General features: G+C 43.5%; 1 protein-coding gene across 1 annotated transcript; it reads right to left on the reverse strand.

Moving 5' to 3' along the window:
- Positions 1–388: 388 nt before the first annotated feature.
- LOC126474203 (facilitated trehalose transporter Tret1-like) lies at positions 389–40635 on the reverse strand. Its single transcript, XM_050101667.1, has 5 exons — positions 40312–40635; positions 24784–25053; positions 12495–12803; positions 7508–7616; positions 389–1195 (listed from the first exon to the last, which is right to left on the reverse strand). The coding sequence occupies exons 1-5, from the start codon at positions 40633–40635 to the stop codon at positions 924–926; spliced, it is 1284 nt and encodes a 427-aa protein (XP_049957624.1). The 3' UTR covers positions 389–923.
- Between the last annotated feature and the right edge of the window lie 31454 nt (positions 40636–72089).

Genomic DNA, 72089 nt, shown 5'->3' on the forward strand with positions numbered 1-72089 from the left:
GCATACAAACCATACTTACAGGTGTATGAAACTTTAGAATTTTCCAAATCTATTAAAAACTGTGCTAAAAATTGAGATAATTAACCACAAAATTTGAGTTTTTTCTAAACATGAAGTTTAAAATGTAACAGCTCATTCATTTTTTCATTAATTAAATAAATTCTAGAGTTTCATACGCCTGTAGGTATGGTTTGTATGCTGTGCAAAGTTCATCGAAGAATCTCTCTTACTTGTGAAGAAAAGTGTACCTACAGCAACAAATGCAGCCAATAATAAGTGAAAAAATGATGAACATTCACAAGTAAAAAAAATTTATTTTGTTATACTTTTGAATTTACATTGCTATGAGTTTGGATCCTGAATCCTTCCTGGTCGTGTTGACAATGTTTTATGAATTTTTTGTAAAAGTATAGACAGTGGAAATTAAAACGTCGTGTGGTGCCTCTCCCGCTCCAAGTCGGCCCGTTTGACGTCCTACCCCCCTTAAGCATCGTTAGATGACTAACCTCTACTCCTACTTTTTTAATTCTTCACACTGGTTAAAAGGACGCCATCAGTTTTCACGAAGTACAGAGCATACTTCGTAGCACATATACCGCTCCCCGTGTATTTCCGTGTTGTATATGACACGAAAGCGTGATCCTTCCACCTTCAAAGACGTAATACACATGATTCGCTGGAGCTATTTTCTTAGTAGCGAGCGCCGCAACTCAATTTAGCATACATTAATGCACGCAGTGTGCATGATGACTCCTCCTAGGCAAATCATGTTAAAAAGAAGCGTTGCCGCCTTCTCATTCTGCATCCAAACATTTGGGAAAACGCAAAACAAACTTCTTCCTCTCCTTTCTCAGTGCAGGTATCTCGTGGTGGGACCGTAGGCTCTCATAGCGGTGTTAGTTACCACATATCTTACGTCACGATTATTCCTCGCCGAGCATATCCTGTATTTCTTCTAAAGTCTTCCCATTCGTTTCGGGCACCACGAAGTACACGTAGAACGAAGCGAGGAGTGCGCACCCGGAGAAGACGAAAAACGGGCCGTAGTTCCCAACGACGGCGACGATGTCCCCGAAGAATCTGGTGACCAGGAAGGACGTGAACCACGTTACGAAAGCGGCCATTGGCATCGCCACGGACTTTGCATTCGGCGGGAAGACTTCGCCAGTCACCGTGTAAGGAAGACAGCCGTAACCTGCAACAGACACACAGCATAGTCAGAGAAATATCAAAGAGGCGTCAGACTTCTGTAGCTCCGGGTGAAAACGTGGTATGATGCGACAGTATTCCACACGCGAATAGAAAGTAGCAACCATGGTTCCCGAGGAGATTTTTATTTCTGTTGTTTGAGAAAAGTTGGGAAGGAACGTGCCTACGTATGCTCCCGAGCCTCCTGTGTGCTGATCTCCTGGGCTAAATTCCACATCCACAGTGTTTTATAAACTGAGTGTATAGGGGCCAGGAAGGGGCTGTGTGGAAGAAGAGATACTTGTTCTGAGTGTACACACTATTTATTCATCACAAAATTCTCAAATATGTGCAGCAATGATAGTGTGCAATTCTACTAATCGACAGATATAAAAGTACCAAGCGTTACGGGAAATAATGTGGGTTTAGCAATAACTGCACAACTTGATTCATGTTGTGATTGTCACAAAGTTGATAGGAAAGTACCCTGTTGTTGTTACTGTGGTCTTCAGTCCGAAGATTGCTTTGATGAGGCTCTTCACGCTACTCTTCAGGGTGAAAAGTATTTAAACCGACAAACTCTGGGAGGTTGTAGGGGACATCAAAACAAATATTCCTCCCTAGTGTCTTTTTTTCCTATGAGGATTATTTAAACCGGTGGAGGCCGTATTACGCTCTTCAGTTGTTGAAGGCCTATTACGATCTTCAGTTGTTAGAGGGAGTATTACGCTCTTCAGCTGTAGGCAACTGCTGTCCACCAGTGTAGTAGTTCATTGTCTCTATTTACTAATGGAGCGATACACCTGCAGTGAGTTCAGTGACACGGTTGGTGCGTACTACGCAGCGCACCACAATAGACGAGTTACACAGCGGGCTTATCAACAAAAATATCCTTCCGCCGTATCCCGCATCATACAACCATTGCTGCTGTGTACCAAAGTCTGCGTGAGACCGGGTCATTTAGCACATTACCTGGACAGGGACGCCGCCGCACGGTAAGAACGCTGCAATTTGAGGAAGCTTTCTTGCAGCATGTGGAGCGGAATCCTTCAACAGCACTTATGCAATTGCACGTAACATGGGGACGAATCAGACGAACGTAAGAACTGTCCTTCGAGAGCAGTTGTTACGTCCATTTCACTAACAGCGTGTCCACAACCTGGAACCAGTTGACTATCCACCCAGAGCACAGTTTTCGCAGTGGTACCTGGAACAGTGTGAAATGCATCCTACATTTCCATCCTCTTTGTTGTTTACCGATGAAGCAGTGTTCGGGCGTGATGGAGTCTTCAGGATGCACAATTCGCATGGTTGGAGTGAGGATAACCCATATGCCACAGTTACTAGCGCTCATCAAGTGCGGTTCTTCGTTAATGTGTGGGTCAGTGTTGTTAGGGACTGTTTAATTGGGCCGTATCTGCTACCTAGATCATTAAATGACAGGCACTATTACAATTTTCTCGCCAGAGCATTGCCAGAATTGCTGGAAGACGTGCCGCTCCCTACAAGACAACGCATGTGGTTCCAACATGACGGGGCGCCGGCACAGTTCAGTCGTCGTGTGCGTCGATTCCTGGACCGACGGTTCCCAGAAACGTGGATTGGCAGAAGTGGCCACAGATGTGTCCCCTCTTGACTGTTTTGTGTGGGGAGAGATGCGCAACCTTGTTTACGCAACTCCTGTTGCATCAGAAGAGGATCTGGTTGCCCGGATAGTAGTAGCAGCAGGAACAATTCAGGATACTCCTGGGGTTTTTACCCGTGTCAGACAGAACATGATCCGACGGTGTAATCTTTGTTTACGTGTCAATGGAGGCAGTTTTGAAAATCTACTGTAATTGAAATTGGGCTGTGTTAATGTGTTGTCTCTTGGTCATAAGAAAATGGAAAAGTGTTTGTTGGTTTAATTAATTTGCCGCCAGAGACATCTTCCTCTACCGGTTTAAATACTCCCCATAGGAAAAAAAGACACTAGGGAAAAATATTTGTTTTGATGTCCCTTACAGCCTCCCAGAGTTTGTCGGTTTAAATAATTTTCACCCTGTATATTGCGCAAGCCTCTACATCTACGGCAACCATATGAACCCGCTTGCAGCACCCGTCTCTTTGTATCCCTCTACAAATTTTGAAGGTTCGTTAATGTCTTGGAATGTGTGCCATCAACCGATTTCTATTTTTAGTTCTTAGTTGAGTTATACCATAATTTTCTTTTCCTGCCTAACTCTATTCAGTACCTCCTTATTAGACACACGATCTACCCATATAACCCTCAGCACTATTCTGTGGCAGCACATTTCAAACTCTTCTATTCTCTTCCTCTCCACACTGCTTGTTGTCCACGCTTCATTTCCGTACAAAACAACACACCAGACAAATGCCTTCAGGAAAGACTTCCTAACACTTTATATTCGAGGTTAACAAATTTCTCTTCGTCGGGAAAGTGTTTCAATCACGGCCATTCCGTATTTTATATCCTCTCTTCCTTGGCCGTCATAAGTTATTTTACTGTCCAAATAACAAAACTGATCTATAACTTCTAGTGTTTCATTTCGTATTCTAATTCCCCCAGGGTCACCTGATTTAACTCGACAACATTCCATTACCTTGCTTTGCTTTTGTTGACGTTCGTCTTAAGTCCTCCGTTCAAGACACTGTCCATTCCGTGCAACTGCAAAGTCCTCTTCTATCTTGGGTAAAATAATTACAATGTCATCGGCTAATCTCAAACCTTTTATTTCTTCTCCCTGAAATTTAATTAAGACTCGAAATTTCTCATTGGTTTCTTTGGTTCAAATGGCTCTGAGCACTATGGACTTAACTTCTGAGGTCATCGGTCCCCTAGAACTTAGAACTACTTAAACCTAAATCACCTAAGGACATCACACACATCCATTCCCGAGGCAGGATTCGAACCTGCGACCGTAGCGGTCGCGCGGTTCCAGACTGTAGCGTCTAGAACCGCTCGGCCACTTCGGCCGGCTTGGTTTCTTTCACAGCTTGCTCAATGTACAGACTGAATAACATTGGGATAGGCTACAAATTTGCTTCACTCCATTTTCTACCATTGCTACTCTTACAAGCACTTCGACTCTTATAACTGCCGTCTGATTTGTGTACAAGTTGCAACTAACCTTTCACCCTCTGTGTGTTACCCCTGCTACGTTCAGAAATTTAGAGTGTGTATTCCAGTCAACATTGTCAAAAGCTTTTTCCGAATCTAGAAATGTTGTATAGGTAGGTTTGTCTTTCCTTAATCTCTTCTAAGATGAGTCGTAGGGTCAGTATTGCCTTGCGTGTTCCCGCATTTCTCCAGAACCCAAAATGATCTTCCCCGAGGTCGGCTTCTACCAGTTTTTCCATTCGTCTGTAAAGAATTCGTTTCTGTGTTTCTGTGTTTTGTAACCACTACTCACTAAACCGATAGTTCGATAATAGTCACACCTGTCAGCCCCTCCTTCCTTTGGAATTGGAACTATACCGTCCTGTCACATTACCGTGACCACCTGCCAGAAAGCTGAATAGCAGTCTTTCGCAAAGCGGGCCGTTACGAGGTGTGCAGGTAGAGAGTCAATGAGATTCTGGAAGACACCGACACCTATGTAGAGTCATGCCGTCTCTAGGGCCGTGGTCAGCTACGTTAGAATTTTCGGTTGAGGATCCATGGCGCGAACAGACTAATCGAGATGGTCCCACAGATTCTCGCCTAACTTTAAATGCGGTGAGTCTTTGACCAGGCGCTCTTCAAAACACGCACGTCCACTGCGACTGTGTGACACGTTCCATCATGGTGCTGGTAGATGCTGCGCTTGGAGGTGGGCGTGGTCCCCAAGGATAGATACGAACTTGTGTTGATCCACTGCGTCTTCCAGAATGACAAGATCACCCAGCGAATGCCAGGAAAGCATTCCCCAGGTCATAACGGTTGCAGTGTGTTTGCTTTCTGACGTTTCGCGCCACACACACCAACAGCCATCTCTCCAGTGGAGATTCATCTGAAAAGACCGTCTGTAGCCATTCAGTGGGAGTCTACTTGAATTAGCGGTGTGCAAATTCCAGCCTTCGTCGCCGATGTAGTGTCCATTGTAGATTGAGCCCAATCTGCAGTGGACACCACAAGATCCTGAAGGAGATTCCAGCAGAGGGGTCGATTCATCGATTTTTGAAGAAATATGACGGAACCTAACAACCCAGAAGATCTTAACTTCAATCTCAGAATTATCTGTACTCAATTTAGGTAATCCACAGCAAATTTATACTTGGATGGCCGAGAAGATGGTTTTGTATTTTGGTGAAGTGAAATAGTAAAAGGTTCACTCCGAAGAGGGTTGGATACTGAATGACAATATTGGCTCATAGACTACTATTAACCATTTATCGTTACGTTCATGAGGCCAAACAACAAATACGAGCCTCTAATTGGAAGCGCCTGTGTTGATGTGTAGCACATACTGAAAATGTAACGACCCCGACAACAGATAGGTTCTTCAGTGTACAGTTTTGGCAGTTCCCATATGGGTTGTCTATCTGCCTTACTACCATATCTGCACGTATTCTGAACTTCCTGTTAACATATTTTGCACCTACTCTTTTCACATTACAAACAACTGTTTAAAGGTAGTTTCTACGCACATGAAAGCCATAAATGTGTTTTGGCTTTTCTTAGTTTTCCCTTCTTTCACCAAATAAGTCTTTCACGTACTTAAAGCACACCTTCACGTGGATTATTGTTTTACAAAGTCAAATTCATGCAGTATTGGTATTATGTAATTGCGAATAGTGCATGAATTTGACTTTGTAAAACAATAATCCACGTGAAGGTGTGCTTTAAGTATGTGAAAGTTGCCGTCGTCGGATTAAATACAAGAATTAGGCATCTACCTATTCGATCTTCACAAAGTTTATGTCCATCTTTTCTTTGTTCGACATATGCTTCTCCTCCCAGTAGGGTTAAAGTTTAGAATTTTCTGGGGTAGTCTTTTATCTATCCTTTTATTCAGTTGTTGTTTCCAACATTTCTATATTCAATTATTTCCTCGTTAATAGCATGTACATTCAACGCATCACGAACGTTTTCATTTTTTTTATTCTCTTCTTATGTAGCGCTTCATTCATCTCAAGAATCTCATCTCTGTTGCTTGTATGTTACTGTCAATTCTCTTTTTATCTATCCAACTATCGCCATAGCTTCACAAAATGAGTTTTTTTGCAGTGAATTTCAAAATACAATACTTCTTTCTTCCAATAGCACTCTACATTCATTTCTTCATTCATTGATCGTGTTTGGCAGTTCCCATCAGAAACATCAGCGATGTGGAACGCGTATAGGTACACATTAACAGAAGCGTAGACACTATTAGAACGTTATTCTGTACGTATTGTTAACATTAACCTTACGTATATTGGGTAATACTGTTTGTATTTACACCGGAGAAATGTAACTAGTAGTGTAGTGAAGTTGCTATTTTGAAAAAAATGGTTGACGTTTCTTCAATTGTAATAAATAGCTGATGATAGACTTCTAGTGGTAACGTAATACTTGCATGAGGATATTGTGTGTTTGAAGAAAACAATTACATCTGTGACAACGAAGGTCTATTCACAATATACTACTACTTGTCGCACAGATTTTTTAATGCACACTGGGAATTGCAATACAGCTAATAGCAGTTTCAGTTACTGAATCTGAATAATCGGACAATTTGTAGAATGAATACATTTGTAGAATGAGTACATTTTAAATTTTCTTTAAAACTGGCAAAGATTCCTAATTTTTTCGTTTTTGTTAGATCGGAAGTAGTTGAAGATATTTACATCAGAGTACATAACTCAGCTCTGAGCTTGATAAGGTGGCAAAGTCTGAACCAAAATTATTTTTGTATCTTACATTAGCGATCATTTCAGCTGTGATTTTATGTATGTATGTATTAAACCGGGGACCTAGAAACGACGGAGAGGCTTCACCCCGCCGTAGCCCTCAATGGTCCCAACCCCATAACAGGCCACTCAGCTGCGACTGGTATTATCAGTACCAAGTTCCATTAACGTATAAAAGTACTGGGGACCGAGTATCAGAATTCTGAGATGCTGGAAGATGCTTCTGCTGCAAGTGTGGTTATCTACTTTCCACTGTTATCTTTGCACTGCCCCAACAGATAACTCCATGAAGTAACAAATAGCATAACTTTGCTATTTAAACTGAACTGAACTTCTTGATTAGTTTATCTGTGTCTTGACCCCTATAAGTGGTGCAAGCCCTTCTGTCACAGAATGAAATTCATAATATATGAAGCTAGTCTTAAATGAAGTGCAAGAAGCTTACCTGGCGTATAGACGACGATGTAGAGAATCAGAGAGACAACGGGAACCCATCCGATGTTGCCTACGTACTTCCCGGTCTCACGGAGGTAGAAGTAGACGCCCAGGCACAGCTGCAACATCGACAATGTCCACACATTTTAAACAGTTGCGTTATAATATCATCTGATTCTCGCCTCTCGCTTCTTTTAAGTACGATTGTCTATCACATCATTTGTGACTGGGACACATAACCTTACAGGTTAAAAGTGTGTTACATCAACTGGAAAACAAAAGAAACCCTTTCACTAGGGATTTGAAGCATATCTACATCTACATCTACGTGACTGCACTGCATCTCACACTTAGTTGCCAGACAAAGGGTTCGTTGAACCACCTTCTACTATTCACTACCCTTCCAACCTGTAACAGCGCGTGAGAAAACGAACACTTAAATCTTTTCGAGCGAATTCTGACCTCTTTTATTTTATTACGATGATCATTTCTCTCTATATAAGTGGGAGTCAACAAAATGTTTTCGCGACCAGGGGAAATGAAATGATCGTATGGCGTTACTGGCCGGGAGATCCCATCTGAGGTTCGGCCGTCTAGCGCGAAAGTTGGTGATTGAAATTTCGTGAAAAGATCTCACCGCAAAGTAAAAACGCCTTTATTTTAACGACTGCCAACCCAGTTAATTCACTTATCATGTCCATCGCACTCTCTCTCCCATTTTGGCTCAATAAGAGCTCCTCTTCTTTTAAGTCGATCCTACCTGATGCGGATTCCGCACAGCAATACTACAGAAGCGTTGTGTAGGTAGCTTCTTTAGTAGATTTGTTGCATTTTCTTAGTGTTCTGCCAATAAATCTTATTCTTAGAGTGAATATCCTTATGAAATCGATTTTTGTCCTGTTTTAAGTAACATATTATAGTATTGTTTAGTGTGAACAATGTAAAAGCTACAGAAAATATGATTTCGCAGAACCTTACATGTCCGATGCTACCCGACCTTCCCATACCAGCTTACAAGCTGTTGCAATACATAATATTAACAGATTAATTGCGTGTCTGCCAATAAATTGAACGATCTCTTTCTGTTGTGAGACTGACATGTCGATCCCTAGACTAATATTAAATGTACAAAATTACAAATGTATGTAGTAACTGGCAATATATAATTTGCATCTTTCAGAATACCTTAATGACGTTAGTAAATATGTTTACACATAAGATTCAAAAAAATAGGAGGTGAAGGCTCTTGTACTTTAGTGACAGAATTCACGATCGGAAGATGTCAGTAAATTTTTTAGCACACACACGAGTTGTAGTGTACTTGTGATATTAAATGTGATGTTCTCCAGAAAGGAAATAAAGGCAGACAACTAACATTACTCGATATTTTGGCTAATAATAAGCACTAGTCAAAAAATCCTGTCCTAGTCCTTAGTGGTCAAACACTTTTTATTATTCACTCTTACTAAAGTAACACCTAGCTAATATAATTCCAATGTTTGAGTATGAACTACCATAAGGTTTACTTGTTCAGAGGATCTTCGGAAATTATATTATGCTTGTGTTTTTCTGTCGATATAGAGTCCTACGATACCAGAGGTCTTTGACAAACAATCTTTATACACCTATGAGCTCTTGCTGATATTGTGTGGACCATCTGTTTAATGTTAAGTTACCTGACGATGCCTACGACGGTGCAAGGCGGTTCAAAACGAACTACTAAATAAATATTATTGTGGAAAATCAATACTATGTATTTATGATTTTAATATGTCTATGTTCCTCCATTTAGCGACGGAATATTTCGCAAATAATGTGAGTGTATTACGTACAGCACTGTTTTACTGTATGTCTCTGTTGCAAACAGGTAGCTTGCATCTGATAATGAGACTACAAGCATTGAAATCGGAACTGCAGTCTGAGGCAGTTTCCTTTTTCCTGACTAAGTCACATGACTGCGTTTTCCGTAGACCAGTCAACGATGGAAAGTTTGAATGTATGGTCAGTGGTCAGACAGGAATTTGATCTGGGGATACGATGATAGCTAGTGTTGAACGCTGATAATGGGCCTTCGGCGTTGAATCTACGTATGAAAAAATACAAGGGTTATTAGGAAAGTAAGGAACGATCGGTCACGAAATGGATGAAGCTTTGCACAGATGCGTTGGGCACTGTGTCTAGTATGCCCGTCGATCGTATTTCAGTTCTGAGCTCACACTGAGAACGTAAAGATGGCTAGAAATTAGCGTCTCCAGCCAAGTATGAGGAGCCTGGCGAATGATTTCGCCTGAAGCTATGCAATCCACATAACATAGCTGTCATGCAGTTCGTTCTACACTACAATTCTCGGCCGCACTGTGCAGGGGCAATGAAGATGCTCCTGCAGAGTCTTCGATGGGAAGTGTTTGATCACCCACAATACAGCCTGAATTGGCTACCCCTGAGGTTCATCTCTGCTCAAGGAACCACTATGAAGACAATATTTTGACACAGACAATGAGCTGCAGTCCAGAGTAGAAAATTGTCGAAAAGCACTGGCGGCTGTCTTCTACAGCAAGGGAATTGAAAAGTTGGTACAACGATATGACAGATGTCTAAGTCTCAGCAGCGACTGTGTAGAGAAGTAGCTGGAAGGTGTAGCTAACCGTTGCAAATAAAATAGTTTTGATTTTCACCATGGTTTCCATTTCGCGACCTGTCATTCTTTACTTTCCGAATAGCCCTCGTAAATACAGAAATAAAGTGTACCGGGTGAGGTGGCACAGTGGTTAGCACACTGGACTCGCATTCGGGAGGACGACGGCTAAAAACCCGCTCCCGGCCATCCTGATTAAGGTTTTCCGTGATATCCCTAAATCGCTTCAGATAAATGGTGGGATGGTTCCTTTGAAAGGGCAGGGCCGATTCCCTTCCCCATCCTTCGCTAATCCGATTAGAATGATGATCTCGAAGTTTGGTCCCCTCTCTCGAGCCAACCAATCAAATAAAGTGCGGCTATCGAAAAGTTCTAAGCAAAGAAGGGAAAGCAGAAAGGTGGAAGGAGTACATAGAGGGTCTATACAAGGGCGATGTACTTGAGGACAATATTATGGAAATGGAAGAGGATGTAGATGAAGATGAAATGGGAGATACGATACTGCGTGAAGAGTTTGACAGAGCACTGAAAGACCTGAGTCGAAACAAGGCCCCCGGAGTAGACAACATTCCATTGGAACTACTCACGGCCTTGGGAGAGCCAGTCCTGACAAAACTCTACCATCTGGTGAGCGAGATGTATGAAACAGGCGAAATACCCTCAGACTTCAAGAAGAATATAATAATTCCAATCACAAAGAAAGCAGGTGTTGACAGATGTGAAAATTACCGAACTATCAGTTTAATAAGTCACAGCTGCAAAATATTAACACGAATTCTTTACAGACGAATGGATAAACTAGTAGAAGCCAACCTCGGGGAAGATCAGTTTGGATTCCGTAGAAACACTGGAACACGTGAGGCAATACTGACCTTACGACTTATCTTAGAAGAAAGTTTAAGGAAAGTCAAACCTACGTTTCTAGCATTTGTAGACTTAGAGAAAGCTTTTGACAATGTTGACTGGAATACTCTCTTTCAAATTCTAAAGGTGGCAGGGGTAAAATACAGGGAGCGAAAGGCTATTTACAATTTGAACAGAAACCAGATGGCAGTTATAACAGTCGAGGGACATGAAAGGGAAGCAGTGGTTGGGAAGGGAGTAAGACAGGGTTGTAGCCTCTCCCCTATGTTGTTCAATCTGCATATTGAGCAAGCAGTAACGGAAACAAAAGAAAAATTCGGAGTAGGTATTAAAATTCATGGAGAAGAAATAAAAACTTTGAGGTTCGCCGATGACACTGTAATTCTGTCAGAGACAGCAAAGGACTTGGAAGAACAGTTGAATGGAATGGACAGTGTCTTGAAAGGAGGATATAAGATGAACATCAACAAAAGCAAAACAAGGATAATGGAATGTAGTCTAATTAAGTCGGGTGATGCTGAGGGAATTAGATTAGGAAATGAGGCACTTAAAGTAGTAAAGGAGTTTTGCTGTTTGGGGAGCAAAATAACTGATGATGATCGAAGTAGAGAGGATATAAAATGTAAGCTGGCAATGGCAAGGAAAGCGTTTCTGAAGAAGAGAAATTTGTTAACATCCAGTATTGATTTAAATGTCAGGAAGTCATTTCTGAAAGTATTCGTATGGAGTGTAGCCATGTATGGAAGTGAAACATGGACGATAAATAGTTTGGACAAGAAGAGAATAGAAGCTTTCGAAATGTGGGCTACAGAAGAATGCTGAAGAGTAGATGGGTAGATCACATAACTAATGAGGAAGTATTGAATAGGATTGGAGAGAAGAGAAGTTTGTGGCACAACTTGACCAGAAGAAGGGATCGGTTGGTAGGACATGTTCTGAGGCATCAAGGGATCACCAATTTAGTATTGGAGGGCAGCGTGGAGGGTAAAAATCGTAGAGGGAGACCAAGAGATGAATACACTAAGCAGATTCAGAAGGATGTAGGTTGCAGTAGGTACTGGGAGATGAAAAAGCTTGCACAGGATAGAGTAGCATGGAGAGCTGCATCAAACCAGTCTCAGGACTGAAGACCACAACAACCACATCGAAAAGTTATTTCGAGTGATCCAAAACAACTTGCAGTGGAGGCACGTAATCGGAGAACGACTCGCCACAGACCCTCTGGTCACAAAAGTGATGCCTTTTGTCCCGACCCCCAACCCAGCGGAGGCGCAGGCGGAGGCGGAGTATACACTTTGGACTTTTATGAAAAGGTAACACTGTGTAGTGCCAGACACACACGTGAATCAAAACCCTTGTTTTTAGCAAACGGTGTGCCACCAGTTACAGTATATGCGCAGGGGTCGCGATATGATCCAGACTTTCATCGTACTGCTTGTTTCTCTCCACGTCCTCCGAGCGGTACACAGGCCATCCAGCTTTTCCTCCGTGGACTCACCAGAGCGAAAGACATGCCGCTGGAAGAGAAGATCAGCAGGAATCTGCGGCCAACGCGATCCACCAGGAAGGGCACGATGCACGCCTCCACGAGCATGATGCCGTTGATGATGATGGGAGCCACGCTGTCACTGACGGCGCCGCCCGCCGCGATGAAGATGCTCTGCGTGTAGAAGAGCACCGCGTTGATGCCCGCCAGCTGCTCGGCGCAGACCACGCCCAGAGAGATGGCCAGCGCGCGGCGGCACCTGCGGGACCGGAACAGGTCCAGCACCGACGCCTCGTTCACCTTGGAGTCCTCCACAGCTTTCTGCGAACAGCAGTATTCCGTCTTTTGAGGTAAGGATGTTCCTTAATCTATAAACACACGCTTCCTGACAAAAAATGTGCAGCACCCGGAAGACGTGCTCGGACGTCATTGGAACATTGTACACGTACACACCACTGGCGAACATGTAAATGATTTGAGCTGCAGTTCTCTATTACAGGTAGAACGGCCAGCATAGTGCGTTGGAGTTGTTGGTGTTCAGTATTGCTACCAGGCCTGGTAGGGTATACAGGGTGGTCCATTGATAGTGACCTGGCCAAATATCTCACGAAATAGGCGTCAAACGAAAAAACTACAAAGAACGAAACTTGTCTACCTTGAAGGGGGTAACCAGATGGCGCTATGGTTGGCCCGCTAGATGGCGCTGCCGTAGGTCAAACGAATATCAACTGCGTTTTTTAAATAGGAACCCCCATTTTCTATTACATATTCGTGCAGTATGTAAAGAAATATGAATGTTTTAGTTGGACTACTTTTTTCGCTTTGTGATAGATGGTGCTGCAATAGTAACAAACGTATAAGTATGTGGTATCACGTAATATTAAGCCAGTGAGGACGGTATTTGCTCCGTGATACATTACCCGTGTTAAAATGGACCGTTTACCAATTGCGAAAAAGGTCGATATCGTGTTGATGTATGGCTATTGTGATCAAAATGCCCAACGGGCGTGTGCTATGTGTGCTGCTCGGTATCCTGGACGACATCATCCAAGTGTCCGGACCGTTCGCCGGATAGTTACGTTATTTAAGGAAACAGGAAGTGTTCAGCCACATGTGAAACGTCAACCACGACCTGCAACAAATGATGATGCCCAAGTAGGTGTTTTAGCTGCTGTCGCAGCTAATCCGCACATCAGTAGCAGACAAATTGCGCGAGTATCGAGAATCTCAATATAGTCGGTGTTGAAAATGTTACATTACCCGTACCATATCTCTATGCACCAGGAACTGCATGGCGACGACTTTGAACGTCGTGTACAGTTCTGCCTCTGGGCAAAAGTGAAATTACAGGACGATGACAGATATTTTGCACGTGTTCTATTTAGCGACGAAGCGTCATTCACCAACAGCGGTAACGTAAACCGGCATAATATGCACTATTGGGCAACGGAAAATCCACGATGGCTGCGACAAGTGGAACATCAGTGACGTTGGCGGGCTAACGTATGGTGTGGCACTATGGGAGGAAGGAGAAGTGGCCCCCATTTCATCGATGGCAAACTAAAAGGTGCAATGTATGCTGATTTCCTACGTAATGTTCTACCGATGTTACTACAAGATGTTTCATTGGATGACAGAATGGCGATGTACTTCGAACATGATGGATGTCCGTCACATATCTCGCGTGCTGTTGAAGCGGTATTGAAGAGCATATTTCGTGACAGGTGAATTGGTCGTCGAAGCACCATACCATGGCCCGCACATTCACCGGATCTGACGTCCCCGGATTTCTTTTCCGCGGGAAAGTTGAAGGATATTTGCTATCGTGATCCACCGTCAATGCCTGACAACTTGCCTCAGCACATTGTCAATGCATGTGCGAACATTACGGAAGGCGAACTACTCGCTGTTGGTCGTCACACGTATTGCAAAATGCATTGAGGTTGACGGACATCATTTTGAGCATTTATTCCATTAACGTGGTATTTACAGGTAATCACGCTGTAACAGCATGGGTTCTCAGAAATGATAAGTTCACAAAGGCACATGTATCACATTGGAACAACCGAAAGAAAATGTTCAAAAGGACCTACGTTCTGTATTTCAATTTAAAAAACCTACCTGTTACTAACTGTTCGTCTAAAATGGTGAGCCATATGTTTGTGACTATTACAGCGCCATCTATCACAAAGCGAAAAAAGTGGTCCAACTAAAACATTCATATTTCTTTACGTACTACACGAATTTGTAATAAAAAATGGGGGTTCCTATTTAAAAAAAAAAAAAACAGTTGATATCCGTTTGACCTGTGGCAGCGCCATCTAGTGGGCCAACCATAGCACCATCTGGTTGCCCCCTTCAAGCTAGACATGTTTTGTTCTTTGTAGTTTTTTCGTTTGACGCTTATTTCGTGAGATATTAGGCCCGGTCGCTATCAATGGACGGCCCTGTATAATGAACGTGAACTGTTATCAGATGTTGAGTGATCTCTGTGAAGGATACGTAGATGCCGTGTACTCGTGTGAGACCGCGACATCAGTTCCTGACGGTGTTTGAAAGGGACCTCTCTGCGGTCTCCATTTAATCCGCTGGTCAAATCGTGCAGTGTACAGATCTGTAGGGTATTTAGATGTGACAAAGATCAAACGTTGCACCGTATGGCAATGTGAGGATAGATTCTAATTATTCCAATGTAAATGCAGTAGTTGTAAGGGGAGACCGTGACATTGGGCTTACGGATTTATTTCAAACACCTTTAGTAGACCATTAATACAAGATAATGTGAAGCCAGTAAGGTGCATTACTCTAGCAATTTAGAGAAAATCGCAAGAGAAGCTTTACGAGGCTGTTATGTGAATCGTGTGTGTGTGCAAAGGTGCCCACCGTAAGAATTCCTTGTGGTCACGTGGTTAGCGTTACCGCACGGCTGGCGGGTCGTGGACGAGGCGACAGCTCGAATTTTAACCCGTATTTTTTTCATTCCTGGTCTCATTATTTAATTTATATAACATTTGAGAAGTAATATATTGGAAAAAAGTACGTGTATTTGCATGAAATTTCAATTTGTCGTTTCCATGTCTGCATGACAAGTAACATCCTGTAACGTGACATGTCGAGAGCACGTGCGACAAATAATTCCACATTACTCTTTTTTTCTGGCACGCTGTGACTTACTAAATCACTGATTGTAAGTAACGTCATTCGCATCATTATTTATCGAGGTCTGACATGGGCTTTCAAAGCCTGCCCCTCCTCCTTGAAAATTTAATTACATACAGTAAGTAGTCAGATAACATATCAAATGCTCTACAACTTCATCAAAATACATGGGGTTTTCTTTCATTATATTACCTCTCAAACGTCATATAAATTAAGTACTGAGACCAGTAATGAAAAAAAAAATACATTAAAAAGTAAGGGTTGGCGGGATTCGAACCGTCGCCTCGTCATCTTGCCTCACACGAACGCTAAGCACATGACCATAATGAATTCTTGCGACCAGTATCTTTGCACAGAAATATAATTTACGAGGGTAATCCCAAAAGTAAAGGACGATATAAGATGAACATCAACAAAAGCAAAACGAGGATAATGGAATGTAGGCGAATAAAATCGGGTGATGCTGAGGGAATTAGATTAGGGAATGAGACACTTAAAGTAGTAAAGGAGTTTTGATATTTGGGGAGCAAAATAACTGATGATGGTCGAAGTAGAGAGGATATAAAATGTAGACTGGCAATGGCAAGGAGACCGTTTCTGAAGAAGAGAAATTTGTTAACATCGAGTATAGATTTAAGTGTCAGGAAGTCGTTTCTGAAAGTATTTGTATGGAGTGTAGCCATGTATGGAAGTGAAACATGGACGATAGTTCAGACAAGAAGAGAATAGAAGCTTTCGAAATGTTGTGCTACAGAATAATGCTGAAGGTTAGTTGGGTAGATCACATAACTAGTGAGGAGGTATTGAATAGAATTGGGGAGAAGAGGAGTTTGTGGCACAACTTGACTAGAAGAAGAGATCGGTTGGTAGGACATGTTCTGAGGCATCAAGGGATCACAAATTTAGTATTGGAGGGCAGCGTGGGGGGTAAAAATCGTAGAGGGACACCAAGAGATGAATACGCTAAGCAGACTCAGAAGGATATAGGCTGCAGTACGTACTGGGAGATGAAGCAGCTTGCACAGGATAGAGTAGCGAGGAGAGCTGCATCAAACCAGTCTCAGGACTGAAGACCACAACAACAACAACAACAACAATCCCAAAAGTAAGGTCTCCTATTTTTTTGTAAGTACATAGACCTGTTTATTTCTACAATGGTTTACATCAGTTTACGGCTCGAACATTTAGCTATTTTTCAACATAATCACCATTTCTGTTGATGATTTTTCTAGACGCTGTGGCAGTTTTTGTATGTCCATATCATACCAGCTCGTCGCCATGCTGTTCAGAAAGTTATGAACCTCTTCTTTCACCTCGGCGTCGGAGCTGAATCGCTTTCCGGCCAGATGTTCTTTTAACCTAGTGAACAGGTGATAGTCACTGGGTGCCAAGTCAGGGCTATAGGGTGGGTGGTTATGTTCCACTGAAACTGTTGCAGGAGAGCAACGGTTTGCCTAGCGACGTGTGGGCGAGCGTTGTCATGGAGAATGTGTACGCCTTTGCCCAACATTCCTCTTCTCCAGTTCTGAATTGCCCGTTTGAGTTTGTTCAGAATCTCACAGTACCTGTAAGCGTTAATTTTGGTCCCAGTTATTCAGTTCCGACAACGAGGTGAAAGAAGAAGTTCATAACTTTCTGAACAACGTGGAGGCGAGCTGGTATGGCACGGGCATACAAAAACTGCCATAGCGTCTACGAAAATCGACAGAAATGGTGATTATGTAAAAAAATAGCTAAACGTTCAAGAGATAAACTGATGTAAACCATGGTAGAAATAAACAGGTCTATGTACTTATAAAAAAATAGGAGACCTTACTTTTGGGATTACCCTCGTACATAAAAGACGCGTAAAATTTCTCTTGCGTTTTTCTCTGAATTGCTAGAGTAGTGCACTTACTACCTCCACATTATGTTGTTTTAATGGGCTGCTAAAGGTGTACAAAGTTTGAAGTAAATCCGTGATTCCAACGTCGTGACGTCCCCTTGTTAGTGCTGCGTTAATTAGGAGTGATAACGATTACCTATATTGCTACTCCTACAAATACCAAAAATGTTGTTGTAGTCGCCTCCCTGGAGATTGGTTGGTTGGTTGGATGGTTGATTTGGGGGAGAAGACGAGACGGCGAGGTCATCGGCCCCATCGGATGAGGGAATGTTGAGTTGGGTTTGTTTTGGGGGAGAAAACCGGACAGCGAGGTCATCAATCTCATCGGATTAGGGAAGGAAGTCGGCCATGCCATTTGAAAAGAACCATCCCGGCATTTACCTGGAGCGATTTAAGGAAATCACGGAAAACCTAAACCAGGATGGCCGGAAGCAGGATTGAACCGTCGTCCTCCCGAATGCGAGTCCAGTTTGCTAACCACTACGCCACCTCGCTCGGTTGAGGGAAGGATGGGGGAAGAAAATCGACCGTGCTCTTTCAAAGGAACCATCCCGAAATTTGCCTGAGGCCATTTAATGAAATCAGGGAAAACCTACATCAGGCTGGCTGGACGAGGGTTTGAACCGTCGTCCTGCCGAATGCGAGTCCATTGTGTTAACCACTGCCCCACCTCGCGTGGTCCTCCCCGAAGCCTGAGTACCATTACTTTCTACTCTTGTCTGTCCTGTGCAAGTTTCTTCACCTCTGTATTACTGCAGGAAGCTGTATCCACTCTACAATTTTTATCCCCCTCATCCATTCCTCACCGTAACCATATGGACGAATCATTGATGCCTCAGGGTGTTGTCTGCCAAATGATCCCTTCTTTCAGTCAAATTGTGCCAAAATACACTTGTCACCAGTGGTTCTTCGATTACCCATCTAAAGTTTATTATTCTTCTGTAGCACCGCATTTCAAATACTTCTATTCTCTTCTAAATAGTACATTTTCGTACCAGACAACAACCTTCAGAAAGTATTTCCTAACTCTGAACTTCATATTAGTACCTCTGCTGAATTACAAGATAAACCTACTATCCAACGGCCATAGCATAGTGTACTAAAAAAAAGGTTGGTGTGCAGGATTGGTCTTCGCAGAGCTCACGTGTAAACTGTCTCAGTGCGTCTACGGGAACAGTTAAGAGCGGCAGAAGCGATTTCAGATTAGTTCGCTCAAAAATCCAGCAACAGCTTTTCATTACGTTCAAAGAGGAGTTACTCAAATTTCGCCTTCATAGCGTTATAAATCAGTAGTACTTCTGCCCTAAGATTACACGTCTACTGTAATAGTGGCATAAGGTGATCCCAAACGCTGCCAGTTAAATGCCTAACACCCATGAAAAAAGGACGAAGAAGTATCTTTAGACTCTTGACTACATATTGAATATCAGCACTGCTAAAAATTGTTGATAAAATCAAACAAAAACATAAAGTTACCACAAAGTGTAAATTTGCGTGCGGAGTTTGTGAATACATAAAGGCGCGAAATTGTTAAGACTACAACAACGAGGGAAACTGCAGCATGTAACACAGGTTAAAACGCATACAACATCAAAAAATGAAAAACACTGGATCGTTTGTTTCACATTATTAATTCTTCCATCCTTCTAGAATGCTGTTTTTGCAAAATTGATGTAGACACATCCATAATGGAGGTTTGTAGGTAAAATGAGATAGTTAATCCGTATGTAAATCACTTTGCCACTTCTCACTGCGACCTCAACTCATCTTTCTGTCTGGAGGTAGCTTGCAGAACTGCACTGCTAATCACATACTGTCGAATTCTGAACGATTTTTATGCTTATTTTAAAGGAGTTCGTTATGGTTTCCGGTTCGGCCTTTATGTAAGACTTTGATAACGTTGCAAAGTCTCATTTAATCTAAGTGTCACGCGCTTGCGGAATATCACTTGAGATAGCTGTTTGAATCGAAGATTTCTTATCAGAACACAAAATTTAAATCTAGATGGACAGATATTATCGAATTCTGAAAGAAGTATTGGCGCCCGTTACTCAACGATTGCAGGAACATCTATATAATCGAGTAGAACTGGTGTTTACAGGCAGGTGATATGTCGAGATAATTTCTGGGAAACAGTTACGTGATCCTCGCACTTGTAGACTGTCCAATCACATTAATGTGACCACCGATCAAAGGTTTGAATAACCACCTATGGAAGCGCAGCCTGCTGCGAGATGTGCAGGAAGAAGGTCAGTGAAGTTGTGGAAGATACCGATAGGCTCTAGGACTTCAACAGAAACAAGCGTAACATCAGGTGTGCCCCAGGGGAGCGTAATAGGTCCGCTACTTTTTACGATTTACATAAATGATCTGGTTGATGGTATTGACAGCGGCATTATACTGTTTGCCGATAATGCTGAAGTCTACAGGAAAGTAGTATCACACGAAGGTTGAGAACAAATCAATGAGGACCTGCAGAAAATAAATGCGTGGTGTAATGACTGGCAGTTATCTCTGAATATTAGTAAGTGTAACCTACTGCGTATAACAAAGCCGAAAATCCTCATTCATGTACGAGTATAAAATAAATGCCCAGTCTTTGGAAGCGGCAACATCCGTCAAGTATCTGGGTGTGACTATTCGAAATGATCTCAAATGGAATGATCAGATTGCACAAGTAACGGGCAAGGCGAACTCTAGATTGCCGTTTGTTGGTAGAATCGTGAAGCGATGCAGTCCTTCAGCGAAGTAAATAGCTTACAATTCGTCAGTTCGTCCAGTCTTGGTGTATTGTTCGTCTGTACAGGACCCTTACCGGTTGGGTCTGATCCAAGAGATTGAGAAGATCCAAAGAAGAGCGGCAAAATTCGTGACTGTTACATTTAGCCATAGCGAGAGCTCATAGAAAATTTGGATAGGGACACACTTGCAGATAGACGAGGCGCTAAACGCCGAGGACGTAGCGCATATATTATTACCACCAACTTTCATATCACGCAATAATCAGTATTCAAAGATAACGGATCCGAAGGCGCGAAAACGTCGTGGGAAGGGATCAGGACTATAGGGCGAGTGCTTGAGTATCTCCCACTGGAGGTGATGTAACTTCTGCGTTACAATATGGAGACCTGCGTTGTCACGAAGCAGCACGGAACTTGGCGCATCATTCCACAATGGCGGGTTTCGTCAGACTTGTTGCCCCATACATATCCTTCATTCTCCGACGGATGTCTACTATTGTTCGTCCTCCGGCAGCCAAGAATGGAATAACTGTAGACTGGTACTGTTTGGACGCATTTGGTAATATCGTTGCCTTAGTTCACTTTCCGAATTTACCGCACGCTCGTCGGAAAGACACGAACTCCGTACTAATCGCTAGCTTGCATTTCGGTGCTGATGTACCCACATTGGAATAGCGCTACGTTGAATACACTACTGGCCGTTAAAATTGCTACACCATGAAGATGACGTGCTACAGACGCGAAATTTAACTGACAGGAAGAACATGCTGTGATATGCAAATGATTAACTTTTCAGAGCATTCACACAAGGTTGGCGCCGTTGGCGACACCTACAATGTGATGACATTAGGAAAGTTTCCAACCGATTTCTCATACACAAACAGCACTTGACCTGCGTTGCCTGGTGAAACGTTGTTGTGATGCCTCGTGTAAGGAGGAGAATGCGTACCATCACGTTTCCGACTTTGATAAAGGTCGGATTGTAGCCTATCGCGATTGCGGTTTATCGTATTGCGACATTGCTGCTCGCGTTGGTCGAGATCCAATGACTGTTAGCAGAATATGGAATCGGTGGGTTCAGGAGGGTAATACGGAACGCCGTGCTGGATCCCAACGGCCTCGTATCACTAGCATTCGAGATGACTGGCATCTTATCCGCATGGCTGTAACGGATCGTCCAACCACGTCTCGATCTCCGAGTCAACAGACGGGGACGTTTGCAAGACAGCAACAATCTGCACGAACATTTCGACGACGTTTGCAGCAGCACGGACTATCAGCACGGAGACCATGGCTGCGGTTGCCCTTGACGCTGCATCACAGACAGGAGCGCCTGCGATGGTGTACGAAACGACGAACCTGGGTGCACAAATGGCAAAACGTCATTTTTTCGGATGAATCCAGGTTCTGTTTACAGCATCATGATGGTCGCATCCGTGTTTGGCGACATCGCGGTGAACGCACATTGGAAGCGTGTATTGGTCATCTCTATACTGGCGTATCACCCGGCGTGATAGTATGGGGTGCCATTGGTTACACGTCTCGGTCACCTCTTGTTCTCATTGACGGCACTTTGAACAGTGGACGCTACATTTCAGATGTGTTACGATCCGTGGCTCTACCCTTCATTCGATCCCTGCGAAACCCTACATCTCAGCAGGATAATGCACTACCGCATGTTGCAGGTCTTGTACGGGCCTTTCTGGATACAGAAAATGTTCGACTGCTACCCTGGCCAGCACATTCTCCAGATCTCTCACCAACTGAAAACGTCTGGTTAATGGTGGCCAAGCAACTGGCTCGTCACAATACGCCAGTCACTACTCTTGATGAACTGTGGTATCGTGTTGAAGCTGCATGGGCAGCTGTACCTGTACACGCCGTCCGAGCTCTGTTTGACTCAATGGCCAGGCGTACCAAGGCCGTTATTACGGCCAGAGGTTGTTGTTCTGGGTACTGATTTCTCAGGATCTATGCACCCAAATTGCGTGAAAATCTAATCACATATCAGTTCTAGTATTATATATTTGTCCAATGAATACCCATTTATCATCTGTATTTCTTCTTGGTGTAGCAATTTTAATGGGCAGTAGTGTATTTTTTCCAGTGATAGTATGAGGGCAGCAAAACAGTTTGCTTTCGAAGGCCCTAGAGTCCAGAATCGGTATGCCAATCAAGCAAAATAGCTATGACCACTGAGACAATCACCAGACCGACACACCAGAGTGATAAAATACTGGCCCTGCTGCATGAAGATGTCCCTAACTACCAGTTGCATATCCTCGTCCGAAAGGATGCGTCGTCCCTTCACGCCTTTTTTAAGGGACCCGAAGGCGGGGTAATGTTGTGGGAAGAGATCAGGACTATAGGGCGAGTGCTTTAGTGCCTCCCACTGGAGGTGATATAACTTCTGCGTTGCGATACGGGGACCTGCGTTATCACGAAGCAGCGCGGAACTTGGCGCATCATCCCACAAAGGCGGTTTCCGACATACATGCTGTCCCATACATATTCATATATTCATTCTCCGACGGATGTCTATTATTGTTCGTCCTTCGGCAGCCAAGAAAAGAATAACTGTAGACTGGTACTGTTTCCACGCGGCTGCTACGGTCGCAGGTTTGAATCCTGCCTCGGGCATCGGTGTGTGTGATGTCCTTAGCTTAGGTAGATTTACGTAGTTCTTAGTCTAGAGGACTGATGAGCCCAATTGTTAAGTCCTATAGTACTTAGAGCCATCTGAATTTGAACTATTTGGACGCATTTGGTAATAATGTAGCCCTAGTTCACTTTCCGACTTTACCACACGCTCGTCGGAAATACATTAACTCCATACTAATCGCTTGCTTGCTTCTCGGTGCTTACCAATTGTATCGTTATGAAATGAGCGTTTTTTTGTGAAAATGAAACGCTAATTTTGAATTGAAAAGTAAAAACATTTTATTCAAAGTACTGACCATTGCTTTCTATACATTTTGACCACCTTTCTGGCAATTTGTGAACACCACGCTAATAGAAATGTTCGTCTTTTGAAGCCAACCAATCAGACACCCAATTTTCGACTTCTTCGTAGGAATCTAAGTTTTCCTCATCCAATGCGTGTCAGATTGATGAAAACAAATGGTAGTCGGAAGGGGGCAAGACTGGTGTATAAGGCGGGTGGGGTAGCAGCTCTCAGCCAAGTGTTTTCATTGTATCCTGAACCAGTTTTGCTCTGTGTGCAGGTGCATTGACGTGTAAAAAGTTACTTTGCCATGTCTTCTGTCCCATTCTGGTCTTTTTTCGATCAATGCATAGTTCAGATTGATCATCTGTTGTCTGTAGCGATTAGTATTCACAGTTTCACCGGGTTTTAGAAGCTCATGATACATCACACATTTCCGATCCCACCAAACACAGAGCATTTTCTTCTTGCCGAATCGATCTGGTTTTGCAGTCAATGTTGATGGTTGTCCTGGATTAATCCATGATTTTTTCCGTTTAGGATGCTTAAAATAAATCCAGTTTTCATCTCCAGTAACAATTCGATGTAAAATTGATTTTCTTTCATGTCTTTGAAGCAAAATTTGACAAATGATTTTTCGGTTTTCCATCTATCTTTCATTCAATTCATGTGGCAGCCATTTTCCACACTTTTGGATCTTTCCCACAGCTTTCAAACGGTCAGAAATTGTTTGTTGTGCAACATTTAGCATTGCTGCAATTTGCTTCTGACTCAAAGTATGCCCGCGTCTCGTGGTCGTGTGGTAGCGTTCTCGCTTCCCACGCCCGGGTTCCCGGGTTCGATTCCCGGCGGGGTCAGGGATTTTCTCTGGCTCGTGATGGCTGGGTGTTGTGTGATGTCCTTAGGTTAGTTAGGTTTAAGTAGTTCTAAGTTCTAGGGGACTGATGACCATAGAAGTTAAGTCCCATAGTGCTCAGAGCCATTTGAACCATTTTGAACTCAAAGTATCACCTTCATCCAACATTGCTTGCCATTCGGCGTCTTCGAACTTTTTTGGTGGTCTTCCACGTTGTTTATTTCTTACATCAAAATCATTATTTCTGAACCGTTGAAACCATCTTTTGCATGTTGCTTCCGACAGAGCATGATCACCATATGCCTCGACAAGCATTCGATGCGACTCTGCAGCACTTTTTTTCAAATGAAAACAAAAAATTAATGCTTTCCGCAAATCATCACTTTGTGGTACAAAATTCGACATTGTTAACACGATGAAAACATATGATGTTGTTTGTTCCATGACTTGATGTATACTAAATAACTTTGACAGATGTCATACCAGCCAGGCTCGTTCACAACAAATGTTCCCTATCGAGACGTTTGTATCTTAACGCTCATTTCATACCAGTACACCTGGTATATACCCACATTGGAGTCGCGCTACGTTGAGTATAAGCTGCAGCAACAGCCTCAGACGGAAATTTTTGATCGATCCTTAAATTAAGAACGATTCAGTGTGCGACGGAGAAGAGAGGAAGAGGAGACGGCAGATTTGAGAGACGGCAGACGGACCTTCATCTCGCGCAGCTCCGAGGCGACGTCGCGGTCCGGGTCCCGCAGCCAGCGCAGCGCCTTCTCGGCGGCGGCGTCCTTCCCCACGGCCAGCAGGTAGTAGGGCGACTCGGGCATCCAGGCAAAGCACGCCACGGCCACCAGCGGCGACGCCAGCCCGATGAGCGCCAGAGTCGAGTACGACACGAACGGGCCCACGCAGTAGTCGATCATGAAGCCCAGCGTGTTGGACGCCTGGATCAGCGAGCACAGGCCTCCCCTCACGTCCGCCTGCGAGTGCAAAGTCATACGTTAGGTGCGACTGCGAACCCTCACAGCTTAGCAAGACAAAATCAGAATTTGGCTTTAATCGCACATTTGGTGTATACCAGAGTGGGGACGAGCAGACGAGCATCAGTGAATTCTATCTACATCTACACTCCGTAAACAATTGTACTGTATGTGGCGGAGGGTACATCTGGTACCACTCATATTATCCCCCCCCCCCCCTTCCACTGTTCCATTAACGAATGCATGGCACATACACGAAAGGAAGTTGTTCGATACTTTGCTGAGGACTACATCGGCCAGGTGTTAAGCAGAGCTGAGGAACCTCGGCAGTTAGCTCGACTCCGCACGCTGCAGGCTCAAGAAAACGACCGCCGAAGGTATGACGCCAGCCACCGCCCTGTTTTCTACCAGCCGGGTGACCTCGTCTGGATCTTCGCTCCTGTTCGGAAGGTCGGTCTCTCTTACAAGCTCGTTAGGCGCTACTTTGGACAATATAAGGTTGTAAAACAGTTGTCTGATGTTGTTTATGAAGTTGAAGATTTCGACCCCGATACAAGACGACGAAAGAACTTGCCCCCCGTCTAACAGCCGTGTACCGCAAGTCTCTAGAGGAACGGAGGGTTCCAAATGATTGGAAAAGAGCACAGGTAGTCCCAGTCTTCAAGAAGGGTCGTCGAGCAGATGCGAAAAACTATAGAGCTATATCTCTGACGTCGATCTGTTGTAGAAATTTAGAACATGTTTTTTGCTCGCGTATCATGTCGTTTTTGGAAACCCAGAATCTACTCTGTAGGAATCAACATGGATTCCGGAAACAGAGATCGTGTGAGACCCAACTCGCTTTATTTGTTCATGAGACCCAGAAAATATTAGATACAGGCTCCCAGGTAGATGCTATTTTCCTTGACTTCCGGAAGGCGTTCGATACCGTTCCGCACTGTCGCCTGATAAACAAAGTAAGAGCCTACGGAATATCAGACCAGCTGTGTGGCTGGATTTAAGAGTTTTTAGCAAACAGAACACAGCATGTTGTTATCAATGGAGAGACGTCTACAGACGTTAAGGTAACCTCTGGCGTGCCAGAGGGGAGTGTTATGGGACCATTGCTTTTCACAATATATATATAAATGACCTAGTAGACAGTGTCTGAAGTTCCATGCGGCTTTTCGCGGATGATGCTGTAGTATACAGAGAAGTTGCAGCATTAGAAAATTGCAGCGAAGTGCAGGAAGATCTGCAGCGGATAGGCACTTGGTGCAGGGAGTGGCAACTGTCCCTTAACATAGATAAATGTAATGTATTTCGAATACATAGAAAGAAGGATCCTTTATTGTATGATTATATGATAGCGGAACAAACATCGGAAGCAGTTACTTATGTAAAATATCTGGGAGTATGCGTGCGGAACGATTTGAAGTGGAATGATCACATAAAATTAATTGTTGGTAAGGCGGGTACCAGGTTGAGATTCATTGGGAGAGTGCTTAGAAAATGTAGTCCATCAACAAAGGAGGTGGCTTACAAAACACTCGTTCGACCTATACTTGAGTATTGCTCATCAGTGTGGGATCCGTACCAGATCGGGTTGACGGAGGAGATAGAGAAGATCCAAAGAAGAGCGGCGCGTTTCGTCACAGGGTTATCTGGTAAGCGTCACGGAGATGTTTAGCAAACTCAAGTGGCAGACTCTGCAAGAGAGGCGCTCTGCATCGCGGTGTAGCTTGCTGTCCAAGTTTCGACAGGGTGCGCTTCTGGATGAGGTATCGAATATATTGCTTCCCCCTACTGATACCTCCCGAGGAGATCACGAATGTAAAATTAGAGAGATTCGGGCGCGCACGGAGGCTTTCAGACAGTCGTTCTTCCCGCGAACCATACGCGACTGGAACAGAAAAGGGAGGTAATGACAGTGGCACGTAAAGTGCCCTCCGCCACACACCGTTGGGTGGCTCGCGGAGTATAAATTTAGATGTAATCCTGCAAGCCAGGGTAAATTCGAAGCTCCAGCGACAGGCAACAAGCGGAAAGTTGACGAAGAGCATAGTGGCAAAGGAAGTTCTGAGAAGATCACCGCCAGGGCGAACATCAGTCATCGGGAGTCGGAGTATGCAGGACCGATGACTCGTTCCCGGACTAGGAGGACGCAACACCGACACGCTGTTCTCTTAAGGAGGGAGCAATGACGCAGAAAAAGTTGAGCAGCACAGTCAAAGTGCTGTAGTGGTTATGATACTAGACTGTTGTATGGAGGGTAGTGAGTTAGAAACTCACCTAAACTGCAAAATTTTAATTTGTATATCAGTTTGGATTCCGTAGAAATGTTGGAACACGTGAGGCAATACTAACCTTACGACTTATCTTAGAAGAAAGATTAAGAAATGGCAAACCTACGTTTCTAGCATTTGTAGACTTAGAGAAAACTTTTGACAACGTTAACTGGAATACTCTCTTTCAAATTCTGAAGGTGGCAGGGGTAAAATACAGGGAGCGAAAGGCTATTTACAATTTGTACAGAAACCAGATGGCAGTTATAAGAGTCGAGGGGCATGAAAGGGAAGCAGTGGTTGGAAAAGGAGTGAGACAGGGTTGTAGCCTCTCTCCGATGTTATTCAATCTGTATATTGAGCAAGCAGTAAAGGAAACAAAAGAAAAATTCGGAGTAGGTATTAAAATTCATGGAGAAGAAGTAAAAACTTTGAGGTTCGCTGATGACATTGTAATTCTGTCAGAGACAGCAAAGGACTTGGAAGAGCAGTTGAACGGAATGGACAGTGTCTTGAAAGGAGGATATAAGATGAACATCAACAAAAGCAAAACGAGGATAATGGACTGTAGTCAAATTAAATCAGGTGATGCTGCGGGAGTTAGATTAGGAAGTGAGACGCTTAAAGAAGTAGTAAAGGAGTTTTGCTATTTAGGGAGTAAAGTAACTGACGATGGTCGAAGTAGAGAGGATATAAAATGTAGACTGGCAATGGCAAGGAAAGCGTTTCTGAAGAAGAGAAATTTGTTAACGTCGAGTATAGATTTAAGTGTCAGGAAGTCGTTTCTGAAAGTATTCGTATGGAGTGTAGCCATGTATGGAAGTGAAACATGGACGATAACTAGTTTGGACAAGAAGAGAATAGAAGCTTTCGAAATGTGGTGCTACAGAAGAATGCTGAAGATAAGGTGGGTAGATCACGTAACTAATGAGGAGGTATTGAGTAGGATTGGGGAGAAGAGAAGTTTGTGGCACAACTTGACCAGTAGAAGGGATCGGTTGGTAGGACATGTTCTGAGGCATCAAGGGATCACCAATTTAGTATCGGAGGGCAGTGTGGAGGGTAAAAAGCGAAGAGGGAGACCAAGAGATGAATACACTAAGCAGATTCAGAAGGATGTAGGTTGCAGTAGGTACTGGGAGATGAAGAAGCTTGCACAGGATAGAGTAGCATGGAGAGCTGCATCAAACCAGCCTCAGGACTGAAGACCACAACAACAACATTCGGTTCGAGTACATTAAAGAAGTATCCATAAATGTCAAGAATCATTGTACTGGAATGTTCTCTAACTTTATATACACCGTATTTGCTCTGGCCGGAGGCAGTTCACTTCGTGCTCTTGTATGTGCAAGTGCTGAATGAACCTTCGTTAAGTGAAGTTAGTGTTCGTCATTCATCTAATTACAGCTTCTTCTACATGACGATATCTGTATATCGTTGACAGTATCTCGAGGAGCACGGAAGGGAGTTGGGCGCGGTCCTACGAGTCGAGGAGCGCGTAGGCAGCCACGGCGAAGCAGTGCCCTGAGCGGCTGTCGGAAGCGTAGCGGAGGATCTGGCTCAGTGAGAAGAAGGCACGACAACTCTGAGGGCGGCGGTCACGGTAACCAGGGTCTGTTGCGATGACTTGAAGTGATTCTTCATCCGTTGGAGTCCAGGGCGTGTTTGGCCTCCCGACACGAAACGGCTGGGTCTGTACCCACGTCGCTTCGATTTGATTGCAGGTCGCAGATGATTTTTTTTAGGAGATGTTGGTATGATGCACTCTTGACAGTGGTCCCTCTAGGCATGTAATGCTCCAAAATGACGCCTTTTTCGTCCCAAAAGAGAGTCATCATAACCTTCCCTGCTGATGGTTCTGTTCTAAACTTCTTTGGTTTTGGTGATGAGGAATGGCGCCATTCCTTGATCAAAATGGTTCAAATGGCTCTGAGCACTATGGGACTTAACTTCTGAGGTCATGAGTCCCCCTACAACTTAGAACTACTTAAACCTAACCAACCTAAGGACATCACACACATCCATGCCCGAGGCTGGATTCGAACCTGCGACCGTAGCGGTCGCGCGGTTCCAGACTGAAGCGCCTAGAACCGCTTGTCTGTTTACGAGTTACTTATGACTGGCGCCTGAATTGGCGGCGGATGGTACTGACTGGTGTTCTCTGGTGAGGGTTGTCATCGCTTCCCAGAGAGTTGATGAGTTGATGTAGTGATGCATTGGATGTTTCATAGAATTTTGATGATTTCTGCTTAATGTGATGATAAATGACGGCTGTCGGAGCGTGGACCTATGTAGCTGCTTGCGGAAGGTGTAGTGGGACGCGAAACTGAAGCGTCACCCATCCACCAGTGTCAGCCCAGGTTGCAGGTGAATATAAGTTTAATTTAGTTTTTGTTTATGTATCTTTGTAATATTTGTAATGGTTGTTATTTGTCTAAAGTTTTGTATTTATTTTTTATGTTTCATGTACGGAGAGGGCGGCGCAACGAACGGAGACAGCATCTTCGCTGCCGGGACCAGAGAGAAAATTGCTGGCCACTATACGTCGCGGGTCGACAGCCAAAGAGCAACAGAAGATCCTGAAACCGAGTTGTTGCGTCATGCTTTTAAAAATTGAAAATTAAGAATTTGTAATGTTTCTACAACAATGACGTCATAGAAAGTTTAATCATGTTGTAAATGTTCAGTCCTATCTTGTCAAGGCTCAGGTTCACGTCTATATGTAGGAGGATAATAAACTAGTGGATGCTACTAAAGTTTAAACACGTGTTCCGAGAATTTATTTATGAAGAATTATGTTACGTAATTTATTTGACAAGATTATTAATTTTTGACAACGTTAATCGCGAGTTTGAATCTCGAAAGTTTATTCAGTGTGGGTCTAGTATTTATTAAAGCAGATCACTTGCATTAATATAATGTCTGAGAAGAAACAAACGACATCTAAATTGAAAAGAGTTTGCGCAAACCAACTGGACTGAGTGACGTAATTCTGCGCATACGATTCAAATGACGATGTTTTTATTACAGTTTCGTTCAAGAACCATTCAGAGACAATTTAAAAAAGAATTTAAATAATTTTGAAGTGTGTTGTAACTGACGTAGGTGACGAAGTCTGCACATGGTCATATGTCAAAAGAAAATCATTTATACAAAACTTACGTCGCAACACTACAAAGGATACGGCGCGGTACCACGTGAGCACGTCACTTCGCGCATGCGCTGCGCGCTGTGGCTCACACGATACGTAGTTGCGAAGTTGGCTTCCCTGGACGCAGAGCATTTGCTGGCGGCTAGGCTGTATACAGTGCCTTGCCTCGTCTATTTACTGACGACCTCGTGGGTGAAATGAAATGATCGTGTGGCATTGTTTGCGGGAGGCCGCCGTATTACAAGGTCTTTTTAGTTGACGCCACTTCGGCGACTTGCGAGTCAATAATGATGAAATGATGATGAATGACACACAACACCCAGTCATCTCGAGGCAGAAAAAAAAATCCCTGACGACGCCGGGAATCGAACCCGAGACAGCTTGAGCGGGAAATGAGAAACGAGAATGCTAACACAAGATCACGAGCCGCGGACGCGTCGTAAGGCAGACAGATACAGGGTTATTACAAATGATTGAAGCGATTTCACAGCTCTAGAATAACTTTATTATTTGAGATATTTTCACAATGCTTTGCACACACATACAAAAACTCAAAAAGTTTTTTTAGGCATTCACAAATGTTCGATATGTGCCCCTTTAGTGATTCGGCAGACATCAGCCGATAATCAAGTTCCTCCCACACTCGGCGCAGCATGTCTCCATCAATGAGTTCGAAACGGTAAGGCTTCTGCTTTAGCCTTTTCCGTAAGATTTTCCAAACCGTCGGCTGTGGTACGTTTAGCTCCCTGCTTGCTTTATTCGTCGACTTCTGCGGGCTACGCGTGAAACTTGCCCGCACGCGTTCAACCGTTTCTTCGCTCACTGCAGGCCGACCCGTTGATTTCCCCTTACAGAGGCATCCAGAAGCTTTAAACTGCGCATACCATCGCCGAATGGAGTTAGCAGTTGGTGGATCTTTGTTGAACTTCGTCCCGAAGTGTCGTTGCACTGTTATGACTGACTGATGTGAGTGCATTTCAAGCACGACATACGCTTTCTCGTCTCCTGTCGCCATTTTGTCTCACTGAGCTCTCGAGCGCTCTGGCGGCAGAAACCTGAAGTGCGGCTTCAGCCGAACAAAACTTTATGAGTTTTTCTACGTATCTGTAGTGTGTCGTGACCATATGTCAATGAATGGAGCTACAGTGAATTTATGAAATCGCTTCAATCATTTGTAATAGCCCTGTATATGCTGGTCGAACAACGCGGGGGCCGCCCGGCATACGTCACACAGAAGTAATACGTGGTCCAAATGTTCATCGAACGCACACACTCGGAATTTCAACATTAACCTTTTCCATGATATGCAACACGTCTCTTGGAGTATCCCCATAACGCTCTCACGCTTGCTACACCATCTCGCGACGAAACACGCCGTTCTCCGCTGCATCTTCTCTGTCTTCTCTGTTAATCCTATTCTGTAAGGGTCTCACACTAATGGGCAAGACTCACCAATCTGTCGATCACGTTTTCTGAAAACACTTCTTTAGTGAACCCTAGAATATTGCTCAAGACTGTGGGACCTGTGCCAAATAAGACTAAAGAGATACTAATTCTATACAAAAAAAAAGACAACACGAATGGTCGATGGTTTGTTTGATACAGGGGAGGGCGTCACGGAGATGGTGAAGGAACTGAGTTGGCAACCGTTTCAAGATCGGTGCAAACTATGCCGTGAAAGCCTAATTAAAATGTTTCAAGAATCAACTTTACCTGACGAATCTAAAAATATACCTCAATTGCCTACGTATCAGTTCTATAGGGACCGCGAGGACAAGATCAGGCTAATTATAGCGAGCACAGAGGCGTTTAACAAACATCCTTCTGTGCTCCACACGTAACTAGAATGGGAAGAACAGCTAACGATTGTTACATTGGGAAGTATCTTCCATCATACACTTCAAAGTGATTTGCGGAGTATGGATGTAGATATAGATGAGGATGAGCAGTGGATCGACCAGTGCAGCTTACTCGAACATATTTGGGTGCACATATAGAACTTCTACAGTTAATGGTCAACGCGAAACGTTGTACCTCACCCGACTCCGTCCAAATGAGACAGAACTCATCTTTCAGGGTTCATATAATAATTTATTACGTTAAGATCATCTAATTAGTACAATCGGGAGGACGACGGTTCAATCCCGCGTCCGGCCATCCTGATTTAGGTTTTCCGTGATTTCCCTAAATCATTCCAGGCAAATGGCGGGATGGTTTCTCTGAAAGGGCACGGACGACTTCCTTCCACAACTTTCCCTAATCCGATGAGACCGATGACCACGATGCCTGGTCTCCTTCCCCAAACAACCTACCAACTAATTAGTACACACATCCATATTACTGGTTTCAGCATATTACTGCCAGCTTCAGATGTGATAAGTAATCCACAAATAGTTTGGTCATGATTTTCGGATTAATATCACATCTGAAAATGGCAATAATATGCGGAAACCCCGAATTTGAATGTTCGCACAAATTAGGTGACTTTGGCGTAGTACATCATGTTCTTGTTATAGTCTTCAGTCCGAAAACTCGTTTGCTGCAGCTGTGCGTGCTAACCTATCCTGTGCAAACGTCTTCATCTCCGAATAACTAGTGCAGCCTATAGCCATTTAAACCAGCTAACTGTATTTTTTCATTAGTTTTTCTCTGCGATTTTTACCTTTGCATTTTCAGCCAATACTAAACTGACTGTTCCGCGATGCTTTAGGATGTGTTCTATCAACTGAGCCGTTCTTGAAGTCTATTTGTGCCGCAAATATCTTCCCTCTCCAGTCCGATTTAGTATTTGATCATTAGTTACACGATCTACCCATCTAATCTTCATCATTGTTCTGCAGCAACACATTTCAAAAGTTTCTACTCTTTATTGACTGGTTTACCATACACACTTCAGATCAGTATAAAGCTATGAACCATGGACCTTGCCGTTGGTGGGGAGGCTTGCGTGCCTCAACGATACAGATAGCCGTACCGTAGGTGCAACCACAACGGAGGGGTATCTGTTGAGAGGACAGACAAACGTGTGGTTCCTCAAGAGGGGCAGCAGCCTTTTCAGTAGTTGCAGGGGCAACAGTCTGGATGATTGACTGACCTGGCCTTGTAACGCTAACCAAAACGGCCTTGCTGTTGTGGTACTATGAACGGCTGAAAGCAGGGGGAAACTACGGCCGTAATTTTTCCCGAGGGCATGCAGCTTTACTGTATGGTTATATGATGATGGCGTCCTCTTGGGTAAAATATTCCGGAGGTAAAATAGTCTCCCAATCGGATCTCCGGGGGGGGACCACCCAAGAGAACGTCGTTATCAGGAGAAAGAAAACTGGCGCTCTATGGATCGGAGTGTGGAATGTCAGATCCCTTAATCAGGCAGGTAGGTTGGAAAATTTAAAAAGGGAAATGGATAGGTTAAAGTTAGATATAGTGGGAATTTGTGAAGTTCGGTGGTAGGAGGAACAAGACTTTTGGTCAGGTGAATACAGGGTTATAAACACAAAATCAAATAGAGGTAATGCAGCAGTAGGTTTAATAATGAATGGGAAAATAGCAATGCGGGTAAGCTACTACAAACAGCATAGTGAACGCACTATCGCATTATTGTGGCCAAGATAGACACGAAGCCCACGCCTACTACAGTAGTACAAGTTTATACGCCAACTAGCTCTGCACATGATGAAGAAATTTCTTTTAGTTATTCAGGTAGTGAAGGGTAAGAAAATTTATTAGTCATGGGTGACTGGAATTCAACAGTAGGAAAAGGAAGAGAAGGAAACGTGTAGGTCAATATGGATTAGGGCTAAGAAATGAAAGAGGAAGCCGCCTGGTAGAATTTTACACAGAGTATAACTTTCTCATAGTTAACACTTGGTTTAAGAACAGGAAAGAAGGTTGTATACATGGAAGAACACTGGAGATACTAGAAGGTTTCAGATGGATTATGTAATGGTAAGACAGAGATTTAGGAACCAGGTTTTAAATTGTAAGACATTTCCAGGGGCAGATGAGGACTCTGACCACAATCTATTGGCTATGAACTGTAGATTAAAACTGAAGAAACTGCAAAAAAGATGGGAATTTAAGGAGATGGGACCTGGATCAACTGACTAAACCAGAGGTTGCACAGAGTTTCAGGGAGAGCGTAAGGGAACAATTGACAGGAATGGGGGAAAGAAATACAGTAGAAGAAGAATTGGTAGATTTGACGGATGAAATAGTGAAGGCAGCAGAGGATCAAGTAGGTAAAAAGACGAGGGCTAGTAGAAATCCTTGGGTAACAGAAGAGATACTGAATTTAATTGATGAAAGGAGAAAATACAAAAATGCAGCAAGTGAAGCAGGCAAAAAGGAATACAAACGTTTCAAAAATGAGATCTACAGGAAGTGCCAAATGGCTAAGCAGGGATGGCTAGAGGACAAATGTAAGGATGTAGAGGCTTATCTCACTAGGGGTAAGATAGATACTGCCTATAAGAAAAGAGACATTTGGAGAAAGGAGAACCACTTGCATGAATATCAAGAGCTCAGATGGAAACCCAGTTCTAAGCAAAGAGGGGAAAGCAGAAAGGTGAAAGGAGTATATAGGGGGTCTATACAAGGGCGATGTACTTGAGGACAATATTATGGAAATGGAATAGTATGTAGATGAAGATCAAATGGGAGATACGATACTGCGTGAAGAGTTTGACAGAGCACTGAAAGACCTGAGTCGAAACAAGGCCCCGGGAATAGACAACATTCCATTAAAACTACTGACGGCCTTGGGAGAGCCATTCCTGACTAAACTCTTCCATCTGGTGAGCAAGATGTATGAGTCAGGCGAAATTCCCTCAGATCACAAGAAGAACATAATAATTTCATTCCCAAAGAAAGCAGGTGTCGACAGATGTGAAAATTACCGAACTATCAGTTTAATAAGTCGCAGCTGCAAAATACTAACGCGAATTCTTTACAGACGAATGGAAAAACTGGTAGAATCCGACCTCGGGGAAGATCAGTTTGGATTCCGTAGAAATACTGGAACACGTGGGGCAATACCGACCTTACAACTTATCTTAGAAGAAAGATTAAGGAAAGGCAAACCTACGTTTCTAGCATTTGTAGACTTAGAGAAAGCTTTTGACAATGTTGACTGGAATACTCTGTTTCAAATTCTGTAGGTGGCAGGGGTAAAATAGAGGGAGCGAAAGGCTATTTACAAATTGTATAGAAAGCAGATGGCAGTTATATGAGTTGAGGGACATGAAAGGGAAGCAGTGGTTGGGAAGGGAGTGAGACAGGGTTGTGACCTCTCCCCAATGCTATTCAATCTGTATACTGAGCAAGCAGTAAAGGAAACAAAAGTAAAGTTCGGAATAGGCATTAAAATTCATGGATAAGAATAAAAACTTTGAGGTTCGCCGATGACATTGTAATTCTATCAGAGACAACAAAGGACTTGGAAGAGCAGTTGAACGGAATGGACAGTGTCTTGAAAGGAGGATATAAGATGAACATCAACGAAAGCAAAACGAGGATAATGGAATGTAGTCGAATTAAGTCGGGTGATGCTGAAGGAATTAGATTAGGAAAAGAGACACTTAAAGTAGTGAAGGAGTTTTGCTATTTGGGGAGCAAAATAACGGATGATGGTCGAAGTGGAGAGGATATAGAATGTAGACTGGGAATGGCAAGGGAAGAGTTTCTGAAGAAGAGAAATTTGTTAACATCGAGTATTGATTTAAGTGTCAGGTTCAAAATGGTTCTGAGCACTATGGGACTTAACATCTGAGGTCATCAGTCCCCTAGAACTTAGAACTACTTAAAGCTAACTAACCTAAGGACATCACACACATCCATGCACGAGGCAGGATTCGAACCTGCGATCGTAGCAGTCGCAGGGTTCCGGACTGAAGCGGCTAGAACTGCACGGCCACCGCGGCCGGCTAAGTGTCAGGAAGTCGTTTCTGAAAGTATTTGTATGGAGTGTAGCCATGTATGGAAGTGAAAGATGGACGATAAACAGTTTAGACAAGAAGAGAATAGAAGCTTTTGAAATGTGGTGCTTCAGAAGAATGCTGAAGATTAGATGGGTAGATCACATTACTAATGAGGAGGTATTGAATAGGATTGGGGAGAAGAGGAGTTTGTGGTACAACTTGACTAGAAGAAGGGATTGGTTGGTAGGACATGTTCTGAGGCATCAAGGGATCACCAATTTAGTACTGTAGGGCAGCGTGGAGGGTTAAAATCGTAGAGGGAGACCAAGAGATGAATACACTAAGCAGATTCAGAAGGATGTAGGCTGCAGTAGGTACTGGAGTTTGCACAGGATAGAGTAGCATGGAGAGCTGCATCAAACCAGTCTCAGGACTAAAGACCACAACAACAACTACATGAAGCTTTAATCCAGAAAATTGCCTTCAGTAAATACTTTCTAACAAATTCATGTTGCTGGTCAGGTGGCTGTTTGGAGGAATAGAAATTTTAATAGTTTCATTCATCCGTGTAGTCAACGCCTCGCCGCAGCGGTGACACCGGTTCCCATCAGATCACTGAAGCGCTTCCGGGCTAGGTTAGCCCTTGAATGGCTCACCGTCTGGGTTTGCACTCAGCCCTTCTGAGGCCAGTTTAGGAGCGACTTGACTGACAGAGAAGCAATGACACTGGTCACGAAAACTGACAACTGCTGGGAGAGCAATGTGCTGACCACATGGCTCTCTGTATCCTCATCCAGTGACACACAAGGGGTAAGGATGACACAGCGACCACGTGGTACCACTGGGTCTTCAGGGCCTTTGTGGACGGTGTTTGTTTGCATTTTTGTATGTATTGCTTGAGCTTAATAAACATTTGGTCAACAATAAAAAGCAGTTTTAGAATTATTTCCATTCCATTGTCCAAACTTATGGAAGGTAGTGTATTTTCTAAGATACACCTTACCTGTTAAATTTCTCTCGAACACAAACTGATCATCCCCGAGGACGGCTTGTAAGCGTACTGTCATATCGCTGGTTGAGTTGTTGAGTATCTTTGCGGACAGCCGCGTCTGTAGTGAATCGAGCGCGGGACACGGTACTGTTATGTTGTGTAGTGTGATTCAGAACAAAGTGTGTCAAGAAGTAATGAAAAAATGAGCAGTGTCGTCGATAACATATTTATATGTCCTGTCGTTGCGTGTCACACAGCATCGATCATCCGCGGCGTGTTCAACTGATGTGAATCCGTAGAAATTAGTTACCATAAAAGAGTGCAATCAAGTGGCAGTGATTTGTAGCGAGCGTGAGAACATGCGTTCGGTCATCGCGTTTCCGCATTATCAAAAATCAGCCGCGCCGCGACGGTTATGCGCACGCTCGTACAAGTGAGAACTGACAAGGGAACCTCCCCATCGCACCCCCCTCAGATTTAGTTTTAAGTTGGCACAGTGGACAGGCCTTGAAAAACTGAACACAGATCAATCGAGAAAACAGGAAGAAGTTGTGTTGAACTATAAAAAAAAATAATCAAAATATACAAACTGATTAGTCCATGTGCAAGATATACTCCATCAAGGAGGGACACGATTGAGGAACACCGTGGTCCCGTGGTTAGCGTGAGCAGCTACGGAACGAAAGGTCCTTGGTTCAAGTCTCCCCTCGAGCGAAAAACTTTTCTTTGCAAAGTTGTGATCTGTCCGTTCGTTCATTGACGTCTCTGTTCACTGTAATAAGTTTAGTGTATGTGTTTTGCGACCGCATCGCAAAACCGTGCGATTAGTAGACGAAATGACGTGCCTCTCCAATGGGAACGGAAAACATTTGATCGCAAGGTCATAGGTCAACCGATTCCTCCACAGGAAAACACGTCCTATGTATTCTATACGACACTGGTGACGGCATGTGCGTCACATGACAGTAATATGTTGTCGACCCACCTAACTTGTACACTTGGCGAATGGGTAAAAAGATTCATCTACGTTGCCCGATTTAGGGTTTCTTGTGGAGGTGATAATTACTCCCAAAAAGTGATGAAAACATCAGAGTTTGTCACATAAACTGCAACAAATGAATCCAAAAGTCTCACAGTCGCACACTTTTCCCTGCGCTCTGTCAAAACATATCTTTTTAACTTTTTCAAATTTTTCCGTGTGTAGACCGCCAAATCCTGCATATGTCCAAGCAAATCTGAACATCCCCTGGAATTTTGGAGAGCGAAGTTGAATTATGTGTGAGTGCCTGAACTTTGATAATTGTCTGAAGATAAAAAATTAAAATTTTCGCTCAAAGGAAGCCTTGCACCAAGGACCTCCTGTTCCATAGCTGCTCACGCTAACCACGGGACCATGGCGCTCCTGAGTTGTGTTTCTCCTTGATGGAGCATATCTTACACATGGACTAATCAGTTTGTATATTTTGCTTATTTTTTCATAGTTCCACACAACTTCTTCCTGTTTTCTCGATTGATCTGTCTTCAGTTTTTCAGGGTCTATCCACTGTGGCAACTTATAACTAAATCTGAGGGGGGTGCGATGGGGAGGTTCCCTTGTGAGTACTGAAAAACTAACTTTACGAACAGTGTGAAAATAACATTAATATTGTCAAGGAGGTCTGGTACCAAATATCTGTGTATGCGTGACGAGCGTAAGAACTTTCGTGCGATCATTCGGCTTCCGCATCATCAGCAATCACCCGCGTCGTGTCGGTTACGCGTACGCTCGTCCGAACGATATTTTGGACTGTTAATCATCAAGATTGTTAATTGGGATAAACATCTACGATTTAGAATGTAAACAGTGCAACCTGCGATTTCCTTTAATCGTCTCAGATTATAGTTTTGTGTTTTAACGTTGAGTGGTTCCCCTTATTCTCTTGCATATTTCGAAAAATAATTTCAGGCAAGCCAGCAGCAGTGTGGAGCAGAACAGTACGACCGCCACAGGATTCCCAGGTATGTGGTGTGGACAGAGCACATGGTCACGAAACGAGAAGTCAGTTTAAAGGGACCTCCACGCCCATTTGTACTCCCAGGCGTGTTACAGGCTTCTACCAGTAAATAATTTGGGTCAGTATTTTGAGCCTGTGGTGTGCGTACTGTAAGACCTTTGATACACACACCATCAGATTATTTGACTTGTCGCTCTAGCGAAGTAGGCGAGTGTCAGCAATATGTCTCGTGGTCTTATCGCGGCATGTTTATCTTCTGCTATTAGGTCAGACGATAGAAATGCCACTTGCACGCTTAGAGTAGCAGATTGACGGTGACCAACTTTAAACAGAACTTGATTAATTTTCATACACATTTATTAAAATAATAACAAGCATAAAAATAACTTCACTTGGTTCTGGATGCTATTTTCAATTGACAATCTGAAGTTCCTTTGGTCTTGGTACGTTAATCTTATTCTCACATATCTCTGATATTTGACAAAAGTGTCTATACATTTATCTTCATGGCTATGTGCAGGAATATGATAATCTTATTAGGCGTAGACTGAAACTTGACTACAGACTAATGCAGACTAATGCAGACTGATGCAGACTGGTGCAGACAAATGCAAACTGACTAATCAGAGGTCTGTACACTCGTTATAATGCCTCGTGCATTCAGGTATCACTGCGCGAGTGTGATCCGCGAGGAGAAAAGTTTCTACGTCAGCACCAATCTCATTGGCTGCATTACATATTAATACGCGGATCGGCGGAAGCAGAATTTGGTCCGTCTCTAAGGCAGCGCCATCTCGTAGAGCGGAGACGGACGAGCGCTGCGCCTGCGCTGTTGTGCTTAGCGGGGCGCGCTCTGTTGGGAAAGTTGTGTACGCGCTGACTACGTGGAACTATGTACACAACAGAGCCATTACTTTTGAAACTGGTTGGGTTTTAAAGTGACCTGTGAGACTTCAGCAGCGTATGCTGGCATTGCGGCGAAGATGAGTCCGACGCCGAGGCCGGACACGAAGCGCACGACGCACAGCCACGTGGGCTGGAACTCGCAGAAGAGTAGCGCCAGCCAGCTGGCGGCGATGGGCAGCTCGGCCAGCAGCACCGTGTTGCGCCGACCCACGCGGTCGGAGAGCCAGCCGCCCAGCCAGGGCCCCACGGCGGCGCCCAGCGACGCCAGGGAGCCCACCCACGCCACCTCCGACGCCGTCAGCTGCGGCAGCTTCGGCAGCGCCGGAGACGTCCACGTCAGCACTATGCCCGCCGTTGTCATCGCCAGGTCTCCTGCCAATCGGAACCGCAGGTGAGGGTAGCTTTTAGAAGTGGATAGCACAAAAAAAGCAAGAAGGTTGATGAGATGAAAGCTTCATCTGCACTGAGGCTCCTCGCAGAGAGGGTCGATCCACACCCAAGTCTATCAAAAGTTGCAAGTCATGACCACAAGCAGAGTGTTGCATTAAGAAAATTAGCGTGGGAGAACAAGCAAACAACCTTTTCTAAATGGGGAATCATCACTAAAGATGTACCACACCCTGTTGTTCTTTTTCTACAGGGTGGTTCAGAAGGAACGTTACATAAATTGTGAGGTTATTATAGAGATGAAAATAAACCAAAAAAGTCCCATGAACATGTGTCTGATTTTCCATCATCATGGAACTGGAGCAGGTAAAAGACCACAGACATCCATGAATGAATGTGATAACAAGTGTGAATATTACTTGAAACTTCCTGGCAGATTAAAACTATGTGCCGGACCACGACTCGAACTCGGGACCTTTGCCTTCTGCGGGCAAGTGCTGTACCAAGTGCTCTACGGGGCGTGAGCTATGCTTGGGTAGCTCACATGGAAGAAAACTTGCCTGCGAAAGGCAAAGGTCCCGAGTTCGAGTCCCGGTCGGGCACACAGTTTTAATCTGCCAGGAAGTTTCATATCAGATCACACTCCGCTGCAGAGTGAAAATCTCATTCTGAAATCACTTGTTGGAATGCTGTGTAAGTGTAGTGGTGAGCAGAATAATGGCGGGACAGATGAGAGATCCATCATGCAAGAGGTATTCAGTAACATGGCCATCCATCTCAATGCTCTTGTCAACACGTTGCAGCGTGTGTTCTGTTGTACATCGAACATCATTTCGGTGGGCTTTAATGTGGGCAACAAGCTCAGTGACGCGAGCATCAAGCTCTTTGTGTGCGTCCACCTTCATATTGTACACACCCGCCTTTAACCTGCCCCATAAACGGGAGTTTAATGGGGTTAGGTAGGGTGATCTGGCAACCCAGCTAATGAGTCCATCATGGCTAAAAATGGTTCAAATGGCTCTGAGTACTATGGAACTTAACATCTGAAATCATCAGTCCCCTAGAACTTAACTAAAACCTAACTAACCTAAGGACATCATGCACATCCATGCCGGAGGCGGGGTTTGAACCTGCGACCGTAACAGCAGTGTGGTTCTGGACTGAAGCGCCTAGAACCGCTCGGCCACACCGGCCGGTTCCATCATGCCCAATCCATCGTTGAGGACGGGTGTTATTCAGACACTGGAATGTTTGTCTGGTACAGTGAATCGGTGATCCATCACATTGCCGGTACATTCGTCATCGTTGCTCTAATATCACGTCTTCCAAGAGTGCAGGTAGCTCTTCCGTCAGAAAGTGTGCATATGCTGTGGCTGTCATGCAATTTGTCAAGAACACTGGCCCTATCACCAGCTCATCAGTAATACAACACCGGGCTTTCACTGACAACCTAGCTTCGAATCTCGTTTCCCTAGTATCATGTGGGTCCTCCATCGACCATGTATGAGAATTGAGCTTGTTCATTATACCATTGCTTTTAAATGTAGCCTCATCTGTAAATAAAGTGTATTGTAGGATGTCTCTATGTACAGCCAAACATTCACCAAATTCCTGTCTCCTTACTTAGTCACCTGAATGCAAACAATTCACGGGCTGCACATGGAATGGATACAAGCCCTTGGAATGTAACGTATGCCACAGTAGCATTTGCAGAATATCGAGATGAAGGCTAACGTGTGTATTGTTGGTGAGACTCCATCGTACCATTGCAATAATGGCTTCACTTTCATCAAATGACTAGATGGCCTCACGTTATGATGTTACATGAACCTTGGGCAGTGTTCCTGATTCACGTAATGTTCGAGAAACCCTGGGAAATAGCCCGGCACAGGGTGTTTGTAGGTCAGGTAGATGTCTCTGGTATTCTGTCAAAGCCACATGAGCAGTGTCATTATAGTACCCATACCCAAACAACATTTCAGCGTATTCTGCATGGGTGAATGTATGTGGCATGTTGGTACTCACAGACACAACAGACTTGCTCAATTAAACAACACTCAAGCAAGAGACACACACTGCCTCACAACTGATCACTGGTCAAATACACAATTGCATACTCGGGACGCCTTCAGCTGATGCCCGAGTGTGACGTCAAAGTGCTTCCATCTGTTGGAGAAACACCAAACCCCTCTAGCAGGATGGATCAGTCATCTGTCCCACCATTATTCTGCCCACCACAGCACCTACAAAGCATTTTGGTAAGTAATATTCACACTTGTCTTCATATTCGTTCATGGTCATGTGTAGTCTTCAACCCGCTCCGGGTCCGTAACGATCGAAAATCGGATACATGTTCACAGAACTTTTTCGGTTCATTTTCACATATAGAATCAGCTCACAAATTATGTGACATTCCTCCTGAGTCTACCTAGATATAAATGATCTTCCTTCATACGAGGGTATGTTGAAAAGTAATGCCACCGAACTTTTTATGCTGCTCTCGATATCAGTTGAGGTGTTACATGTCAAGCACAGTACTCAGCCGTCTTTCCGACTTTGCGGTCGCATGTTGCCTCCCTCTGCTGCTAAAGGGCTCCGAATTGTAGCATATGTGTCTGACCAGCATCTTGTCGACGACTAAACCTGCCCTTACGTTCCCAAGCAATCCAGAGTCAGCCGTTGTCTCATCCGAATTCTCCACAAACCTGCATACTACGCCATTATACTATCCAGACAAATGGAGACCCACGATGAGCCTCTTTTCAAATTCTGTCTGGTGATGATAACGCTCTCTCACACAACTATGTGGCACATCCATGTTCTTTACAGTGATCAGTCAATATCTGGCGTGTTCACGTCCCTTATATACTCCACCAGGCCTCGAAGAATACTACACACGAACAATAAAACAGCATGACCAAAGAGAGGATTCCAGGCCAAGAGATGCCTCTAGGTATCAAACATGAGCCTTTTTTCTGTGCATGTACGTTTGAAGAACAACATTGTATGGTAGTGAACCATGGACTGTGGGAGAAACGGAGTGGAAGACAGTCGAAGCGTTTGACATGTGGTACTACAGGAGTATATTGAAAATCATGTGGGCTGATAAGGAATTCTCCGAGGATTTTCCGCCGAACCCGTGTAGAACGGAGCACATGGAAAACAGTGAAAAGAAGAAGGGTCATGAAGACAGGGCATTTCTTAAGACTTAGAGACAACTTTGATGGCACTAGACGGAGCTGTAGAGGTTAAAAAACAACCAGAAAACTGGTAATCAAGAAAAAGTGATTCTTTATATTTGTGGGAATGGAGATAACTGCTGTACACAGCGCTTCACCTGTTAGTTCTCGGAAGATTACGTATCGCAGCTAGGTTGGTACCCGGTGAGCGTATCTTTACAAGAAGACCATTGATATGCACCGAGAAAAGAAAAGACCCAAAATGGTTCAAATAGCTCTGAGCACTATGGCTTAACATCTGAGGTCATCAGTCCCCTGGAACTTAGAACTAGTTAAACCTAACTAACCTAAGGACAGCACACACATCTATGCCCGATGCAGGATTCGAACCTGCGACCGTAGCAGCAGCGCGGTTCCGGACTGAAGCGCCTAGAACCGGTAGGCCGGCCGAAAAGATCCACTTCGAGTAAAATTGGTCTAATTTTGCTTATAGATCATAGCATGGATTGATTCCTTCTACATCTACACGAAAACTTTGCAAATCACACTCAAATGTCTGGCAGAGGGTTCGTCGAACTACTTTCACACTATTTCTTTACCGACCACTGTCTAACAGCGCGCGGGAAAAACGAACACTTCTGTGTGAGCCCTATTTCTCTTATAATATTGCAATGATCATTTCTTCTTAAGCAGATAGGCGTCAAGAAAATGTTTTCGCATTCGGAGCTGATAGTTCGATATTAAAATTTCGTGAAAAGATCTCGCCGCAACGACTAAGCCTTTGTTTTAGTAACTGCCGCCGCGACTTGCGTATCGTATCCGAGATACTCTCTCCAGTTTTTGACGAAAACACAAAATGCGCTGCCCTTGACAAGTGCAGAGCAGCCAGTCTCTTTAGCAGACTTGTTCCATTTTACAAGTGTTCTCATAAATAAAACACAGTTTGGTTTTTCTTCCCCGCGTCGTTATCTACACTACTGGCCATTAAAATTGCTACACCTCGAAGATGACGTGCTACAGAAGCGAAATTTGATAGACAGGAAGAAGATGCTGTGATATGCAAATGATTAGCTTCCCAGAGCATTCACCCAAGGTTGGCGCCGGTGGCGACACCTACAACGTGCTGACATGAGGAAAGTTTCCAACCGATTTGTCGTACACAAACAGCAATTGACCGGCGTTGCCTGGTGAGACGTTGTTGTGATGCCTCGTGTAAGGAGGAGAAATGCGTACCATCACGTTTCCGACTTTGATAAAGGTCGAATTGTAGCCTATCGCGATTGCGGTTAATCGATCCGCGACATTGCTGCTCGCGTTGGTCGAGAGCCAATAACTGTTAGCAGCATACGGAATCGGTGGGTTCAGGATGGTAATACGGAACGCCGTGCTGGATCCCAACGGCCTCGTATCACTAGCAGTCGAGATGACAGGCATCTTATCCGCATGGCTGTAACGGATCGTGCAGCCACGTCTCGATCCCTGAGTCAACAGATGGGGACGTTTGCAAGACAACAACCATCTGCACGAACAGTGAGCCACCACCTGCATTTAACTGCACCCTGTACTCTTCATGACTTCCAAAAGGATCTGTTCCAAATATGGGAAGACTTCTTCCAGTGTGTAGGCAGAGTGCACAGTGGATTTCCTCCTGTCCTTGGTAGCCATGTCCCGAAGAGGCTCCACTGCACGCATAACATTTTAGGTCCCTACTACCAATAATCCCATCATACTACGTAACTGCTCAGATCTCGCAGGTGGAGAGGCTTCTTCAAATATGGGACAAGCGACTGCATCTGGTTCACGATCTATATCAGCCATAGATAGCGCCATAAAACTGTTTTCCAGACAAACCAGGGAGGCCTTTCGATAGGCCCCTTGGAAAGTCTTTTGGTGCCTGCTACACCAAGGGACGGTCTCCCAATGGACCACTCGTGAAGACTCAGTGTGGGGTGTAACCGGGGCATCAACATTAGTGGAGCGATCGGGGGATATGTGGGACTTGCTGGACGTCTGTCGATTCCCCGCGTCCTGCTCCACACAGTGATGCCCATTGGCAAAAGCTTTGTGACGGAAGACAGCGCCGCCTGGAGCTATGAGCAAAGGATCATCAACTCAGCCTTTGACCAAACACAGAAATCACAGTCCCTATCCATACAAAATACGGTGAAACTCTACGTTACACAATTATTAAAACTCTAGACTGTGCCTAGTAAACACACAAGCACGCAATAAATTTAAAAATTAAACTATTAACCATCCAGTTAACTGAAAGTGAATCGCTCCTGTTTGAAGCTCGTATAAGTGAGCTTTCTCACTGACTCTCTAACCAACGATGAAGTGTTCTAACCAAACCAAAAGACCAGCAGCCTGTACAATAACGGGCTCGATGGAAGCGTCTACACACGTGGTGGTACTCCACACTACACTGCTTTTAAAACAAAAGGCTGTACCTACTAAGAACACAAACACGCAATGAAACTTTATTCTTAGAGACAGGTACTGCTATTTAAACGACGATGTCGGAAGTTTCAGGAAGTAGAAAAATAATTTCATTTACATTTTAGTTTTTATTTTCAAAAACTATGAAACGGTAACATGAATGAGTTTTATTTTCATGATTTCCCAACCAAATAAAAATTATTTCATGAATTTTCGGGATTACAGCCAGATGACGTAGACTTATTGCCACATTTCCGTCGGTAACCATTCGGCCATCGTCAGGTGAGTGTGTTGCCCTGGGGACTGCTAGCTCATATCTCTAGCCTTATACTGAAAATTGGTGCAGAGATACATGAGCAAAGGCAACCACTATATGAGCGACCTCTGTCGACCTTTGCGCCCCCTTCGAAAATTGCACCATCTATGGTGCGCAGGCTCATGCGTAATGGTGATACTGCATGAGCGCTCTATGTCGGAAAGGGGGTTCACTGAATTCAAACTGAGATGTCAAATTCATAAAATTAACTGTCGCTGGACGTGTCTCTAGTCATAAAATGTTTCCTTTCTGAAGATATTAAACAAATCACCGAGCCTCACGCCTTGTCCAGTTGAAAGCCGCTGTCATGCTGAATAAGATCTTCTGCCAAACTTATTTCCACTGATTCTTTAATAAATGAATTCCTAAAGGATCTCGCCGAGGTCAAGATATCCGTGACAGAATAATCTATGGAATGTCCTGTGGAGGTGGCGATCATGTTCAGCGGATCTTTCATGTGCTGTGTGCGTTGTCTGACCAACGTAGCCTTTGCCACAGTGGCAAGGTATTCCGTAGATTCCAGCCCTCAACAATACCATGTCATTTTTTGCCGAACCGAGAAGGGAAGAAGTCTTTGTAGGTGGGCGGAAGATTACTTTCACATTTTATTTCTTAAATTCTGTCTACTTTCAACGAAATATAGCCGGCATATCTGAGGAATACCCTGGACCTGAATCACTCTTGTGGATGGTCACGTTTCTTCCTCCTTAAAGCTATGCAGATCTAAAGAGAAGAATACCCATTGCGATGGGTGGTGGCAGCCAGACGCCTGCAAATAAAGGTCTTCACATGTGAGCCTACCGCAAACGGAATGCTCTAATTATCCATCCACTTTCCGACTAACCAAAACATCCAGAAACGACAGACTACCGCCCTTCTCCACTTACACCGTAAATTTGATGTTCTCGTGGATCGAATTGAGGTGCTGTAGAAAGCGTGACACTTATTCCTCACAGTGGTGCACACTACAAAATATCATCTACATATCGCCACAAGACTTTTGTTTTAACTTCTGTCGAAGCAAGTTCCGTCTCCTCAAGGTCTTCCATGAGAAAGGTTCGCAATCAGAGAAGAGAGAGGACCCACAGATTTTCAGAGTTTCGTTGTGATATTTTTAGTTTTTACGAAGCGTAGGACTTTTCGAAAGATTGTTAATCCTCTTTGAAAATAGGTTAAAATAAGAACAAAATACAGGTACAGTGACCTCGAATAAAAACCAGAGCGCCGTAATTTCATTTATTTTAGCAAGTGAATCATGGGTGGTGAGTTGTGAAAAAGAGCCAGTTCATTTCAGCAAGGGAGTAGTTTTGATATGATCCCTATATTGTGGTCTAGTGTACCCATTTTTTTCTGATGTTCCAACATTATATAACGATTCTTCAGCAGCCGTTGCAGGTCGTGGTAAGGGCGTAAGGGCTTGTTTTCAAAACTGCAGCAGACGTATCTTTGCAGTGTACAGAAGCGAACAAGCGTCCTGAGCGGATATGAACAGTCTGACGGTTCTTGATAGAACGACTTCATACTTACAAATTAAAAGCGCAGTGGTGTGGATTTCGTGAACGGTTTTCGGCTTACAAGACCGTCATCAGACTTTAACTGACTGTCGTCATCAAAAAAGGTGCAATACTGCTGAACAACATTCAAGAAACTGTTAAACCTTGAGAGTGAGGTAGCCGCCATTACGGCTATCTCATTGAGATAAATATTAATTGCAGTAATTATAAAGAATATGCTTGTTGTTTTATTTCTTTTTATCACAAAGTCCGATGCAACGGTTGAACAAGATTGGCGCATAGAAAATATTTAAAATTCACAGTCGCTGAATAATTAACCAAGCCAGCTACTTCTGAAACACAATATTTCGGGTTTTTCATTTAACACTCGATCTAGGCCGCCAGTGTAACATTTTCATTACAAGTCTCGTCGATATATTTTTTTCTTATCTTCCATCAAACACTTGTATTGCTACAGCTAACTATGTTTCTTCGGAAAAGAACGATATTAATAATGATTAGCCTACTGGGATTGTTAATTTAATTTAAATTCCTGTATAGTTTCATTAGGTTGTTTTACCAAATGTACTAATTTTCCGTTGAGTATAATTCTTTTCTAATGTTATCCTCCCTTCTGGCCCATCTTCGCATTTAGTATTAATGTTTTAACTCGATCGTTCTCCATACATGTATTTATTTACTGTCTAACATTTTCAATAAGGTTGCCATTTCAACGTCTTCAATTGTTTTATATATTGTCTGTCTTGAACGACGACGGTATCTTCTGTAAGGCATCTTGGCAGCGTTCAATGCAGTTGCCTGTGCAGCAGCAGCAGCGCGAATGATCCGCTTCGCGGGCTGCGCTCGCTTTTATAGACGCGCCGGCTAATTCTACCAATGAAACAACCGACACATCGAAAATATAAGATGTTAGAATAGAAATACATAACTAGTAACAGGGAATTAAATAAGTGCTATACAAGGTGTCTATTTGATCTTACTTGTTCTGCTTCTCTAATTTCGCACTGTTTTTAAAAAGTTACCTAATCAGTATTATTAATACTTTACACAGCTTTCAAAAATTCTAGCAGGAGAATGTCTTTAGTACGTCAAGAATAATGTTGTCATTTGCTAATTGAGAGATAAGAATCAAATTCTTATTGCCTGTTATTTACAAGATTACATACTAGGCCAGTTAGTGTAACTGTTGCTCCATCAGATCATTACAGACGCCCCATTACTGTATTGTCATTTCAATTTTCTCTTACCTCTTTACAGTCTAGCTCTACTGATTTCATTACTGCTCACTTTCAGTGATCACAATGATTAAGATCTTCATCAGATCTTGATTATATTACTTGCAGACTGTATATGTCTATGAGACGCATCACAAACTGTACAACTAATTGGACTATGCCTGTCAGTGTAGACTACCAGTTTTGTGGCCATGTGCCCACACTTCAGCACATGACTTGTTGCCCAGAGGACAATAAACATTAATGGCTCGGTCGTGCTACATGTACTTGGAGGTGTTGACCAGCTTAAACATGACTTGTAATGGCTGTAATTATTAGTCTGAAAATGAAGTAAATACTGATGTAATGTAATTCAGAACACTGTTCTCAGTCACAAACAAGAGTATCTACAATTATATCCATTACACCCTCGGTATATATATTTATTTGCCAATATAGCTAATTCGTGGCAGCACAAGGTAAATAGTAAGACATAACGTTAGTCATAGGTCATTACAAACATCTCTATAGCTTACATTACATGACATGAGGTGGTCACCACTATACCAAAAATAATCCCCAGGATATTTACCAGTTGTACTTCATGAGTTATATTAGTTCCACTGAATACAGTTCAGTAACTTTGCAACCACATGGCGGAAAAAAATACTTTCCATTATACCATGTAAAAAGAATACTTTCATATTACAGCTATGAATGAATGGTTCTTGAAGTTCTACACTCAAAGCCACAGGACAAACTGTGCATACTTATCCCAGTATTCAGCACAATTAAGCTTCTACTTTCAGTAGTGTTTGCCATAACGTTAATTAGCTATCAATTTCTCTGTGAATGCTAATTTTAGCCTTTTAGCTACATGTACAAATTACTTGCTTCTACGTGAGACAATACTTGTCTTACCAATTACACACTTTACAAAACGTCTGGTGCAGCTGTTATTTTTTCCATCGCTGGAATTCCATACCTGGTGAAAGGTCGATTCAGATTCATTCGTCCCCTCCAAGATTGCATCATCCCGACCATACTACATTTAACTACCTATTAGGACCGTGCCAGCCCAATCCGATAACCTTTAATAAATTTAACTTACTATTAGATTGGTCATAACGCCTTTCTTCACACAGTATACCAATTGCATTCCTGTTGATGTACATTAACTGGTTATTAGCATATCCTAGTTACTTAATAATAATAACAATAATAATAATATTTATAACGGATAGGAAAACTCCAGCATTGAAGGTATAGAAAAATGTGTTAGTTACTATATGAGGTGCATTCAAGTTCTAAGGCCTCCGATTTTTTTTCTAATTAACTACTCACCCGAAATCGATGAAACTGGCGTTACTTCTCGACGTAATCGCCCTGCAGACGTACACATTTTTCACAACGCTGACGCCATGATTCCATGGCAGCGGCGAAGGCTTCTTTAGGAGTCTGTTTTGACCACTGGAAAATCGCTGAGGCAATAGCAGCACGGCTGGTGAATGTGCGGCCACGGAGAGTGTCTTTCGTTGTTGGAAAAAGCCAAAAGTCACTAGGAGCCAGGTCAGGTGTGTAGGGAGCATAAGGAATCACTTCAAAGCTGTTATCACAAGAAACTGTTGTGTAACGTTAGCTCGATGTGCGGGTGCGTTGTCTTGGCGAAACAGCACACGCGCAGCCCTTCCCGGACGTTTTTGTTGCAGTGCAGGAAGGAATTTGTTCTTCAAAACATTTTCGTAGGATGCACCCGAAATTTTTTTGGTGGCAGTGAATCTGTGTGCTTCCATTGAGCTGACTGGCGCTTTGTTTCTGGATTGAAAAATGGCATCCACGTCTCATCCATTGTCACAACCGACGAAAAGAAAGTCCCATTCATGCTGTCATTGCGCGTCAACATTGCTCGGCAACATGCCACACGGGCAGCCATGTGGTCGTCCGTCAGCATTCGTGGCACCCACCTGGATGACATTTTTCGCATTTTCAGGTCGTCATGCAGGATTGTGTGCACAGAACCCACAGAAATGCCAACTCTGGAGGCGATCTGTTCAACAGTCAGTCGGCGATCCCCTAAAACAATTCTCTCCACTTTCTCGATCATGTCATCAGACTGGCTTGTGCGAGCCCGAGGTTGTTTCGGTTTGTTGTCACATGATGTTCTGCCTTCATTAAACTGTCGCACCCACGAACGCACTTTCAACACATCCATAACTCCATCACCACATGTCTCCTTCAACTGTCGATGAATTTCAATTGGTTTCACACCACGCAAATTCAGAAAACGACTGATTGCACGCTGTTCAAGTAAGGAAAACGTCGCCATTTTAAGTATTTAAAACAGTTCTCATTCTCGCCGCTGGCGGTAAAATTCCATCTGCCGTACGGTGCTGCCATCTCTGGGACGTATTGACAATGAACGCGGCCTCATTTTAAAACAATGCGCATGTTTCTATCTCTTTCCAGTACGGAGAAAAGAAATCGGAGGCCTTAGAATTTGAATGCACCTTGTATGAAACCAAATTAATAGCTATTTGCTTTTATTTCATTGTAGTTCAGTCACGGTCTGAAAGTAGTCAATTGATGTAATAATCATAACATTACATAACGAGTTATGGTTCCTGAACCTTGGTCGGGTCTTCTACCTCAGTTAATTACTGAAAAGTACTAGTGAAAGTATTTATTTATTTCCTTGTGGGAATATAATCCCTTTATTTTCTTACTAGAGCTAGTAACTCCCCTCATAGCGAATTCTTGCTATTTGGAATTAAATTTTGGTAGTCATAGTATGTGCAGTATGTCATATCTTGTGATTATGTCATATTTATTGTACTGTCCTAGATACGGAACAGTAACCGACTAGGTTTTCGTCACATCTCGTTTTATTTATGCACAGTGGACCGCGTTCTGAGATCGAGTGTAATGTAGCGGCAGCATTATTCCGTCTTGTGCCGTACCGCAGCAACAAAACTTTACATGCAGCTGCAAGAAATAGCTCACGCTGCAATTGTTTTGTCATTATTATTATTATATGTAGTAGATGTGGATATGTCTATGCTTAAAAAGACACTCCTCTAGGAAAACAGAAGAAGCAATGGCCTCTGTCCCCATATTACTGGTTGTAGGGTTTTGTGGTGATCGATATCTATAATATACTTCGTTGGGATATACTGGGCTTTAATAGACATCACTCATCCTAACTACACGGGCAGTATCATTGCTTACTTGTTCCTTAACCGCATTCCGTTCTTCTTCTATGTTATTTGTTTGAGTACTATATGGAGCGAGTACACTGTTCTTGTACTGAGTCAGCTCTTGTGTCAGCGTTTATGTATTTGTATTAAACAGGTTTTTATTGCCTTCGCACTTCATATGCTTCAGTAATGCTTTCTTGTATCGCTCCTTTTAACTACGACTCTAATCCTTCTGTGACCCGATCATCTTTCTCTCTTGAAAGCTCATCTACCTTTTTGTCATATCTGGTAGGAATATCTTCTACTTGTGGTACTACCTACTAAAGTCTCGATTTCAAGGTGTCTTGTTCTAGTAGTAGAGTGTTAGAGGTCTTAGTCAATTTCTTTTACCGATTCAGCGATACTTTGAACAGCTTTTTGCTGTCCTTAAATTTCGTATGTTTTGCTCTCTACGTTAATCCGTAACACCAGTTATGTGACTGGCAACTTCGACTATTAATTACTGAGTTTGATTTCTGACTTTTTCACTAACTTGTACGACCTGACGGATCAAATTATTTTGTTGTTGCTTCATACTGGTAAAATCATTGGACACAGTACCTAATGCGGTTTTTAACTCTTGTAAAATCCGCATAACGGGATCAGGTGTCGCAACAACGGGTCCAGCAATAGCTCTGCTCGCAGCAGGTGACATTACCCCACTAGCTTTACACCAGCGAATTCGGCTCCGGGAATTTGAAGTGATCCATTTCCTGCATATAACGAATCCATAATAATATGTTGCCTCCTCGTCCTAACCATATTATTACACAAGAACAGTTTGTCGAAGCTACTGCTGACCGTATTGATACGAAAAAAATGGCTCTGAGCACTATGGGACTTAACATCTGTGGTCATCAGTCCCCTAGAACTTAGAACTAGTTAAACCTAACTAACCTAAGGACATCACACACATCCATGCCCGAGGCATGATTCGAACCTGCGACCGTAGCAGTCGCGCGGTTCCGGACTGAGCGCCTAGAACCGCGAGACCACCGCGGCCGGCGTATTGATACGAATATGTAAATAAGTCACAGATGGTATTCGTGCGCAGCAGAACTTAACTGTAAATAAATATTTCTTTGGAAACAATTGCAGATCACTAATGCAAACTGCGTGCTCCTAACCATGAACATGCACCATCTTGCGGCTATCGTACAAAATGTAAAATAAATATATGGTAATTACAAATTTTGTAAATTATAAAATCTCTTTGAAAATAAGAAGTACTCAAATAAATGGATTTTTACCGGCACTGAAAGCAAAAGTACAATTTATAGTGCAACGAGTGAAACAGTAGCTTACCTTGTTTCGTTGCGGGTCAGGGTATCGTAATTTTAAGTTTTTTATGTTCTTTATTTTACAGCTTCTTTTATTTTATGGTTTTATTTTGTTATTTCTTGATGGTTTTCATAGAGTGTCCTATTTCATCCAAATTTAATGATTTCGAATTCTCATTCTTGTTGTATGGTTACAAAAAAAATAGTAATAATAATAAAGTTGTGGGCTTCAGGTACTACGGCGGATAATGAGTAGAACGAATCCCAACAACTTATTATCTCAATCACTTTATTCGGTAGACGAATATAGTGCACACGTGGCGGAAAAAGCAAAGGTATACAAAATATGTGCCAGGATATCGATTTCAAAGTTCTCTTTGTGGTCGATGGCTGCTAAAAAAAGTTATAAAATATACATATTTCTGAATAACTTTAGATATGCGGCATAATGTTATTTTTTACAACTACAGTGCTGGTTTCAGTCACCAGTGTACCTGACGTAAATGTTACGGTGACGGCCTAGAACAAGTGTTAAAAGAAAAACACGAAATAGGAGCATGTGGCTTGGATAATTATTTTGCGACCCCGAATTTTAAATATTTTATGTGCGCCGAAGTTGTTGATACTGTTGATGAAAGAACAAGCAGGTTCCGTATAATTACTGCAATTAGTAGTTATATGAATGAGATGGCTGTAATGGCGGCTAAACAGAGCAAGCCCAGGCCAGGTAATTCTAGTCGTGTAAAAAACAAACCGACACTCCCAGAGTATGAGCTGTTAGAATACAAATATATAATAAGTAACAGGGAATTAATTAAGCACTATAGAATGTGTCTATTTGATCGTAGCTATTGCTACTCTACAGAACGATAACTTGCATAACTGCACGTTTCGGTACAGATAAGGCGTAGGAGGAGAACAGATAATGTACGAAATTAGAAGAGAATGTATCAAGAAAAGAAAGGAAGATATTTCCAGAGTTATTGACATTGTAAGCTTATATGTTATGCAAATCTGTTTTTTGTCATAAGAGAAAATATTGTCTACCAGAAATTAAGCCACAAAAGAAAATGGTGACTCTGCAGATTCAAACGCAGAGCGTGCGGATTTGTAGACTTAGCCAGTTTCGCTAACGTCACTGCTGCACATCTAGCAGTCCCGTATGGTGTTCAAGAGGCTTATGAAACATTCAATTTAGATCTCCCAGAATTGTTTCGTAGCAGAGCAGCATTTTTTCTATCCAAGTATGCTTTTCAATTGCACGAAAGTTCAGCGAAATATGTTATCCGTTGGGTGTATACTTCTGCAAAAGTGGCGTTTTGCGTCCTGGTAATGTTCACTCATCCATACAAAGAAATTCCTCCTCCAACATATAATCGCTAAAGTCCACGACGGTGAAGTCAAAGGTATTTCATGTTACACGGAAGCACACAGACAGCCTTTCATCCCGCGCAGCAATATCGAGCACGAGCAAAAAGGGAGGGGGGAGGGGGGGGGGAGGGGGGGAAGAAATGAAAATGTTACCCAAAACACCTTCTGACACTCACCACATGTGGCTTGATGTGAGGTTAAAAGTAGCTACGGACTCGTATTTCAAGTGTTTACCTGGTCCAGATAAGCAAAGGTTACAGATTTCAGGCCGGTGAAGTACAGCCACGAAGCTGATAAACGGTGACCTTGGGAAGTCGAAGCCTTGTAGCTGGAGAACTAATAATCCGGCGAATGACACTTTTCATATGAGAGCTCAACGCGAAAATGCAATTTTATCTCGTACTTCAAGGAATGAAGAAAGATAAGAGTTTAACATTTCGCCGCCAAAGGGGCCATAAAGACGGAGGATTATGGAAGGATGGGCACAGAAATAATCCCCCGTCTTTTCGACTGAACTGTCCCACCTTTATTGAGGGAAATCACAGAAAACCTAAAAGTCTGAAGGGACGTCGTCTCGCATCCGAGTGCCGTGTCTTACCGCACGGTTCTAGTACATGAACTAGGTATGTTTAACGGGTGATTCTATCCAACCAAATTAAGGATGTAACTGACGAGGTTGCAGAAAAGGTGAAGTTACCGATCAACGTAAAACACCGAGCGAGGTGGCGAAGTGGTTAGCACACTGGACTCGCATTCGGGAGGTCGACGTTTCAAATTTCCGTCCGCCCATCCAGAATAAGGTTTTCAGTGATTTCCCTAAACGGCTTAAGGCAAATGCAGGGATGATTCCTTTGAAACGGCACGGCCGACTTCCTTCTCCGTCATTCCGTAATCCGAGCTTGTGCTCCGTCTCTAATGACCTCGATGTCGACGGGACGTTAATCACGAGCCCCCTCCTCCTAACAACGTAAAACAGGAAGTTCCACGAAGCTTTAAAATCCTTCAGCTATTAAGAAAGCAGGAGGAACTGCTGAAGATCGAAAATTATAAAGGGGAAACATCTTGAGCCTACTGTTCCTGACGACATGAGGTTCGTACATCACTGTTAGTTCGTGAAATTGCACGCATTTGTGTATATCCACTTGTCTGGAGAGAGAGAGAGAGAAAGACATATACAGAGGATGTCGTAGAGAGAAGGCTTTGGAAATTTTAGAGTTATCGACAACATCACATGAAAAATTCGACAGAATATTTTGCGCGCGTGTGTGAGAAGACAGGGCGGAGGGAATTCCACTTAATCTAGAATATCACCGAAACGACCATGGAACTTCCACAGATATGGGAGTGTGGAAATTTTACAACTGTAAAGTCCAGCAGACAGTTCCGCACTCTACCATTGCTTCAATTATACAGAAAAAGATTGAAATTGCAGACATAGGACAATCGTTGAATCACACTTTCGCAGTTATATTCGATGAGTGAAGTATCCTACTAAATTGTAAAATGTGCATCCTTTAAAATGCAAAGAAGGTTCCGACAACTCAGGTAACATGTAATCTGGCGTTATCTTACAAACTGTTTCGCCGAGCCAAGGTGGCGCAGTGGTTTAGCACACCGGCCTCACATTCGGGAGGACGACGGTTCAGATCCCCTTCCCACCATTCAGATTTACAGGGTGATAATTATTGAACTATACGAATGAAAATTGTCGTAACTTCTGAGCGGTTTAGTTAGGACGTTCAAACTGCACGGTTGGCCGCGGGGCATGATGGGAATTAGTACGACAATGCATGGTTTGGTTTACCGACGAAGCCCATTTTCATTTGGATGGATTCGTCAGTAAGCAAAATTGGCGCATTTGGGGAACTGAGGATCCACATTTCGCTATAGAGAAGTCTCTTCACCCCCAATGAGTGAATGTGTGGTGAGCAATATCCAGTCACGGAATAATCAGTGCGATATTCCTTGATGACACTGTGACTATCTAACGGCACGTGAAGGTTTTGGAAGATGATTTCATCCCCATTACCCAAAGTGACCCTGATTTCCACAAGATGTTGTTCATACCAGACGGAGATCTACTCCATCGAAGCAGGAGAGTGATGCGCTGAAGGACCACTTTGGGGACCGCATTCTGGCTCTTGGATACCCAGAGGCCACTGGCTTGGGCTTCGATTGGCCGCCATGTTCCTCGGATTTGAACACATGAAACTCCCCACAAGGTTCTATTAGCGACAAGATGTCCAGCAACAATGTCAAAACTTAAAAATTTGAACATAGCTGCTAAGGTTCAGTGACCGTGTCAGAATTATCAGAATTATATTAGAACAAATAAGCCCTCGGTCACAAATATTAAGTCAAAATTTTGACTTAATATTTGTGACCGACGGCTGATTTGTTCTAATATAGTGTCAAAACTATTTCTGAGCTGAAAACAGCCATTCAAAAAATGGTCAAAATGGCTCTGAGCACTATGGGACTTAACATCTGAGGTCATCAGTCCCCTAGAACTTAGAACTACTTAAACCTAACTAACCTAAGCACATCATCCATGCCCGAGGCAGGATTCGAACCTGCGACCGTAGCATTCGCGCCTTTCCGGACTGAAGCGCCTAGTATCGCTCGGCCACCGCGTTTCAGGAGGTCATCGATAGCATTGATGTTCCGGCACTTCAGCGGCTCATGCAGAATTTCGCTGTTCGTCTGCGCCTCATCATCGCCAATGATGGCAGGCATGTCGAACATGTAACCTAAATCCGATTATCTTCAGTGACGTTTACATAGTGAGTAAAGTGCATGCATGCAGTAGTTTGTAGCTACACACAACAAAGAAGATAGACATTGACTGTGGGTACTGTATCACAGACACAGTCCCTTTGACTGTTCAGAGATGTCACTAAACGGACCCAAAAATGTAAACAAACTATGCATGAGCAGCCCCTATTAGACAGAGCGGGTCCGACAGACGATCAGTTCCAGTCATTCCACGAGTAAGAAGGTACACGGCTCGTGTTGTCTGTAGTTCAACCATGTCTAGACGGTCAATACCGCTGTTCGAGTGGCCGAGCGGTTCTAGGCGCCTCAGTCTGAAACCGCGCGACCGCTACGGTCGCAGGTTCGAATCCTGCCTCGGGCATGGATGTGTGTGATGTCTTTAAGTTAGTTAGGTTTAAGTAGTTCTAAGTTCTAGGGGACTGATGACCTCAGATGTTAAGTCCCATAGCGCTGAGAGCCATTTGAACCATTTGAACCGCTGTTCGATCGCGTCCGTATTGTTATTTTCTGTCAGTAAGGGCTCTAAGCAAGGGTAGTGTCCAGGCGTCTCGGTGTGAACCAAAGCGATGTTGTTCAGACATTGAGCAGATACAGAGAGACAGGAAATGTCGATGACATGCTTCGCTCAGGCCGCCCAAGGAAGTGGAAAACCACTATCTACGGATTATAGCTCGGAGGCACCCTGACAGCAACGTCACCATGTTGAATAATGCTTTTCGTCCTGTCACAGGACGTCGTTTTACGACTCAAACTGAGCGCAGTACCTGCTTGATGCGCAACTTCACTACCGATGTCCATGGCGTGGTCCATCTTTGCAACCACGACACCATGCAACGCGGTACAGTTCGGCCCAACAACATGCCGAACGAACCACTCAGGACTGACATCACGTTCTCTTCACCGATGAGTGTCGCAAATGCCTTCAATCAGACAATCGTCGGAGACGTGTCTGGAGGCAACCCGGTCAGGCCGCACGCCTTAGACACACTGGCCAGCAAGTGCAGCAAGGTGGAAGTTCCCTGCTGTTTTGGAGTGCCATTATGTAGAGCCGACGTACGCCGCTGGTGGTCATGGAAGGCGCCGTAACGGCTGTATGACATGTGAATGCCATTCTCCGACCGATAGTGCAACCATATCAGCAGCATACTGGCGAGGCATTCGTCTTCATGGACTACAATTCGCGCCCCCATCGTGCACACCTTGTGAATGACGTCCTTTAGGATAACGACATTGCTCGACTAGAGTGGCCAGCATGTTCTCCAGAGATGAACCCTATCGAACATGCCTGGGATAGATTGAAAAGGGCTTTTTATGGACGACGTGACCCACCAGCCGCTCTGAGGAATCTACGCCGAATCGCCGTTGAGGAGTGGGACAATCTGGACCAACAGTGCCTTGATCAACTATTGGATAGTATGCGACGACCAAAGAGGTACGCATCAATACAAGAGAAAGTGCTACTGGGTAATAGAGGTACCTGTGTGCACAGCAGTCTGGACCACCACCTCTGAAGGTCTCGGTGTATGGTGGTACAACACGCAATGTGTGGTTTTCATGATCAATGAAAATGGTGGAAATGATATTTATGTTAATCTCTATTCCAATTTCCTGTACAGGTTTCGGAACTCGCGGAACCAAGGTGTTGTAAAACTTATTTTGATGTGTGTGATTTACGTTTTTTCATGTAGTTCAATTATTGTGACCCTGTAGGTTTCCCGTGAGTTCCCGAACACGCTCCAGGCAAATGCCGGGATGGGTTCTTTGAGCGAGCACAGCACGGCCGGTTTTCTTCCCCAGCCTTAAGTCATTCCCAGCTTGAGCTATGTCTCTAATGATCTCGACGGGACGTTAAAACTTAATCTTCGTTCCTTTTTTCCTTCCCTCATTAATACTTAGTTGGGCAAGCACATAGTTCTGATATTGTTCCACTGAAATACGGTCATCACAACTTTTCATTATGGTGCTTCAGAATCAAGGTGCTTTTCAATTTTTTATTTACACGTCAAGTTCCGTAGGACCAAATTGAGGACCAAATCTCCAAGATCATGGAACGTGCCAGTACATGAAATTACAACATAAAGGTAGTAACAGATAAAAAAAAAGTTTAGGAACCTGAAAAAAGTCAGTCCATAAGTTTAGGTAAACGCATTCAACAATACAACAAGAATGAGCTTAATTTTTCAAGGAACTCCTCGGCAGAAGGAGTGACCCATGAGGAAACTCTTCAGTTTCGATATGAAAACACGTGGATTACTGCTAAGATTTTTGAAGTCGAGTGGTAGCTTATTGAAAATGGATGCAGCAGTATACTGCTCACCTTCTTGCATAAGAGTTTAGGAAGTCCGATCCAAATGCAGGTTTGATTTTTGCCGAGTATTAACTGAGTGAAAGCTGCTTATTATTGGGAGTAAGCTAATATTGTTAACAAGAAATGACAGTAAGGAATAAATATATATATATACAGGGTGGTCCACTGATAGTGACCGGGCCAAATATCTCACGAAATAAGCGTCAAACGACAAAACTACAAAGTTCGAAACTAGTCTATCATGAAGGGGGAAACTAGATGGCGCTATGGTTGACCCGCTAGATGGCGCTGCCATAGGTCAAACGGATATCAACTGTGTTTTTTTTAAAATAGGAACCACCCATTTTTTATTACCTATTCATGTAGTACGTAAAGAAATATGAATGTTTTAGTTGAACCACTTTCTTCGCTTGTGATAGATGGCGCTGTAATAGTCACAAACATATGGCTCACAATTTTAAACGAACAGTTGGTAACAGGTAGGTTTTTTAAATTAAAGTACAGAACGTAGGTACGTTGGAACATTTTATTTCGGTTGTTCCAACGTGATACATGTACCTTTGTGAACTTATCATTTCTGAGAACGCACGCTGTTAGAGCGTGATTACACGCATATACCACATTAATGCAATAAATACTCAAAATTATGTCCGTCAAACTCTATGCATTTGGCAATACGTGTAACGACATTCCTCTGAACAGCGAGTAGTTCGCCTTCCGTAATGTTCGCACATGCATTGACAATGCGCTGACGCATGTTGTCAGGCGTTGTCGGTGGACCACGATAGCAAATATCCTTCAACTTTCCCCACAGAAAGAAATCCGGGGACGTCAGATCCGATGAACGTGCGGCCGTGGTATGGTGCTTCGACTACCAATCCACCCCTGTCATGAAATATGCTATGCAGTACCACTTCAACCGCACGTGAGCTGTGTGCCGGACCTCCATGTTGTAAGTACATCGCCATTCTATCATGTAGTAACATCAGTAGAACATTACGTAGGAAATCAGCTTATGCACCATTCAGAGTGCCATCGATAAAATGGGGGCCAATTATCCTTCCTCCCATAATGCCGCACCATACATTAACCCGCCAAGGTCACTGATGTTCCACTTGCCGCAGCCATCATGGATTTTCCGTTGCCCAATAGTGCATATTATGCCGGTTTTACATTTTCGCTGTTGGTGAATGACGCTTCGTCGCTAAATAGAACGCGTGTAAAAAATCTGTCATCGTCCTGTAATTTCTCTTGTGCCCAGTGGCAGAACTGTACATGACATTCAAGGTCGTCGCCATGCAATTCCTGGTGCATAGAAATATGGTACGGGTGCAATCGATGTTGATGTAGCATTCCCAACACCGACGTTTTTGAGATTCCCGATTCTCGCGCAGTTTGTCTGCTACTGATGTGCGGATTAGCCGCGACAGCAGCTAAATCACGTACTTGGGCATCATCATTTGTTACAGGTCGTGGTTGACGTTTCACATGTGGCTGAACACCTCCTGGTTCCTTAAATAACGTAACTATCCGGCGATCGGTCCGGACACTTGGATGATGTCGTCCAGGATACCGAGCAGCAGACACAGCACACGCCCGTTGGGCATTTTGATCACAGTAACTATACATCAACACGATATCAACCTTTTCCGCAATTGGTAAACGGTCCATTTTAACACGCGAAGCAAATACTGTCCGCACTGGCGGAATGTTACGTGATACCACGCACTTATACGTTTGTGACTATTACAGCGCCATCTGTCACAAAGTGAAAAAAGTCGTCCAACTAAAACATTCATCCAGAATGAGATTTTCACTCTGCAGCGGAGTGTGCGCTGATATGAAACTTCCTGGCAGATTAAAACTGTGTGCCCGACCGAGACTCGAACTCGGGACCTTTGCCTTTCGCGGGCAAGTGCTCTACCATCTGAGCTACCGAAGCACGACTCACGCCCGGTACTCACAGCTTTACTTCTGCCAGTATCTCGTCTCCTACCTTCCAAACTTTACAGCGCACACTCCGCTGCAGAGTGAAAATCTCATTCTGGAAACATCCCCCAGGCTGTGGCTAAGCCATGTCTCCGCTATATCCTTTCTTTCAGGAGTGCTAGTTCTGCAAGGTTCGCAGGAGAGCTTCTGTAAAGTTTGGAAGGTAGGAGACGAGATACTGGCAGAAGTAAAGCTGTGAGTACCGGGCGTGAGTCGTGCTTCGGTAGCTCAGATGGTAGAGCACTTGCCCGCGAAAGGCAAAGGTCCCGAGTTCGAGTCTCGGTCGGGCACACAGTTTTAATCTGCCAGGAAGTTTCATACCAGCGCACACTCCGCTGCAGAGTGAAAATCTCATTCTGGAAACATCCCCCAGGCTGTGGCTAAGCCATGTCTCCGCTATATCCTTTCTTTCAGGAGTGCTAGTTCTGCAAGGTTCGCAGGAGAGCTTCTGTAAAGTTTGGAAGGTAGGAGACGAGATAATGGCAGAAGTAAAGCTGTGAGTACCGGGCGTGAGTCGTGCTTCGGTAGCTCAGATGGTAGAGCACTTGCCCGCGAAAGGCAAAGGTCCCAAGTTCGAGTCTCGGTCGGGCACACAGTTTTAATCTGCCAGGAAGTTTTTAAAACATTCATATTTCTTTACGTACTACACAAACATGTAATAAAAATGGGGGTTCCTATTTTTAAAAATGCAGTTGATATCCGTTTGACCTATCGCAGCGCCATTTAGCGGGCCAACCATAGCGCCATCTGGTTTCCCCCTTCAAGCTAGACAAGTTTCGTTCTTTTTAGTTTTTTCGTTTGACGCTTATGTGGTGAGATATTTGGCCCGGTCACTATCAATGGACCACCCCGTATATATCGAGGGCCAATGTCAAAATACCCAGACTCGTGAATAGGGATCGACAAGAGGTTCGTGGACTTCCACCATTTATCGCCCGAACTGTCCGTTTCTGAGGCATAAATGTCCTTGTAGAATGGTAAGAGTTACCCCAAAATATAATACCATACGACATAAGCGAATGAAAATAAGCAAAGTAGATTAATTTTCTTGTCGAAAGATCACTCACTTCAGATACCATTCGAGTAATAAAAACGACAGCGTTAAGTCTTTGAACAAGATCCTGAACGTGGGCTTTCTACGACAGTTTACTGTCTATCTGAACACCTAGAAATTTGAAGTGTTCAGTTTCACTAATCATATGCCCAGTCTGTGAAATTAAAACATTAGGTTTTGTTGAATTGTGTGTTAGAAACTGTAAAAACTGAGTCTTGCTGTGATTTAACGTTAGTTTATTTTCTACAAGCCATGAACTGAGGTCATGTACTGCACTATTTGAAACCGAGCCAATGTTGCACACAACATCCCTTACTACCAAGGTAATATCATCAGCAAACAGAAATATTTTAGAGTTAGTCAGAATACTAGAGGGCATATCATCTATATAAATAAGGAACAGGAGTGGCCCCAACACTGATCCCTGGGGCACCCCCCACTTGACTGTACCCCACTCAGATCCCATATCACAGCCATTCTCAACATTGTGAATAATGACGTTTTGCTGTCTGTTGCTAAAGTGAGAGGTGAACCAATTGTGAGCTGCTCCCAGTATTCCATAATGGTTCAACTTCTGGAGCAATATTTTGTGATCAACACAGTCACACGCCTTAGTTAAATCAAAAGATATGCCTAGCGTTCGAAACCTTTTGTTTAACCTAACCAAAACCTAACAGAGAAAACAGAATATATTATTTTCAGTTATTAAACGACTTGTAAAGCAGAACTGTACAGTTGATAGCAAATCGTATGATATAAAATGATCAATTATCCTTACATACACAACCTTTTCAATAACTTTAGCAAACACTGATGGCATAGAAATAGGTCTAGAATTGTGTATATTATCTCTTACTCCCTTTTTATAAAGCGGCTTTACTGCTGAGTACTTTAATCGTTCAGGAAACTGACCATTCATAAAGGAAAAATTAAAAATATGGCTAAATACAGGGCTAACATGTGCAGCACAGTACTTTAATATTCTGCTAGGCAGTCCACCACATCCATGAGAGTCCTTAGTCTTCAGTGATTTAATTATTGACTCATTGTCCCCCTTGTCTGTATCACAGATGAGTATTTCACACATCAATCTCGAAAAGGCATTTGCCAAGAAAGTCATATCATTCCCTGTAGAAACTAAATTTTTACTTAATTCACCAGCAATGCTCAGAAAATGATTGTTAAATACTGTACAGTAACAGAAATATTTTTACTACGAACTGATTGTATACCCTCGACCTTGTGCTGCTGACCATACACTTTCTTCACAACTGACCATATGGTTTTAATTTTATCCTGTTCATTAGCTATTCTATTTGAATACCACATACTCTTTGCCTCCCTAACAACATTTTTAAGCACCTTACAATACTGTTTGTAATGGGCTACTATAGCTGGATTGTGACTACTTCTAACATTGTGATATAATTCCCACTTTGTTCTACATGATATCCTTATCCCACTAGTCAGCCATCCAGGCTGCCCATTACTGCTAGTACCCCTTTGAGAATATTGTAATGGAAAGCAACTCTCAAAGATCATGAGAAATGTGTTACGGAAAGCATTATATTTATCATCTATGTTATGAGCATTATAAACTTCCTGTCACTCTTGTTCCTTGACAAGGCTTAAAAAACTCTTTATTGCTGTTGGATTAACTTTCCAACATAGTTTGTATTTATATGTGACATTTGTTTGAGTGCAAAAGCCTTTTAGTACTAAAATTTTTGCATCATGTTCCGAAAGGCCATTCATTCTTTTACTAACAAATGCCCATCTAGTAATGAAGAATGAAAAAAATATTGTCTATGGCTGTATTACTGTTCCCCTGCACCCTAGTTGGAAAAAACACATTCTCCATCATACTATATGAATTTAGGGGATCTACCAGCATCCTTTATTTTTTGCACCATCATATACAAAAGTATATAGAAGTCACCACATGTAGCTCATTTCTCTCTAGTTTGAGCAGAAATGCTCTGAAGTCAGAGTTAGGTGACCTATAAACAACAACAATTAGAAGTTTAGTTTCACTGAATTCAACTGCCCTGTACAACATTCTAATATTTGTTCAGTGAAGTGTCGTGATACGTCTATGGACTCAAATTGAATACTGTTTTTTACGTATATAGCTACTCCCCAGCCCCTCAAGGAACTCCTTGAAAAACAGTCAGCTAAACTGTAGCCTGGTAAAGGAAGCCTCTGAATTGTCAAATTATTTAAGTGGCGCTTCGATATAACAATAATTTCAGAGTCTACATCTATAAGCAATTCACTAACTGCGTCTCTAATACCTCTTATATTTTGATGAAATATGCTAATTCCTTTTCTACTTGGAAACATGACGTCCTCTGAAGGTGAGCCCTTAGTTAGAAGGACTTTCTTGAAGCAGGTATACCTATCAGCTGTCTTCAGTCTAAAAAGGTGCAGCTCTAACACCAACTACTGCAGGAAATCTTCTGTCACCTATAAGCTTTGCCAGCCTCCCCTACGCATACCTATTGAGGTGCAGGCCATGCCTAGTGAAACCCGATCTACTGATAGACCCTAACAAAAGAAGGACGGGTCGTTGTAGAGCTCTAGTTTCTTTTCATCTAAATACTAGCGAAGTGGGGGCGACTCAAAAGATTTCCTAGTGGTGATGTTTAGGGTTAGCAGTTTCAGCATTTTCCTTATAATCACAGGAAACTTCCAGAAAAATTTGACGGGAATGCAGCTATTGTTAATTTGTTTCCGAGTCTTCCACATGACAACCATCGCAGAATCGTTCAATCCGCTCACTACATGTATTAGCTGAGAAGTAAAACGGGAGACGCACATTGCAGTCAGCGGTTTAGGCAGCAGGTGGAAAACTTCGAAACGATAGGCAGCTATAAACTCTGTAGACAAATTAAGAGTAGAAATGGGAAACGTCTTAAGCGCTGCTTTCTTTTTTTTAAGCGTTCTCGGCGCTGCTGTGTTCTCGGTTCATACCAGAATCCAACTGGATCCGTTCCAGTAGATGAGCATTAGGCATTCACTAAAGAAAACTAGTCGTTAGGAATTGTAAAAGTTGCAGCTATACTTCAAGAAACTATCGCCTATTATGTCTTACCTATTTCACTTAAATTTTCTGAATGCGACGGTATTTTCTGCGTCAGACAACGCTCCCTCATCACTGTATAAATATTCATTTCTCTTTGCACATGCACCGTCTGCGTACGCGAGCGTCCAAAAGCCAAATATTATCAATGAAATCTGATTTCTTGAACGAGATGGACTACAGAGATAGGTGAAGCTTATACACAGGACATTTGAATTTCCAAATTGATCGGAACATGCAATTAACTCTAGATTACTAAGCCCTCATAAAATTTACGATTACAGTACGCTATAAAACAGGACATTTTGTACTTAACTTGGTATGTAAAACATTCCAATGGAGATCTAATAATGGTAATTAACTAATATTTAATCTATAAATTATGACGTCCTTTAAATAAATTGTGGAGTAGCAAACTTTACGATGTTTAAGTAGCAATGAAACTTTTTCCGCCCTTTAGCATTCTGGGGTTAATTATTCTGATATAGAAGGTGGACGTTTCAAAAAAATAAATAAAGAAGCAGGTACTTTGTTCCGCAATAACAGAAAGGTAACCGACGAATATGACTGTCCCATTGACGAAAGCAGCTAAGTGATGACGGATATTATCATCTGTCTGTAGGGAGTCTGGATCACATGTATCTCTGGAATATCGTAAAGCCTAAACTCGGTAGCTGTGTGCGTTAACAATATATCTCCGATCACTTGTGAGCTCATAAAATTCCATACAGCCTTCTAGCCCAATGCCTTCCCACACCCGGACGCAGTCACCATGAAACTGGTCGCTTTGTACGATCTTCCTTTGATTGTACAGGCCCCTATCTTCCGTGCAGGTGAACGTGCGAAGAAAATCGTTGAACAACTTAAATCGAAATGAAATAACTTCTTCTTTTATTTATTTCTGGCCCATTCAGGACGTAGGTTTCTCTACACTAAATGGCTTCGTCTCCGTACTGCCATAAGCGATACTTACGGGGCTCGACGTTTGGTATACACACACGTATAGTAACGTGGGAAACTGCGAAACGGGTGGCAGCTGTAAGCTCTGCAGACAATTTAAGAGCGGAAATGGGAAACGTTGTATATGCTGCTTACACACAACGCGTTTTCAGTACTATTGTTTTCTTGGTTCACTGCCTTGTGTCCCTAGATTTGATCCAGGAGCCATATCGTGAACTATGGAGGAAGTAAAACTTCCCGACAGATTCAAACTGTGTGCCGAACCGGGAATCGAACGTGCGATCTTTGACTTACGCGAGCAAGTGTTCTACCAACTGAGGTACCCACGCACTACTCACCTCCCCCCCTCCCCGCCCCCTGACAGAGTTACTTGCGCCAGTACCACATCTCCCACTTTCCAAACTTCACAGAAGTTCCCTTGCGAAACTTGTTGGTCTAGCACTACTGGAAGAAAGGAAACTGCGGAGACATGGTTTAGTCACAGCTTGGGGGATGTTTCCAGAAAGAATTATTCACTCTGCAGCGGAGTGTACGTTTCATATCAGTGCTTGCAGAAAAATCAATCAACAACTAATGTAAACAACAACAAGGATAATAATAAAAAGTGAACAGCCATTGGAAGATGAACCTGCCAGATCTAAAACGGCAACGGCGCTCTTTGTGTAAACAAGTAACATTGTTAACAACGGCTGGTCGCTGTTTTATTCTTGGCAAGCATCACATTGTAAAATCTTGAATGAAATTTTCACTCTGAAGTGGCGCATGTGCAGATATGATATTTCCTGGCAGATTAAAGCTGCATGCCGGGCCTCGCCTCGCCTTCGGGACTTTGCCCTTTGCTGACAAGTGTTTTACCGAGGGAGCTACCCAGGCACGACACACGTCCCCCTCCTCATAGCTTCACCTCCGCCAGTACTTCGTCTCCCACTTTCCAAACTTCACAGCTGTTCCCCAGCGAAAATTGCAGGACTAGTGCTCCTGGAAGAAAGGATACTGCAAAGCATGGCAAAACCACAACCTGGGGAATGGTTCCGGTAGAGCATTTATCAGCAAAAGGAGATGTCCCCAGTTCGAGTCTCGACGTGAGACCCAGTTTTAGTTGTAAAAACTTTCTCATTTGCACCTAGAACCAGTCAGTTTTCTGACATGACAATTGGGACGTTCTTAATGAAGTTTCTGGTTTTTAATTGGTCTCTTTATTTTTTTATGGTGATGTCGTGAGCAACACGATTCCATAGTTCAGACGATTTTCTTTATCTGTTGGATACAAATCAGTAATGTACGAAGAGAGATACACTGTTTTTTTTTTGGTTCTTCAAAAAATTGTCCTATTTGGCACTTAGACCGTTTCCACTTCCGCTCTTCAATTGTATGGCTGGCGTCATTGGACTGTGTCGTGCAATTAAGACACAGGTCCTGCAATTAGGAGCATAGATCACGCCTGTTTCCAAAAATGGTAAAAGAAAAGATGCGAATAGTTAGAGACCAAAATTACTGACATCCGTATGCTTCAGGATCCTAGAGTATATTCTTACCTCAAACATTCAGGAAAAAGTAATCATGTGGAACAATATTTGCTATATACATATTGATGATACAGGCAACGCGTAGTTGTAGCCCCATCGTCAGCTAATAACCATCATATGATCATACAGTGTACCTTCACAAATACGCGACTGCGTATGTCAATGAATAATAGAAACCAGTATGTTATACTGGGCGGCAAATGTTCCACAGAAACGAAAGTAAGATCGGGTGTACCTCGAGCAAGCGTAATAGCACCTCTGAGAGCTGATTTTTGTTTCATGGGCGTTAGGCAGCGGTCTTTTCCGTTTCGTGTCGTTGTGGTGTCGCCCGAAGAACGAGATCCCGTGGCGAAGTTGGTACCTCGCGACGGAACCACAAGTAATAATTGCTGCCAGATGCAACGACGAATGAGAGACGCCGGCGTAGACACGCTTCTAAGAACTTTGTCAAAAACATCATATTTACTCCAGTGACTGTATCACTTACTTTATTTCACGATTGCAATTTCGGCCTTAGGACATTATTAAGCGAAGATGTTATGGCTATTAGGCAATGTCAACCTAAAATGAGCTGACACAATATGTCGTTGTCATTACTATTAAATACATTGGTGACGCTGTTACATAGTGCAATAGGGAAATAAAGAAAGTGTTACAGTCACTGGCGTAAATATGATGTCATTTATAAAGTTCTACATGACTGTGAATCGCAGGTATAAAAAGTTAATTAACGCTTTTAAGAGTTTCATGCGTCACCGCTGCAGCACGCTTACGTCAGAGTGGAGTGGCACTCAAGCCCGTCTGAGGTCATCGACTCACATCAGAGCCAACAGTGTGAGAGTTGTATTACACAGAGCTATGTATCAGTGTTTATAGTCAGTTGCACTTTGGGACAAGAGACTATTACCTCGTACTGTACAAGTGACGCTTTACTGTTCAGTGACTGTAACAAATACACGTGCCATTCCTGTGGACTTGGATTGTCACAATGTTAAGTACACTCCTGGAAATGGAAAAAAGAACACATTGACACCGGTGTGTCAGACCCACCATACTTGCTCCGGACACTGCGAGAGGGCTGTACAAGCAATGATCACACGCACGGCACAGCGGACACACCAGGAACCGCGGTGTTGGCCGTCGAATGGCGCTAGCTGCGCAGCATTTGCGCACCGCCGCCGTCAGTGTCAGCCAGTTTGCCGTGGCATACGGAGCTCCATCGCAGTCCTTAACACTGGTAGCATGCCGCGACAGCGTGGACGTTAACCGTATGTGCAGTTGACGGACTTTGAGCGAGGGCGTATAGTGGACATGCGGGAGGCCGGGTGGACGTACCGCCGAATTGCTCAACACGTGGGGCGTGAGGTCTCCACAGTACATCGTTATTGTCGCCAGTGGTCGGCGGAAGGTGCACGTGCCCGTCGACCTGGGACCGGACCGCAGCGACGCACGGATGCACGCCAAGACCGTAGGATCCTACGCAGTGCCGTAGGGGACCGCACCGCCACTTCCCAGCAAATTAGGGACACTGTTGCTCCTGGGGTATCGGCGAGGACCATTCGCAACCGTCTCCATGAAGCTGGGCTACGGTCCCGCACACCGTTAGGCCGTCTTCCGCTCACGCCCCAACATCGTGCAGCCCGCCTCCAGTGGTGTCGCGACAGGCGTGAATGGAGGGACGAATGGAGACGTGTCGTCTTCAGCGATGAGAGTCGCTTCTGCCTTGGTGCCAATGATGGTCGTATGCGTGTTTTGCGCCGTGCAGGTGAGCGCCACAATCAGGACTGCATACGACCGAGGCACACAGGGCCAACACCCGGCATCATGGTGTGGGGAGCGATCTCCTACACTGGCCGTACACCACTGGTGATCGTCGAGGGGACACTGAATAGTGCACGGTACATCCAAACCGTCATCGAACCCATCGTTCTACCATTCCTAGACCGGCAAGGGAACTTGCTGTTCCAACAGGACAATGCACTTCCGCATGTATCCCGTGCCACCCAACGTGCTCTAGAAGGTGTAAGTCAACTATCCTGGCCAGCAAGATCTCCGGATCTGTCCCCCATTGAGCATGTTTGGGACTGGATGAAGCGTCGTCTCACGCGGTCTGCACGTCCAGCACGAACGCTGGTCCAACTGAGGCGCCAGGTGGAAATGGCATGGCAAGCCGTTCCAAAGGACTACATCCAGCATCTCTACGATCGTCTCCATGGGAGAATAGCAGCCTGCATTGCTGCGAAAGGTGGATATACACTGTACTAGTGCCGAGATTGTGCATGCTCTGTTGGCTGTGTCTATGTGCCTGTGGTTCTGTCAGTGTGATCATGTGATGTATCTGACCCCAGGAATGTGTCAATAAAGTTTCCGCTTCCTGGGACAGTGAATTCACGGTGTTCTTATTTCAATTTCCAGGAGTGTATTTCGTCTTGCTCAAGTTATAATAAAGTGATCTAATATTCTGTGTGTGTTGCAGTATCCACAAGGCCTGCCACAGAAGTAAATCTTATAACCCACCACAGTGCCCATGAATGTTTTTTCGTCCGGTATGCTGCACAAGGAGAAGAAACGTTAGGCAGAGAAATAAGCTCTGGAAATGGGTTATGACTTCTAAGACGGAGAGTGAGACTTGGAGGAAGACATTATTTCCGCCAAAACTGTATATTTGATGCCAGCCGGAGTGGCCGTACGGTTCTAGGCGCTACAGTCTGGAGCCGAGCGACCGCTCCGGTCGCAGGTCCGAATCCTGCCTCGGGCATGGACGTGTGTGATGTCCTTAGGTTAGTTAGGTTTAATTAGTTCTATGTTCTAGGGGACTGATGACCTCAGAAGTTAAGACCAATAGTGCTCAGAGCCATTTGAACCATTCATTTGAACCACACACTTCCTCCAGCTTAGGCAAATAGAGTAAATGGGTTGGTTCTTTTTGCATCATATGTGATCTATCGAACACCATAAGGGGCTCCTGCAGGCATCATTTAGGTCATTGACGGTACCTGATAAAACCCTAAAAATACGGTTTTTGGGTAACAAAACCGAGCCGCGGGTGCCAAGAGCACAGTAAATGGCTGAATTTTTTGCGATACGTTCCTAAGATCCCGATATCAACCAAATTTAAATTTTTTAAAACATCTTTTTTCGATCCAAGATACAAAGTTTTAAAGTTACTCTACGCATATAATATCCGG

This window comes from Schistocerca serialis, chromosome 4, assembly GCF_023864345.2.
Source record: "Schistocerca serialis cubense isolate TAMUIC-IGC-003099 chromosome 4, iqSchSeri2.2, whole genome shotgun sequence".
Taxonomy (NCBI): Eukaryota; Metazoa; Arthropoda; class Insecta; order Orthoptera; family Acrididae; genus Schistocerca; species Schistocerca serialis.

Bases quoted from the DNA above. Each gene is read 5' to 3' on its own strand.
- LOC126474203 (XM_050101667.1), bottom strand. From the start codon at position 40,635: ATGACAACGGCGGGCATAGTGCTGACGTGGACGTCTCCGGCGCTGCCG. The intron at 25,054-40,311 runs GTCACTTTAAAA...TTGCACTCGCAG, and splicing joins ACGCTGCTGAAGTCTCACAG to GCGGACGTGAGGGGAGGCCT. The intron at 1,196-7,507 runs GTAAGCTTCTTG...TGTCTGTTGCAG, and splicing joins CATCGTCGTCTATACGCCAG to GTTACGGCTGTCTTCCTTAC.